The sequence below is a fragment of the Falco biarmicus genome, unplaced genomic scaffold (genome assembly GCF_023638135.1).
Source record: "Falco biarmicus isolate bFalBia1 unplaced genomic scaffold, bFalBia1.pri scaffold_27, whole genome shotgun sequence".
Taxonomy (NCBI): Eukaryota; Metazoa; Chordata; class Aves; order Falconiformes; family Falconidae; genus Falco; species Falco biarmicus.
In genome coordinates, this window is record NW_026611833.1 from 3599400 (window position 1) to 3671060 (window position 71661).

Genomic DNA, 71661 nt, shown 5'->3' on the forward strand with positions numbered 1-71661 from the left:
CATATTGCTGACTGATTCTTCAAATCACCAGAGGGGAGATAGGTTTTCTTCTTCCCATGTTTTTATCAACACCTCATCTCCCGCTTTCAACTGATGCATTGCAAAACCTAGAGGTGGTGTTTGAGCCATCATCCCAATTTCTCTCAGCTCTTTTAATCTCTTTCCGATGGTAATGATATACTTTTGGATACTATGATCCTCAACTACACTGTTCCCTAGAGGCATCCCTTGAGAATAAGGCATGCCATATAACATTTCATATGGCGATAATCCAGTCTCACTGTGTGGTTTAGTTCTTACGTTTAAAAGTGCCAATGGTAAACATTTTGTCCAGGGCATTTGTGTCTCGATCATTAACTTAGCTAATTGTTGTTTTATTGTTTGATTCACTCTTTCTACTTTCCCCGAGCTTTGTGGGTGCCACGGAATGTGGTATTCCCACTGAATACCTAATGATTGACATAATAATTTTATTATCTTGGGAGTAAAGTGCGTGCCCTGATCAGAATCAACGTACTGGATTATCCCATATCTAGGTATCAAATGCTCTAATAAAATATTTACCACTGTTTGTGCCGTAGCTCGTGCTACAGGATAAGCTTCTACGCATTGTGTTAAATGATCTACTGTTACCAACAAATATTTTATCCTCCCTACCTTTGGTAATTCAGTGAAATCAACTTGTACTTTCTCAAAAGGTCTGCAAGCTGGTTTTCTCCCCCCCATGGCTACTTGTCGAAACACTGTCTTATTTATCTTCCGACAAGTTAAGCAACCCTGTGTGATTTGCTTTGCGATTTCAAAAATCCCAATGCAGCCAAACTGTTTAAGGAAATGATCACTTAACGCCTTTGTACCCCAATGTGTTGTGCATGCAAATGTTCCAATATTTGCCTAGCATAGGCTTTTGGCAACATCTCTCGCCCATCGGGCAGGGTCCATTTTCCTTGTTCTAACTTAGCTCCTATTCTCTCCAATTTTGTTTGTTCCTCAGGGCTAAACTTCTTTTCTTCTTCCTCTTGTCTTTCTTCCTCCTGTGCTACGTCCTGAGTCCTCAAGGCTGCTTCCTGGGCTTCTTTATCTGCTAAATTATTTCCTCTGGTTTGGTAATCTAATCCCTTTTGGTGTCCTCTCACACGTACCACTGCTATCTCCCTTGGTTCTCTTAATGCCCTTAAAATTCTTACTCTTAATTCCTGATGTATAAAATTCCTCCCTTGAGTATTAATTGAACCTCTTTCTTCCCAAATTTTTCCAACAGCGTGGACCACCCTATATGCATATTTAGAATCTGTAAATATAGTCCCGCTTTTCCCCTTTTTTAACAATTCCAGGGCCCTTCACAGGGCATACAGCTCACAAGCCTGAGCTGACCATGATGGACTCAAAGGTCCTGATTCCACAGGTTCTAGGTCCTTATTAATTCTTGCATAGCCTGATTTTATTTTCCCTTCCATACCCGGGAGGAGCCACCTGTAAACAGTGCTTCTCCTTTCTCCAATTCAGTATCCCTTAAATCTGGCCTTACCTTCGTCTGGGTTTCAATTACCTCTAAACAGTTGTGTTGTCATTTCTCCGATGGTTCTCCAAACAAAAACTGTGCTGGACTCTGAGCAGAGGTTACCCTCAGTTCTCAGTCAGGGGAGTCAATTAGTATTGCTTCATACTTTAGGATCCGGCTATCTGTTAACCATTTTTCCGCTTTCTGTTGCAAAACACTTCTGACATTGTGTGGAGTATACACCTTTAAAGGAGCACTAAAGGTAATCTTCCTAACTTCCTCTATTAGTAATGCTGTAGCGACCAAAGCTTGGAGACAAGCAGGCCATCCTCTACTTACCGGATCAAGTAACTTAGAACAATACCCCGCGGGTTTCTTAATTCCTGCCCAGTCTTGAGTAAGGACTCCATATGCTGTCTGGTTTGATGTATTCAGAAAAAAAATAAAAAGGTTTTCCCAGATCTAGGAGGCTCAATACAGGCACTTGCATTAATGCCCTTTTTATTTCCTCAAATTTGTGATCATCTTCTGTGAATCCCTGAAGTTGGTTATTAATTTCTCATATAAGAATTTAACCTTTTCGCTGTAGCTTTCAAGCCATGGTCTACAATATCCTAATAATCCCAATATCTGCCAAATTCCCTTTTTAGTTTGTGGGGGTCTTAAGGCTAGGATCCCAGATACCCTGTCAGGATCCAACTTCTTTCTTCCCTTACTCAGCCAATGCCCTAAATATTTCACTTCCTGTTTTACAACCTGTAATTTTGATCGAGACACCTTTAATCCCTTTTCTCCTAGAAAATCTAACAACTTAATAGTAGTTTCTCGGGTTCCTTCTTCAGTTTCTCCTGCTACTAATAGATTGTCCACATATTGCAATAATTTTGCCTCCCTGGGTAATGTAAAATCTTGTAAGATTTTCTCTACAGTTTGTCCAAATAAATTTGGTGATTCTGTAAACCCCTTTGGTAGTACAGTCCATCTTAATTGTTGTTTTCATCCCGTTTCAGGGTCCTCCCACTCAAAGGCAAAATAATCTCTGGATCTCTCACCCAGGGGGCAGGCCCAAAAGGCATCTTTCAAATCTATTACGCTATACCAAGTATGTTTGGGAGATAGATGGCTCAGTAAAGTATAAGGATTTGCCACTACAGGGAGTTTAGTGATTGTTTGCTGATTGACAGCTCTCAGGTGCTGTACCATCCTGTATGACCCATCAGATTTCTTTACAGGGAGGATGGGTGGATTATGAGGTGACATACGTGGTTCTAAAGTTCCTTTTTCCAGACGTCTGTCAAGTACAAGTTTTAATCCCTTTCGACCCTCCACTGGTATAGGGTATTGTTTGACTCTAATGGGACAATGCAGATCTATTATTTGCACTTTTATGGGGCCCATTTCTATCTTTCCAGTTTCCCCCTCCTTACACCATACTGAAGGGTTAATGGCTTCTTCATCCTCTTGTGTTAAAGTGTGAAATTTAACCTGCAGTTTGTCCCCTTGACTCTGAATCCTCAAGTTTAGTTTCAAAATCAGATCCCTTCCTAGTAAGTTGTACTCCGCTTCAGGGAGCAAAAGTAAACCATTAAGACAATTTTTTTTCTCTGTTTCTACTTCTACATCTTTCAAGACAGGTACTTGAAAAGGTTCTCCTTTTGCCCCTACTACTGACATATAACTCTTCCCTTTTTCTATTCCTTTTGGAAGTTTTCTAATAGTGGATTTTTCAGCCCCTGTGTCCACTAAGAATAAAACTTCCTCCTTATGGGGACTGATTAATAATTTTATCAAGGGCTCTGTTGATGTTGAAGTCCCCAGAAGATATAGCCCCTGACACCTCTGTTCTTCTTTGAATACTTTCTCATCCTGTTCCCGCTTGCGACAGTTCTTCCGAACATGTCCCTTCTTATTGCAATAGTAACAGACAGGAATTGTGGATCTTTCTCGATAAGATTGTCCCCTGGGTGTTTTCTCTATTCCTTTTTCCCTTCTCTCTCCAGACGGGGTCTTATTTCTCTGGCTTTCTCTTACTGCTGCTACAAAGATTTTGGCTCTTGCTTTTTGTTTTTCCTCATCTCTCCTAACATATACTTTCTGTGCTTCCCTAAGTAACTTTTCTAATCCTCTCTCTTGCCAGTCTTCCAACTTTTCTAATTTCCTTCTTATGTCCCCCCAGGATCTAGCCACAAATTGTGATCTAAGGAGTGTGGTTCCGGCCACTGTACTCGGATCAATTCCAGAATACATTTGTAGGCTTTTCCTTAATCTCTCCAACCATTCTGTTGGAGATTCATCTTTCCCTTGTTGTTCATTAAATGCTTTATTAATGTTTTGCCCTCGGGGAACCACTTCCCTTATTCCCTGTATGATTAATGTTCTCAAGTCCCTCATATTCTGTTTTCCTTGGGGTTGTTGATGATCCCGGTGGGGATCCACATTTGGCCATTTGTGGTCTCCCGGGGGTCCTGCCTGATTCTGTCTTTCCCAGATTCTCATTCCAGCTTGCCTAATCGTTCCCTTCTCCTCAGCAGTAAATAAGATCCCTAAAACGGACTGTATTTCTTCCCAAGTATAAGTATTGGGGCCTAGGAACTGGTCCAGTTTTTCAGCTGCTCCGAAGGGATCACCTAACAGGGTCCCCATTTCTTTCATCTGTAGTATTTAATGGGACTGCCACAAACCCGATGCCTCCCTGATTGCCTCCGAGGGGTACCTCTCGTAAGGGATACAGAGAAGCTCCCTCAGATACGGCAGTCCTACTTCTCATACGTGCAGCCGGGGGTCGATCTAATTCCGGTGCTGTTGGTGGTGGAGGCAGGGGCAACGGTGGTACTGGTGGAGATACCACGGCCACCGGAGGGGGAGCTGCCGCCGGGGGTGGATTGTTAAGATATGGAGGTGGTAGGTTATCTAATGGCTCCCATTTATCATCTTTTTCTCTTTCCTGTTTTTCTTCTTCTGCTTTTAGTGTAAGTATTGAGGCTGGAAAAGGACGTGAAGTCCTGATCCATAATCCTGCATAATCACTTTCCTCCTGACTAAAAGGTTCCTTTGAATTAACATGCATATTTAAGGCCTGGCAAATCCAGTCTTCAAAAGAACCGAAAACAGGCCAAAAGAGATGTGGTCTTATAGGCTCCTTTGGCCATTCTACCATACAATACTGGATCATTTTTAATTTACTTTTTCCTTTTATGGGGCCAACAATATGGAATTGTTGTTCCAATTTCTAATCATTATTGCTAATGGACTTTCTGGTGGTATGTCTGGCAATTTGCTCCCTTTCTCGTGGTCCCTGGTCTTCGATTTTGTCTGGCCCATCTAGGAATTTTACTGTGGCCATTCCTACAGCCCTTGGTTACCTTAGTAGGAGTGTCTTGCAGGGGGTTTAGGACCCACCACCCACCCACGAATCCTATAGGAATCGCTTTGGTCCTTCACCGGCCAAGTCCCTCGCGGGAGATTGGAACCGCGGTTAGAAGACCTCCACAATGGCTCTGGAACAAAGTTCCGTCTCAGTCACACTCTTACACACACAGGCAACCGAATCCCACCCAAGGGAACGGTATGCGCCTTAAATACTTACGACTCTGTCTTCGTTCGGATCTTTGCACGCAGAATTACGGGCAACATATAGTGCTGCAGCCAGCAAGGGAGCTCATTGAAAAAATCAAATTCTTTGCTTGCCTTTATTCAGGTTCAGGATGGCGTTAGTCCCGACCTGACTCGAAAAGGAGCCACCAAATGGTGGGGCGCCCCTCCTTGATCAAGTCAGAATTCAGGAACCAAAGCCATCCCGGATGAGCCCCCAGGTGTGAAAAGAACTTAGTCCCAAAATAGGATTACGATCAAAGTTTGCAATTTATTAAGCAAATAGAGGCAAGCAAACAGCGCTGGGTGCGCCGGGAGCCTCCGCTCCACCAAGACGCGCGCTGTACAAAGTTTATTTTTGGTTTATATTTCCTAAACTAAGACATATTCCTAGCTATTTCTAAGAAAGGGTCGGTTTATGTCAATGGGTCCTTGGAACAGGCGTGTACTTTGTGGCGCATGCTCTTTCTATCTCCGAGGGTCTTCTTAACCCCTGTCTGGCGGTCGGTGGATGAAGTCAGCAGTCTTCCTCGGCTCACCCTTAGGATGACCCTAGATTTTACGCATGCGCCCTGTAAACTTCTCTTACTTAACACTGTGCTGTTAGCAGCTCAGCCTGCATATCAGGGTGTGTAACCAGATGTCCTTTTTAAGATACAGAAATGAGGTATGTAGCCAGATGTTCTTTGCAAGATACAGGAACTATAGACATTGATCACTCTGTTTTTCTTAAGCGTGTGGTTATACAAGGGTCTGTCAGACAGAAGGTTACATTTCATCCTGCGGTCCTAGCATTGTTCTATATCGACACGAATCAAATGCACACATTTCACACAGGGAAGTGGCTGTGATGAGGGAGAGCGATTTAGTGGGGCAGAAGGTTTTAGCCCAGCCGCAGGGTGGGAGCGGGCCAAACCAGGGGAAGTGATACAGGCTCCCCTGCGCCAGGCTGTGGGAAATGAAGGACCCATTACGGTGACGGTCCCGTTTTCAAGAACAGAGTTGAAGCATTGCAAAGCAACTGCAGGAAATTACCGAGACGACCCTAAGAAGGCGGCTGGTGTTTTTGAAATAATGATGGTTAAAACACAGGATGGTCCATGGCCGGAGCAGTGCGCTCCCCAGCCAGCTCTGGGAGCCTAGCGGCAACTCCCTGTGGGGCCGAGTGCTGCCCTGGGGGCTGGCAGGGGAGCCGGCACAGGGGCTTTTCCAGCTGGGACACGGGGGCACGGGCGAAGGGCCACAGTCACGCAGCCTCTCTCCTCGCCTTCTCTTGCAGACGGACAGCCCGGCGTGCAGGGTGGCAATGCCCTCCATCAGGGTGAGGCGGGAGGAGACAGCCCGTCTGCCAGCAAGGCAGGCAGCAGCACCACAGAAGGTGCACGCAGCTCGGGCACAAGAGCTGCCAGCACTTGCTGCAAGCTCCCGCCTCTGCCAGCAGCAGCCTCTGCAGCTTCTGCCCAGGGCAGGGGAAAGGCCAGCAGCACTGCAACCAGCAGACACCGACAGCTTGTCCCATCTACTCGCGGCATCCCTGGTGAGCAGGGGAAAGCCACCAGTGCGCAGAGCAGGAGGCATGCCCCACGCAGCCCTGCAGCCAATGCCACAGCTGGGAAGGAGACAAAGAGGTGCCTTTTGAGGAAGGACCCGGACAAGGTTTTCACTGGGAGCCACCGACCCAGCCAGCAGACAGCGGCACAGTGGCATCGGGAACACAGGCTGGGTGCGGCGAAGATGGCAAGATCAGAGGAGGTCCAGGCGGCCCACAGTGGCAAGGCCCCTGCAGGTCAGCACGTGCCTGATCCTCATGCACGTAAAAGCACTGGTGCTGCTGGCGGGGTTTCTGTGCCAGCTTCCCTGGGCAGGCGGGATGTGGCTTCAGGGCAGCAGGGACAAGTGGAAGAGCGCCACCCCAAAACACAGCTGTCTCTCATAAAGACCAAGTGCAAAGGCAAGTCGCTGCGGGAGCACTGAGAGGCTCTTAAGGAGCATGTGGCCATGCCGTCAGTGAAGACGGAGGATCAGATGGCCACCATCACCACAGCCAGCAGACACCAACAGCTTGACTCATCTACTCGGGGCATCCCTGGTGAGCAGGGGAAAGCCACCAGTGGGCAGAGCAGGAGCCATGCCCCATGCAGCCCTGCAGCCAATGCCGCAGCTGTCTCCCAGCCCACCCGCACCCGCTGCCTCCAGAACCAGCTGCAGCAGGAGATGGCACTGTCCACCCAACCCATCCTGCAGCGGTTCAAGCGCGAGCTGCCTGCCTCCCCCTGCACGGCCCAGCCCGAGGGCTCTCCTGGCCACCAGGGCCATCAGGGGACGCAGAGCTCCTGCTCCTCTGGCAGAAACAGGCCCCACACCTTGGCGGTTCTGCAGGAAAGAGCAACAGAAAGCCACAGTGCTGGGCCACAAGCAACGTGCCAGGCTGTGAGAGGTGCTCAGCTCCGGGTGATGGAGCGGGAGGACTTGATGCTGCCTGGCAGCGCATACAGCCATCTCCTGGAGCAGAGCAGATGCCTGCAGCGTCTTCTGAAAGACCTGGAGAGGCAACAGAGTGCCCTTGAGATGGAGAGCCGCCTCCTGGGAAAGGACGGTTCTCCAAGAGCGTGCAAGGAGGCAGGGAGACTGCAGCAGAAGAATGCTCAACTAGCTGCCCTCACCTTGCGGCTGGGAGAGCGAGCCAGGCAGCTGCAGGTGACCATCCATCGCCTGGTCAATGCTCGCGGGCCACTGCCCATCCAGCGCTCCGCTGAGCAACTGTGCCCGCCATTGCTTCCTCAGCCGAGGCGTGGAGAAATGGGAGAGCCCAGCAGAGCTCTGCTGGCACGGGACAAGCGGCACGACTTGGCACAGAAGGCAGCTGAGGGGCTGGAGGCCCGAGCAGCTGCAGATGAAGAGGGATCCTCTGATGTGAGCACCCCCGGGCAAGCTTGTGAGGAGTTGCAGGTGCAGCTCGCCAAGGTGACAAATGAAAACACCCACCTGGCTGAAGAAAACGCTCGCCTGCGTGGGCAGATGGCTTTGACAGAACAGGTTCAGGCTGAAAATGCCAACCTGAAAGGGCAGCTAGCGCATCTGGCAGAGGAGCGAGACTCTGCCATCCAAGCAACCATCTGTCTTTTTACCCAACTGAAGCGGCCAAGCGCGAGCTGACAGCCATGAAGGACAGGGCAGAAAGGAGTCGACAGCTGGAGAGGGAACATGAGGAGACAAAGCTGGCCCACAGGGAGCACAGAGAATCCCTGTGAGCGTTTCCAGCCCCGCTGAAGGAACTGAGTGATCGGTTTGAGAAGCTAAAGAAATGCTGCCAGCAGCTGTTTCAGAAATTGGGACGGCTGGAAGGAGAAAGATCCAACAGCACCGTTTCCAAGCCGCAGCAGGCTAACCTGGGAGCAGACAAGGAGTCCGTCCTGCCGGAGGCTATGAGAAAACAACCGGCAGAGCTTCGAGCATTCATCGCTCGTTACAGCTATGATCCTTTCGATGGTCCCAACGAGCGGCCTGAGCTGGAGCTTCCGCTAGTTGCTGGGCAATACGTTTACATCTTTGGAGACATGGATGGAGACGGTTGGTACGTGGGAGAGCTGACCGACGGCACAAGGGGATTCATCCCCTCTAATCTCGTTGAGGAAGTTCCAGGTGACGGGCGACCTGATGACACCACAGTCTCCCCAGAGACAAGTGATTGGTGGCAGGGCATAGATGACGTCTGTCCTGTCTTCTCATAGAGCTTCTCATTAAACCTCTTTTAATGACCTCTCTGTGTAATCTCACTCCCTGTCCTGTTTGTCTGTGAGCTGAAGGGACTCTGTGCCTGCTATGGGGGACGTGGCGCGGGTGGACTGAGTGCCAGCTACTGGAGTCAACGCGAGGCCGTAGGCAGCTCTGGCTTGTGGTGCCAGCTACTGGTGTGCGTCCCAGTGCAGCCAGTGGAGTGAGAGGGGGTCCGAGTGCAGCTATCGGAGCCAGTGGGGATCTCAGCCATCAGGCACTAGGGGTGGGATTGGCGTGCGTCCTGAGAAACCACAGGGTATTTGCACTACAGTAGCATGTGCAGTAAAGAAAACTGGTCTTGCAGTTTGATCCAACGCTGCATCTGCAAACAAAACGAGGCGGAGGCATGAGGAACATGGATGGAAACCTCACCTGCCACACCAAAGTTACGCCACGGAAACTCTTCCCTTTTTGTCACCTGCCTCGGGTTTGGTAAATCTTTTGCCGAGTCTGAAGCAAAGGCCCATTGCCTCTTCCTGTTTCTAACAGCTAACGTCTGGGTTTCACAGGCTGCTTTGTTGTGCGGCACCGCTTACACCCCAGAGTTGCCTTCATAAATGCATCCTTGTACTCGGAAAGGAAAATTGCCTGTCATGCCAGTCATACCGCTGTACTACCCTACCCGCAGGGCAACAGACCGCCCTGCTTGTAAGAGGATTTAATACAGGAAATAATCCTCCAGTACCTGGGTGTTTTAACAGTTCAATCACGTGCTCGCAGTCTGACTGCTGACACAATCTAACAAGAAAAAATATTAAGGGGGCTAAATCTGTGTTTCAAAAAAAGTGGGGTTTCTCTTTCCTTTCCTGAGAAAACTTGCTCCCTCTACGTTTCTGCCCTGTCATTTCATCTAGCAGCTTCGAAGAAGGGTTTCCCGGCCAGCTATTTTGATGTCATGGTGAGCTCTGAGATGTTTGAGTTTGTTCCTTTCACGCCCCCAGAACTTGGAGTCCTGTGGCTACAACAGCATCTCTGCTGCTGTACAAAAGCAGGGCCCTTGCCAGGTCCTCACGATAACGCACTTGATGGGCAAGGTGAACACGTTATTTTACACAGCTTCAGAAATCTCACTGCATTGTTGCCTGCGAAAAGCCACTTTCCTTTTGGCATTTGAGACACCTTTGAACACTGACCATAGAGCCCTGTGGCAACCTCTAGGCCTGGGGGAAACCTGCATTAGGGAGGAAATAGGCATCTCCTCCTCCCCTTCAGCTTTGCGTGTTGTTCTGTAGAAGGAAGAGAGTTGCCTTATTGCCCCAGGGTGGGGTAGGGGAGCCCAGAGGCAGCGGTGCCTGAGCCTGGGACAGGGTTCTCCAGCCTGGAGGCCAAAGCTGTTGGTGGGACTCTTCCCTCCAGCCTCCTGCCTGGTCCCTGCAGGGGGCAGGGGACCCGTGCTGGGGCAGCAAACACTGCTGTAAAGCCTAAAGATGTCCCCAGGGGCTGCTCTCAGCTCTGCCTGGGAGCTGCTGCCGTCAGATTCACCCACTAGCAAGCAATTCCTGGTGCAGGAGTGACAACTGCATGGAGGAGAACAAGTCTGGGTGTCTAATACCAAGGTCTCCAACATCAGCTGAGCAGCGTTTATTTTAATGGTTTGGGTTTTTTTTTCTCCCCAGGAGTTTCCATTGTGCCCCAAAGCCATTTTCTGTCAGAAAAGGTGCAGGCACGTGCACGAGACACGGGTGTTTCTCTGTGTTGTAACTGGGAGCAAAGGCGGCTTTTCTTTTCGTTCCAGCTGGAAGGGGAGCACAGAGCGTCAGCCCCAGGGAGGCAGCCCTGCTCCCTCGTCCTGGCTGTGGGTGTGAGCCCGTGCACGCTCCACCTCTGGAGGAAAGGCACTGAAGAAGAGCAGCCTGGGAGGGACCTCCCAGAGCCGGCTGGGGAGAGGGCTGGTCACCCCGCGGCCCATGGCGACTGCCGGGAGCAGCTCGGCGTGGCCAGTGGCCTCTGGGCACGGGCCTGCGGGCCTCCCCTGCGTTGCTGTAGGCAGGCACCGGAGCGTCCCCAGGCCTGGGCGCCCTGTGTGGGAGCCATGGCTGGGGACAAGGCCCCGGGCGGTGGCAGCCAGAGCTGCTGCACGCACACAGGACTGAGCTCTGCAGAGGCTGCTGGCACCGGGGGGATGTGGGAGGTGCGGGCTCGGGCCTGCTGGGGCCTCTGTGAGGGGCAAGCAGGGGCTGCCCCACGCCGGGCACAGCCGCGCACAGCCAGTCCCCGCCAGGCTCCACAGCATCCACAGCCAGGGCTTTGTGATGCAGGAGGCGCAGCGTGCCCAGAGGTCATTGTGATGCGGGTCCCCACGGTGACCCCGCGGGTATTTAAGGAGCCAGAGCCCTGGGGTGCCCACTCCCAGGAGAGCCACTCCCTCAGGAGGCAGCATCTCCCCTGGGTGACCATGGCCGGTCGTCGGCAGGCGCCGCCGAAGATGCCCACGCATGAGGAGGCAAACGCCCCCCCCCAGCCCAACAGCAGGCTGCTGGGCCTGCAGAACTGGCGCCAGGTGAGGGACGGGGCAGGAGGGGGAGGCCGGTGGTGGGACGGGGCCACGCGGAGCTGCCTTAGTGCCAGGGCCGGGCTTGCCGCCACTGTGGGGGCCGCTGTGCCAAGGCAGCCGCCTCCAGTCCTTGACTTCTCCTCCTCCTGCCCGCAGATGGGCCACAGGCAGCCGCTGGCAGCACCGCAGGACAGCCAGGAACAGGCTTCGTCGCCCCATGGGAACAGGCTGCCATCGCTCCCCTGCCCACAGAGCTCGCAGGCCGCTGGGAGCCGACGCGCACAGGTAGGGAGCCTGAGGGAGCCCGGGACAAACGTCTTCCCGAGTCCAGGCACTGCCGACAGGCAGGCGGGAGCTGCAGGAGGGGACGGGAGGGCCCGGTCACGTAGCGAGCTGAGCCCCCCAAACCGTGCCTGCAGGCTGCCGGGGCATGCTGGGGATGCTCCCAGGAGTCACTGTGGGCCATGGCCGGAGCAGTGCGCTCCCCAGCCAGCTCTGGGAGCCTAGCGGCAACTCCCTGTGGGGCCGAGTGCTGCCCTGGGGGCTGGCAGGGGAGCCGGCACAGGGGCTTTTCCAGCTGGGACACGGGGGCACGGGCGAAGGGCCACAGTCACGCAGCCTCTCTCCTCGCCTTCTCTTGCAGACGGACAGCCCGGCGTGCAGGGTGGCAATGCCCTCCAGCAGGGTGAGGCGGGAGGAGACAGCCCGTCTGCCAGCAAGGCAGGCAGCAGCACCACAGAAGGTGCACGCAGCTCGGGCACCAGGAGCTGCCAGCACTTGCTGCAAGCTCCCGCCTCTGCCAGCAGCAGCCTCTGCAGCTTCTGCCCAGGGCAGGGGAAAGGCCAGCAGCACTGCAACCAGCAGACACCGACAGCTTGTCCCATCTACTTGGGGCATCCCTGGTGAGCAGGGGAAAGCCACCAGTGCGCAGAGCAGGAGGCATGCCCCACACAGCCCTGCAGCCAATGCCGCAGCTGGGAAGGAGACAAAGAGGTACCTTTTGAGTACGGACCCGGACAAGGTTTGCACTGGGAGCCACCGACCCAGCCAGCAGACAGCGGCACAGTGGCATCGGGAACACAGGCTGGGTGCGGCGAAGATGGCAAGATCAGAGGAGGTCCGGGTGGCCCACAGTGGCAAGGCCCCTGCAGGTCAGCACGTGCCTGATCCTCATGCACGTAAAAGCACCGGTGCTGCTGGCAGGGTTTCTGTGCCAGCTTCCCTGGGCAGGCGGGATGTGGCTTCAGGGCAGCAGGGACAAGCGGAAGAGCGCGATCTCAAAACACAGGTGACGCTCACCAAAAACAAGTGCAAAGGCAAATCGCTGCGGGAGCACCACAAGGCTCTTAAGGAGCATGTGGCCATGCCGTCAGTGAAGACGGAGGATCAGAAAGCCCAGCCCAGCAGGACAGGCAGTCATGCAAGCGCAGCAGCTCGTGTCCCCAAGAAGAACTGGGCAAGGGCAGCAAGGCCACGGAACAGCCCGGGGTCCCTGCCAAAGGAAAAAGACTGGGGAGAAGACAGAGACAATGAGCTGCCCCAAGAAGAGGGCATCACCATTCACAGCATCTGGGTCAACCCCTCATTCCTGGAGTTCTTCCAGGACCCCCACGCTGGTCCCCAGGATGGGCCCTGCTGGCTGAGCAGTGTAGGCAGAGGGGCAGCAGCAGACGCAGCTGGCAACCTACAGAGCATTTCAGCTATGCAAGGGGAACCCGTGGAAGTTGAGCCAGCAGCTGCTGCCCTGGCCACACCTTCTGAGGAAGAGGGGCACTGCGCACATCTAGCTCCCATAGCACAAGAGTCAATGAATGCAGCTGATTCTGCTCTCCTCAGTGAGCAGCCCACAGCAGCACAGGCAGAGAGCCAGGCGGCTGCCCCACACAGCCCCGCAGCCTACAACATGGCTCTGCAGGACACAGACCAGTGTAAAATGAGTGGGGTCCTGAACGAGGCTGTGGCTGTGATCCAGGGACTCGGTCAGCAACTGGCAGAACAGCGGGACCCAGCACAAAACGTGCATGTGGTGATGGCACCAAGACCACCTTCAGCAACTCAGGACAGCGAGTCTTCCTTGCCTGGAAAGCCTCCAGGAGAGGCCAGCACAGCCTCTCTCGTGCAAGAGGAATGTGAGGATGGGGAACACATGGCTTCTGCCATGTCTGGAAACCATCAAGGAGAGGCCAGCACAGCCTCTCTCGTGCAAGAGGAATGTGAGGATGGGGAACACATGGCTTCTGCCATGTCTGGAGACCATCAAGGAGAGGCCAGCACAGCCATTTTCTCCCCAGCAGCGCACGAGGAAGATCTGGCTTCATTGCTGCCTCAGATCTCTCTGGATGATGCTGCCATACCCCACCTTGACCGAGCAGGGGAAGATAAAAGAGGTTACATGGATTCTCCCTCGTCTGCAGAGTCTTGGCACCAGGTGAGCCTGGAGTGCATGTCGGGCACGGGCCATCACAAGGTCCTGTAGGCACGTATAGTGTCCAGGGTGTGTGCGGCAGGGAGATGGCTGGTGCTGTCCGTGTCAGCCCGCTGACATCCCCTCCATCTCCTGCCTGTGCTCTTCTTCTCCCCATGCAAGTGGCCTCCCAGCACAGAGGTGACGCACAGCCCTCCTCTGGCTGCAGGGACCATAAACCTAACCAACCCGACACATGGCACTGCGTAGTCTACCACTAAAGCATGTCCCTAAGCGCCTGTCTTTCCCCGGTAGCCAATAACGGATGCCTAGATCTCCTTTGGCTGTTAATGTTTTTATAGGATGCGCCAGGGTTCATGTCTGAGGAGGACAATTGGGAAGATGACGATGATAAAGAGCTGTCCCAAGATAAGAACATCATCTACCACAGCATCTGGGTCAACCCCTCATTCCTGGAGTTCTTCCAGGACCCCCACGCTGTTCCCCAGGATGGACCCTGCTGGCTGAGCAGGGACAGAGGCAGAGGGGCAGCAGGAGACACAGCTAGAGACCTGCAGAGCATGTTCCCTGTCCCGGAGGAACCCATGGATGCTGAGCCAGCAGCTCTTTCCCTGGCAACCGCTCCTGAGGAAGAGGGGCACTGTGCACCTCTAACTCTCATAGGAAAAGAGGTGGCAAAGGCACAGGAATCTCCTCTCCTCAATGAGCAGCCCACAGCAGCACAGGCAGAGAGCCAGGCGGCTGCTCCACACAGCCCCGCAGCCTGCGCCACACCTCTGCAGGACACAGACCAGTGGGACGTGAGTGAGATCCTGCACAAGGCTGTGACAGCGATTCAGAGACCCAGCAGGCAGCTGGTAGAACAGCGGGACCCAGCACAAACCATGCATGTGGTGACTGCAGCAACACCTGCAGCATCTCAGGACAGTGAGTCTTCCTTGCCTGGAGAGCGTCAGAGAGAGCCCAACTCAGCCACTCTAGTGCCAGCAGAATGTGAGGATGGAGAACACACGGCTTCTGCCGTGTCTGGAGACCATCAAGGAGAGGCCAGCACAGCCATTTTCTCCCCAGCAGCGCACGAGGAAGATCTGGCTTCATTGCTGCCTCAGATCTCTCTGCATGATGCTGCTGCACCCCACCTTGAGCCAGCAGTAGAAGATGAAACAGATGCCCTGGGGTCTCCCTTGTCCTGGGACTCTTGGCACCAGGTGAGCCAGGGGCGCGTGACCAGCACTGAGCACCACGAGCTACGGCCGGCAGGTGCAGTGTCCAGGCCATGTGCAGCAGGGAGATGGCTGGTGCTGTCCGTGTCAGCCCGCTGACATCCCCTCCATCCCCTGCCTGTGCTCTTGCTCTCCACGTGCATGTGGCTTCCCAGCACAGAGGTGACGCACAGCCCTCCTCTGGCTGCAGGGACCATAAACCTAACCAGCCCGACACATGGCACTGCGTAGTCTACCACTAAAGCATGTCCCTAAGCCCCTGTGTTTCCCCCGGTAGCCAATAACGGATGCTTGGATCTCCTTTGGCTGTTAATGTTTTCATAGGAGCAGCCAGGGCACTCAGCCATAGAGGAGGACAAGCGGGAAGACGACGACGGTGGCAAAGAGCTGTGCCAAGGGGAAGACGTCGCCATCCACAGCATTATGGCCCACCCCTCATTCCTGGAGCTGTTCCAGGACCCCCGTGGTGGTTTCCAGGAGGGGCAGCCAGCCCCTGAGCAGAGCGATAACACGTGGCCCTGCTCCACGCCCAGGGATGAGCCCGAGGATGAGCCAGGTACATCCCCGAGTGTAGCGCTGGCCCGGCAAGGGAAGGCTTAGCCCAGCCGTCCCGGCAATGTGCACCCAAGCCAAAGCAGAAGGACTGCGTGCATGGGGGCTGGCCGTTCCCTGGCCACCACTCCCTGGGGAAAGCTCTCGGTGGCGGGGAGCAGGCAGGATCTTGCCCGGTACCTGCCCAGCCCCCTGCCTACACTTGTCTTCCTTCCACAGGCATGGCTGCCCTCCCGCATGCCCCAGCTCGACGGCGACGGCCCTCCCTCCTCCGCAGGGCGCTCAGGGCTCTGCGCAAGGCTTTCTGCCCTTCTTGCATCAGGCCACAGCAAGAGCAGCAGCGCCGTGCTGGCAGAGGGGTCCCCAGAGATGGCAGCTGGCCCTGATCCTGTGCGGTACCCAGAGGGTGTGGCACAGGGAGGCACGCGAGGCATGGGTGCATGGACGGCGCCCAACACGTTCAGCTGCCATGAGGACGTTGTGGTGCCAGACTCTGCTCCACCCTGGGCACGTTCTGAGAGCAATAAAAGCTGAGCACGTTCCGCCAGTGGTTGCCTGTGCCTGGTCCATCCTGGGAGAAAGACGTGTGCAGGCAAGGCCCATGCCGGCAGGCAGAGCTGGAGAGCCCCTGTGCTCCTTCTTCTCCATGCCAAGCAGAGCCCACGCCTTGGGCCTCTGCCCGTGCCTCTGGCGCTCCAGCTGCTGACCAGCTGGGGCCTCTGCTGCCCTTGCTCCCAGGGCCTGTTATTTGAGTCAGCCTCTGTCCTCAGGGTGTCCTGGCACTTGCTCGGGAGAGCCCTGGGCTGGTGCTGGCAGCAAGCCGGCACTCTGGCCGGAACTTGCCTCTAGCTGACTTCCAGGTGCCTCTCTGCCATTCAAACCGAGGACTTTGACCATTTCCTTTGCATCGTAAACTTGGTCTGGTTTAACTAATGCTTGCACCGCACCACCCCGCAGCACCTTGGTCTCACGAGGAACCTGCCCATGGCAGGGGGGCGTAGGAGCACCTACATGAGCCACTTGTTTTTAAAGCCCTCCGTTTTTAAGACCTTGTCCTGAGAGTAGCTGTTTTGGTGAGAAAAGCCAGACCTTCGGTAGTTTAGCTGTTGGCCAGACGTCTGGGGGCTCCGTCTAGAGTTGGTTCTTGACATTTTGCCATATTAGCAGGGCAGCAGGACCATGCTACGAACGAAATGAGGTGCACAACAAACCTCTCAGAATAAACTGAAAGAGGTTTTTACAGACGTTTGAAACAGAAATAGGGAAGACTGGATAAAGGTGGGGAGGAAGACTGATGAGGATACTTGAACATTGCTGCCTGAGGAAGCAAACCTCATAGTAAACTGTTACGTGTATGTGCATTTATGTCTCTGTCTCAGGCATCTTTCCACTTGTGCATTTCCCTGACCTTTGGCTGTTCTTAGACGAGAATCGGTTCTGGAGGAGAGTGCTTCAGACTTCTTTCTGTAACACTGGGACCCAGGAAGTGCCTCGGTGGCACCCCTAGCTGTGACGAGAGAAGGATTTTCCTTCCGTGGAGCCTTTCCTTCACTGTGGCTGTTTAGAACAGGAGGAGGCATGGGAGACCTTCCAGGGTGCCTGCTAGCTGAAATGATTCTGGCGTTCTGTGGGCAATATAGCCACACCTTTCTCTGTCCTCCTTTATGGAGAACATCTGGCATGAACCTTGGGTGGTAGTGGGTGTCATTGTGATTCTCTTTTGAAACGTAATTTTTCACAGTTTAAACTCCAAAACGCTCTAGTGATTACACGCATGCATGCAGTTGGGCATCCTTTTCCTTCCCGGAGAGAAGCCTAGAAAAACCTCAAGCATGTGGTGTAGCTGAGAGTTGCAACGGGTAAGAAACTAGGCAAGGAAGCGCTTTCTGACATCAAGGACCAAGCGGGTTGACAGTTTCCCCCCTTCTGGCTTGGCACTGGAGTTTCAAACCATGGCACCGCATGCCTTGCGGCACCATTTTCTGTGTTGGCTGCCTGAGGCAATGGAACAGCTGAATTCAGAGGGATCCTGTGCCCAGGGCTATGAGGCCTCCTGCCGGGCCTCGCCCCCCTCTCACAGTGCAGCCAGGAGCTGCTCTCAGGTGAGCGTCCCCTGTGCCTGACGGGAAATGGAGGCTTTGAGATGTTTGCACCACCCCTCAATCATCAAAACCGATGAGATTTTTGAGACATCAGCTGGAAAAGTGTACATTGTGATGGAGCTGGGGGAAAAGGGAGACTCCTGGTCGGCATGAGGAACAGAGTTGGCTGCTTTGGGAAGAGCCCTGTCAGAGCGGCCATGGCCCAGAGGAGGTGACTTTTCGACGGTCTGAGAGGGTTTTTCACCGTGACCGCCTTTACGGGATCATTTTCTGGTGACCCAGGTGAGACTCTGCTATTGAGCGTCGGTGGAGCTGTGAATCGCAGCAATTCCAGCTTCTTGGTCAACCAGGAGCGAAAGCGTGCCCAGATCTAGTCTGAGAAAGCATTTGGCACGTCATAGAGTTTCGCTCTTCCCTGTGGTCAGCCTTTGTGCCGTTTTCCTGGTCACAGGACTCGGGACTTTTGCTACGGTCCAAGAGCGATTCCCAGGTGAGGAAGAGGTGTACGCGGTTTGAAGACCTGTCTCCCAGCTGGACATTGGTGAGTTATCTCTGCGGGAGCTCGCGTTCCTCACAGAGGTGAGGAAGGCAACTTCACATGGCTACCAGGGCACAGCGAGAACCACAAACAGAAATCCATCCTGCATCTTCTCTGGTGGAGCTGTGCATGGGTGGTGCCGTGGAGCATTTTGGCTGCGGCCGAGTGCAAATGTCAGCTTCTCCCCATTTCACCCCAGAAAGTAGGTAGCACAACTGTTGTGGTGTGCTTCACATGGCTACCAGAGCAAAGTGAGAACCACAAACAGAAGTGTCCTGGGGCCTGGTTGTGGGCCACAAGTTCCTCTGGGGGGGCCCGTGGTGCTCGTTGGTGCCGGAGGGGGGGGCACAGGGGCCTCTGGGGAGGCTTGGAGGGGCCATAGAGTCTTCCCTGCCCCTAGGAAGGCATAGGGGCCTCGGGGGGGCGGCACAGGTGCCTCTGGGGGGGCTTGGGAGGGATAGGGGGCTCTGGGGGGGGGGGGCACAGGAGCCTCTGGGGGTTTTGGGGAGCCCATAGGGGTCTGGGGAGGCATAGGGGCCTTAGTGAGGGGGCCTGGGGGCTTCTGGGGCCTCTGGGGGGGCCATAAGGCTATTTGAGGGCCTGGGGGGGCATAAGGGCCTCTGGAGGGACTTGGCGGGCAGGTGGGGGGGGTACAGGGGCCTCTGGGGGGGCAGTAGTGTTGCTGCGAAGGGCCTTAGGTCCTTTAGGTGAGCTGGGGGGTGCAGTGACTATGCAGGGGCCTTGGCAGCGGCTGGGGGGCTGGTTGGAGGGCACAAGGTCCTCTGGGGGGCTTGGGGGGCATCTGGGGTGGATGGGAGGCACAGGGGCCTCGTGGGGGAGCCCATGGGGGGCCATGGGGCTGGGGGGGCCATAGGGCAGCTGTGCCCCCAGCCCGTTCCTCTATACTCCCAGTTCCTGCTGGTGGGTCCACAGAGGGCCCAGGTCGAGCCCCCTCCCCAGGCAAGGGGGGGCCCAGGACGGCGGACACGGTAAGGGGGCCGGGGGCGGCACTGACACACACACCCCAAGCGGGGGGGGGGGCGTGCGAGCTGTCCCCCCCGGTGCCTCCCCAGCAGCAAACAGCCCGGGGGGGCTGCCCCACCCCCCTGGAGCAGGCAAGTGGTGAGGGGGCGGGGGGGACAGGATGGGGGCTATAGGGGTTAGGAGGGGCTGCAGGGGCTATGAGGGAGCAAACCGGGGCTGTAAAGGCTGAGGGGGCAGGGGGGCGGGGGTGCAGGGGGGCGCGGGGGGGGGCAGGTGGTCGGAGGAGGCAGGGGGGCGGGGGACACGGGGGGGGGCGCACGGAGTGAGCGGGGGGGGGCTCTCCGGGCAGGCACAGTTTTGGGGAGGGATGGGGGGTGCGGGTGTGGGCAGAGGGGGGCCGGGAGGGGCAGGGGGCTGGAGGGGCAAGACAGGGGCTATAGCAGGGGGGGAGGGCGGCAGGGCCCACAGGGGCAACCCCCCCCGGGGCCGTGGGCATGCCCGTGGCCGGCGGCGGGCCCGGCCCGGCCCCGGAAGGCGGGTTTAATTTCCGGCCACGCGGCGCCCCGGCGCGGCTGCGGCGGTGCGGGGCTTCCCCGGGAGCCTGGAAGGCTTTCGGGCCGGGCCGTGCGGCGGCGCGCTGGGTGAGCGGGCGGGCCCGGGCCTCCCCGTCGGGCAGCGGCCGGCCGGGGGGGACGTGGCGGGCCGGCGCTCGGCCGCGGCAGGGAGCGCCTGGTGCCGGCGGCGGGCGGGCTGGGGCGGGAGGACGGCCCGGGCGCGGCGGGGCTGCCGGCGGTTCTCGTCTCCCCGGCAGTGGCGGTGCTCAGCGGGCTGCTCGCGGTGCTGCCTTTTTTTCACTCGGAGCTGCGCCGCTGCCTCAGCGAGGAGGCGAGGAGCGGCGGCGGGGCCCGGGAGGGGGGTCGGCCCGCGGCGCCCTGCCGCCCCCCCGCCGCCTCCGGGTGCCCGGGCAGCCGCCGCAGCCCTGCGCGGGGCTTTGTCTTTCCCCCAGCCGCCGGCCGGGGCCGTGGCAGCGGGCTGGGGCCGCAGGGGCTGCCCTGGGGCCTGCGGTAACGCTGGCGCAGGGGGGCGGCTCAGGAGCCTCTTCAGCCCCTGCGAGCGGGCACGACGAAAAAGAAAGCCGGCGGCGGAAATTCCCCCCCCGCCCCCGCGGCTGCTGTCTTTCTGTACAAAGTATTACAAAGGGCAAGCGCGAGGAATTGCTGGTGCCTCGTGGTTACGCAGCCGGGCCTGCTGGGCGCTTGAACCAGCGCGTCCAGTCAGGTAGCGTCATTTTTCTAGTCTGTAAATGAGCCTGAGGTTTCAGCCCCCTTACATTTCTGGACGGCAGTGTACTTGGTCAGAGAGCTCAGTCGCACTGCCAGAGCTGGCGCAGAGTTCCCTTGGGACTCCAGACTTGACTGTCTTGTTGACAGGCTCGAGAGCCTGCTTTGGAAGTCACTTGGCAAGGCACAGCTTTGCCGTGGTTTTGGTACTTGAATTCTGACTGTAGTGCCACTGCCACATGTTAGCCTTTCTCCAGAAGTTACAAAAGCATTCACGTTTTCACTTTTTAAAAAAAACTGAACAGGCAGTATAAATAAAGGAAGCAAGCTGAACTGTAAAAAAAAAAGAATATAAAATAAAAATCAGTGAAGCTATCAAGGAGCTATGTGTACCCTCTAGAAGAGGGGTCCTGAAACTTTTTTAAACAGGGGGCTGGCGTGCAGATGAAGTGGCAGGCAGATTCTGCGGCTGCTTGGTTCCCCCCCCAACCCTGGGCGGGGGGGCATGTTTCTGTAAATACCGGGGGCCGGACTGAGGACCCTGGGGGGCTGTATCTGGCCTGCGGGCCGTAGTTTGAGGACTCCTGCTCTAGAAATTCCGCTAGCTAACATACCAATGGGTGAGACTTGTGCATTTTTCTTGGTGGAAAAATATTTCTGCCCTGTGAGCCCTGAGGATGGCTCTGATAGCAGGGAGAGGCAGTTTCTGTCACTGTGCAGAAGGGTGAAGCTTCTGCTTTCCTGGCTGGGTTTGGTAGTGCTGTCAATGGTGATTGTGTGGTTCTACCAAGATCAGTCATTTGAAATGTTGCCACTTGTTATGTATAATTGGTGGCTCTGGTCTGGTGGGAAGCTAGATCTGCCCTTCATGCTGTGTGACAGGCCATCAAGACCATGTGTCAGACTGGTTATGCCTTTACTGGTGGCTATAGACAAAGAGAAGATCAGAGGGCAAGTGCTGCTCCTCACATTCACTCTTTCCACCTTTTTGCAGGCTCCATGAGAGAGCACCTAGATGTGTTTGAAGCGTCTGGGAATGAAGCAGACATGGCTTTGCCACCTCCGTCAGGACCTCGGAAGGGGAAAATAGCAAGAGAAGCTACCAAAGCCCCAGCAGAATTGGGGCAGGGGAGGTGGGAGCCCTCAGTAGGGTTGGACATTCAGGAATTGTGTGCCAGACAAGTACAGAATAAATGCTACATGTGAAGCAAAGACACCGTAAGGTGAGGAGTGTGTGAAGGGCGTGTTTGTATGAGAAAGAGCAGTCTGAAGGCACAAAAGGAAAATTGGTTGAACACAGGGATAAAATAAATGAAAACATAAAGCAAAAGCAAGAAAACAAAAGTAGTAGGTAATGTTTATTTGGAGGGGAGCGTGTGTGTGTGTAAATCGCAAGCCTTAGGAAGAGCCTGACATTTCTAAAAAAACCACCCCCAAAAAGGGCAGGCCGGGGGGAGAAAAAAAAGAGACTGGTCTAGGAGAAACATGTAAGAACAGGGAAAGAACCTGGAAAGGGCATGAGGTTTAACGAAACTTTGAGTTGCCACTAGCAGCAGGGATGTCCACTGTTAGCCTGTACAAATGTGTGATCTAGTAGCGACACGGCCTCTCCTCTTTCTCCTCTCGGTCCCTGTGCTCCCCTAATACATCTGCCTAGTCTGGGCTCTGGTCCTGCCCCATTGCCAGGGTGTTTGTGCTGTGGCCAGGCTGAAGGGTCCTTGGGTTCTATTGTGCTTGTGGCGGTTCGCTGCAGTACAAATAATGGATATAAGCTAATTATTAATGTAAGCTATGTTGTCGTAGGGAGGCTGAGTGGAAGAGGAAATTCACTTATAAAGGTTTTCAAAGGAAGGATTTACCAAAGAGCTTTCTCTGTTGATGTGTTCTGTACCTTGGAAATGGAGACTGACTGTTAAAGAAAACCTGGAGTAAAACAAGAATAAAAGAAAAACAACTGAGAGGTTACTGTGCCATGTGCACACTACTGCCAAACAAAGAACTTCAGACTTGATGACAGAGCTGTATATAAGCTTGCATGATGAAATCTGAAGCTGGATAAACACAGCTTGGTCTTCATTTATAGTTTAGTGCCCGTAATCTGTCCAGCATCATAAAGATCTTAAAGCTGAGCCAAGTTTTACGAGACCTTGGGTGAGTTAGAGTTTCTGATGGAAACCATGCAAAAAAAGATGCCAAAGCAGACAAAAGTTAGGGTTCTGACTGTGTTATGCTTCAAGTTTCAGAATTAAAGTCTAAGCTCAAAGTAAAATAAAACTGGGGCACTTCTGGCCAACAGAAGAAAAAGTTAACTGGAGCTGCTGCCTGCTTGCTGCTTTGTTTTGGGGTTTTTTTTCTTTTTTGGTTGTTGTTGTTGTTGTGACAATCTGTAGTCTGCCTTTGTGGGTTTTTTTGTACTTCCCACGTTGTCAGAAATGAAAATGGAATACAGATTCTGTTCTGCCTTTTATTTTCTTGTTGACAAACATCTGGAGACTCAGCTTCTATAATAACTAAGCCTTAGCAAGTAGGTCTTGCTCTGCACTGTCTCTTGGGAGTGGTTATGTTACTGCTGGCTCTGCTCTAGAGGAGGAAGACAGCTCAACTTGTGTTTTCCCATTGCAGGTGTTGTCCTGGAGAAGGCCATGCATAAGTGCATTCTGAAGCCGTTGAAGAGCCATATTGAAGCGATGTTGAAAGAGTTTCATACTGCAGATGGTTCTTGGAAACAACCGAAGGAAAACCTTCAGGTGGTGCGGCAGAGGAATCCTCAGGAACTGGGCGTGTTTGTTCCAACACCAGACTACGTGGATGTTGAAAGTTTGTGACCCCGCAGAAAATGTATTCGCCTGAAAAGAAAGTCGTACTGCTGCTGAGAGTTTGCAAATTGATTTATACTGTTATGGAGAATAACTCGGGTATGGTGCTTCTTGTGGTTCAAGGTCATTGTTTTTCTAAACCTGGGGTTGTGTTTTGGTGGAGGAAATGAGACCACCTGATTCTGCAGCTTTGTCTCCTTCGCCTGGAGCTCTTGTAGCATCTCCTTGCCCTTTTGAGAGGGATTCTTCCTCTCTGCTTCCTTCCTGATCTCTCTGCATCTGGCAGCACATCTTACACATTCAGTGTGAAGCAGAGTTGTGAAGCAGCTTAAACACACCCCCCCCCCAGCCACCAGCTTTGCTTGAGTGTAGGCATTTGAATTTGGCTGTCAGAAAGGCTGTCCTGTAAGCCTAGAATTTGACACTGGTTCTAAATTAGTGTTTTCCTGGAAATCGTAATAAAGGATACACCCAGTATCTAGCTGCAGTAATTCAGCAGTGTGTGTGCAATATGACAATTACAAGGGCTCTGTGTCAATGGCTGGGGGAAAGCAGCCCCTGATGCAGTGTTTTGGGTTTGCTGTGCCTCTGAATGTTCTCGTTGGACAATTTCTTTGTGTTTTTGCAAGAGAAATAACATCTATTTCTACACTGTAGCAGGAGTCCCAAAGTGACCTTGAAACCTAGATGGTGAAATGGAACCACAGACCAGTTAAGACCTGCTTGATTAGTCAGTGGCACAGTTAAAACGCTGTGCTGGACAGTATGAATTCATAGGTGCAGCTCTGTTGCCTGATGTCTTATCATACACTGCTGTGGTAGGTCACGAGCTAAGGTGAAGCAATGCTGGTGGTAGTGGAAGATTTTTTTTTTCTCTAAGAAAGTATAAGCTGCTGCAGGTGGTTGGCAGTTTTCTTTCAAGCGCTGAATCTGCAGCTGGGCTCTGTGCCGATCAGGATGCTTGCTTTCTTTTGAGATCTGAGGTGAATGGTGAAAGCTTGAGGCTGTAAAAGACCCCCAAGCACTTTGGCAAGATTTGGGCAGGAGCTTAGACCTGGTTTATTTCTGTGCAAAATCCTGCATTTTAAAATGGATATAGGAATCTTTGCCCAAAGTGATGTAAACTTTGTTTTTTTCTCCATACTGTATTATCACATTGAGTAAGGTATTCCCAACACGCAAAAGAAAAGTACTGAGAGGCTTCTGGTGAACCACTGTACTGAGGGGCTTGGGCTAAGATGCAGCAAATTGGGTTGTCTTGCTTTGTCGTGTAGAGTTTTAAAACGTGGCGTCGCGTCGAGCCAGCACCTGTTTCCAGTACCTGCTTTGTCCTGTAATCTCAGCCAGATAACAGTGCGATACCTGGAGGGTACGTCTTAGCTGGTCTGACTTTCAGTATCAGCCCTTCAGTCCTCTGGAGTTTCGCCACAGTTTAAATTGGCTCCCGATCTTGATGTTTCAAGTGACCATCGCACCGCTTCTGCAATGAGGACAGTTTGGCCAGCCCCAGAGATCTAGCCACATAGCGTTTTCTAAAGAGAAAGTTTAAATGCGGTAAAAGTAAGAGGAACACATACAGACCTAGGTACAGCAGAGCCTCTGTGTGTTGCGTGCTGTCGTTACCGATGATGCTTCACCAGCTAGTTGGGAGTTACGTGAGGCTTTGCTCACTGGTGTTTTTAACCATGCTCCGTGAAGGAAATGTGCAGAGTTTTCATGTAAAATCTAATAGGCTTTTATATGCAGGCTTCTCTGCTGGGTTTCGGACTCAGGAACTGGTACTTGTGGCTGGATCCTTCCAGAAGGGGGACGTCATCCGTGCATGTATAAAGAAAATGCCCATTGATTTTCTCTTAGCCACTGACAGAAGTGCCGGTGGAGGTCAGGCCAGACTGGCATGGCTGCCTCTTGTGAGTTCACCAGTTGAGCTGACGCCAAGGTGAGCCCAGTCTTTAAATTCCCTTGCGTGCCTCAAGGTCTGCATCATCCAATTTGTGCTCGTTAGAAGTACAGGATGAAGCTGGACGCTGCCCACCAAGTGGCAGATGCTGTTCTCTTTGCTGCACATCTGTAACGAGAGGCTCTAGAGTAATACAAACGTACTGGTCAGTAAAGGCAGCAAAATAACGCTTTCCTTTCAAACACCGGAACTGGTCAAAGGGTGTGATTTGTCTATCGCTGCCTGTGTTCTCTTTGACCCAGGGAGGCTGTATGGAGCTGATGACTTCTTGCCTGTGTTGACATATGTGCTGGCCCAGGGTGATATGCTGGAGCTGGATACTGAAACTGAACACATGGTGGAATTGCTGGATCCATCTTTGCTGCATGGAGAAGGTAATCGACTTATTTCTATTAGAACTGTGTGAAGGGCTGGGGAAGGGGGATTCTTCCTCACCTCGTTTGAGTAGAAACCCTTTTGACGGAGTCATGTAGTCGGTGATGTCGGTAGTGTAACAAGAGAACCTCTTAATTGTTTCCACCTTAGAATAAGGGAGGGCTGGTTAGCTTGCAGAGTTACAGCCCCAAGTGACCTGGGAATCTACCGACGTATATGCTGCCTTAGGAGGGAGTATGTTGTTTTCCGCCAAGAAGGAGGAGGCGTCCTGACTTAGCAAGCAAACACAGGCTGTGCAGGTGCCAGCTGTGGTTATCCTCCTGTGCCTGAAAATGTCCCGAGAGTATGTATGGGTCTGCAGCGTTCAACTGAGTGGTGAGACCTGGAGTGGGACCCGGGTTAGGTGCTTTGTAAAAACTTCTGGGGGAGTTCTCTGCCCCTCTGGGGAAAGTGCTTTTGAGAATGTTGCCCCCCTTAATGATCCTGGTTTATGCCCGATACTTGCTTCTCACAGAGTATTTTTATGAGGCCTAGGAATATGTTTCTTAAGGCACTCTTGAACGATGGCTGAAGTCCGCTCGAGGCAAGGAAATCTCCCTCCTTTGTTTTCACGGTGGTGGTTTTAACAAAGAGGTATTCTGCCAGCCCTTGGTAGGCCCCAGAATCTATCAGTTTATGAGGAAGTTTCAAAGGTTCTTGTGACCAAGCTGAGCTGTGAGTTTTAAGTATAGGTGTATATGTCCCATTTCTGCCATCTCTTGGGTTGCTGAAATTGCTGTATCCTTTTACATGCCGATACGCATGACAGAATTGTGTCGGGATTCCTCCGGTTCCGTACTGGTCTGTTCCCTGCTTTGTGTGCGGAGTGCATCGTTCGGGAATCCTAGGACAGAAAATACTTGAGATGTGAAGCTGGAGATCATCGACACGCTTGAAAGGCAGAAATATTTACTGGGCTGTTAAGTCGTGTCGTTTTTAATGTAGCAGAAGTCGTTCATCTATTGGCTGGCCCTGTCTGTGGCACTGGTTAAACTGTACGGTGCAGGAAAAATTGTTTAGTGCTTTGGGGTTGTGTGGTTCAAAGGTAAATGTATTGTCCAGGTTGTCTGGTGGGTCTTGCGTGTCTTCCACGTATTGACCTCGTCACAGAGCTGAAAGCGAGAGGATGCTGTCGGTAATACAGAAAGAACTACTGTGAGCATAGACTGCATCTCTGAATGACTCCACAAATAGACCGTGCTGCCTCTTGATTGAACGCTCCCACTCAAATAGTTTACTTAAAGAGCAAGAGAAATAAATGATAGCCTGTCTTTTGTTTCTCCTGGTTGCTGAGGACTGTTGCCCCTGTTGAGAGTCCTTTTCCTTTGTGACCTGCAGCTCCTTTTGTACATCGGCAACTCTGTTGTGGCTGTACTTTGTTCTCCACTCATGTAATAAAGGTGAAGTCTGGAGAGCTGTACACGCTGCCTCCCGAACTAGTTGGACGTAGTGTTGGACCTAGGTGAACAAACACAGCCTGCCTTTTAAGAACAAAAGCAAAACCTTTGGGATGCTTCCAGGTACAAATCACACGCTCGGTCATTGCTTTGTTGCCGCTAAGGGAGTCACTTTTAAGTTCCTGAGCAGTGGTAGATGGTCTTTTATGTCGTTTAAACAGCTGTGTTTGTTTGATACCCGCTTGAAGCTCAGGAAGAAAACAAATGGCTGCTTGGAAACTGTTTAGAAGAAAACTCATGTTCCACCTTTGTAAAAACACTCAGGAGTAAAGGAGTGACACTGGTCCTTTAAATAACCGGCCACCCCCAGCGCTAGCGGACCCAGAGGTAGATACTATTGCACCCCTTGGTAATATGGAGCCCAGGCAACCACTGCATGCCTCTTAGCAGCTGAGAACACACCGTCCAGTATTTTGCAGGCCAGTAAGCTGTTTTTCTTTACGTATAAATATTTTGGCCATAGAATGCAGTGACTTTCGTGTATGTGTGCGTCTATTTATTAAAAAACCCCCAGAAATCGTTTGTACTTTTGACTGTGACCAGTTGGAACTGGCGTGGTGTTTGTGACCACTCTGAATTGTTCTTCCCCTGCTGTCCTTCCCAGGAGGCTATAGGTGCTTATGGAGCACTTTTGCTGATCAAGAACTTCCAGGAAGACCAGGCTGCCCAGCTGCTGAGTTCAGAAGCTAGAGATACTCTCCGGCAATGGCACAAGAGGAGGACAACTAACAGAACAATGCCTTCAGTTGATGATTTTCAGGTAGAGCTTCAGGCTGAAGAGAACCCCCCCCAGGGGATGGTTGTTTTGTTGGAAATCTCCATTTGAGAAGTATGATTCATAATGATTTCCTTGAGGCCACGAGTGGTGTGAAGCAGTGCTGGGAAGATGGCTGGTAAATTTGCCTCTGTTTCAAAGTCTTTCCACTTCATAACAGAGTGTGGTTATGATGGTATAAAGGAAACACTAAATAATGGAGCTTTCCCACTGTCCTTTGTATTTAAGTCGTGCGGAGCGAGGACAGACCAAATTGTATTTTAGATTCAGCTGCTTTGTACGCTTTGCTGTTAAAAAGAACAAACCCAGATTTCCAGTGGTATAAATCAGCACAACTCCCCAGTAGCGATTGGTGGCTTACCGTGGGTAATAGAGGGGAGACCTGGCAGAAAAGCTTGCCTACAATTCGAAAGTTTAAGCAAGGAGTAGAGTTCTATACTGTGGATGTCTTCATGTTTGTGGTTTGTTTTGTGGGTTTTTTTCTCCCCCCTCCCATTTCTTACTGCTCTTTCAGAGTAGGGCAGTAACTCCAACTGAAGAATAACAAAACAGTCGGGATTACTTTATCTTTTAAAACCAAGTCCGCATGCCTTTCATATAGGAAAAGATTGTTACATAGGTAGGCATGCTGTTGTCTGTCCAGATGCATCAGTTTGCGAACTGAAGCAAGGAGGATGTTGGAATCGAGAAGAAAGGATTTACTCCTTTGTGTCCTGTTGTTTACAGTTCATACCACAGTGCAAAGTTGCTGGAGAGGCTAACGACAACCGTCAATAAGTTATGATGTAGCTAAGAGCTTGATAAATGAAGGTACGGGGTCATCAGGAGGTAATTAAACCTTTCACTTGCGGCTCCTTCTGCTTTATCAGTGTCCGTGCAAACAGCCACGGCACATCACTGAACAGGAAGGAGCTGGGAAAAGCAGCAGTCTCCCACAATTTGCCTCTCTTAGGAAGAGGAGAGCTGACGAACAGAAATTTGAAACTGTGGCCAGTGCACAAAGCTAGTCCATCTTACTGGGATCCATTTTATATTCTGCTTACCTGTAGTTAGGTGTCACATTCAAGTAGCTTGAGTCTTTGTTCTTTCTAGCAAAATATTACACTTAATAGGAAAATTAATCACCTTTGTATTTCTGCTGGATGACTAAATGACAGGAGATTTTTTCAGCAGGATCTTGTATTCAGTTTCACCTTCTCTTCCTCAGCAACTGAACTTCAGCCAAGCTGCCTGTACAGCTGGACGCTGTGCTGCATGCTGGAAGATGCAGGGGAGCACGGGAAGAGCTGGCACCAGGTGTGTCCAGGGCTGCTCCTTTGTTGACTCTTTGAAAGAGAGCCTCAAATCAGTAAGGTCGCTCCACTTCCAGGCTAGGCTTGGCACAAATTCAAGCACTTTGCTGCCTGCCCAGAATGCCAGTTTTCCATCTCCTTTCTCCACATCTGCAGTCCTGAAACGAAGCACCTTCCCTACAAGGAATGTGTAACACAGCTTCAGCTCAACTCATCTTCCCCACATTGAACCAGGGTGTGGTTGCTACATGTCTGTGGTGCTGTCTCACAGCCTTACCACCAGCTTTTGGGTCCTGGAAAGGCCTTCATCCTCCCTCCCTCAAAAGGATGGAAAAGCAAAAAATCCGGTATTTTGATGATGATGAAATACAACTTGCTGATACTGCATAAAGAATCTTGATACTTACTATATGAGTTACAGGCATTTGCACAAACTTCAGCCTCTCCTTGAAGCAATCCTGTCCATCTAGAAGCATCGAAAAACAGGTCTTCTGTGTGTTAACTACGTTCGAAATTGAAACTGTAGTGTGCGTTGCCTTATTTAGAGCTGATTTGATTTTATGTATTTATTTTATTTGTCTTCACACCAGCTAACAAAAACGGATTAGTTCTGCTCAGTCCTAATGGTTTAAAAGCTGTTGCAAAGTTCCAGTGTTTCAGTCTGCAAGCTATCAAAAGTTTATTAAAAACCCAGAGTGCTCTTTGGAACTGAAGTCATAGGAGCATTCTTCTCAGTCTTAGCTTTTAACAGCTTGTTCTTAGGAAATGTACATTTTTGCCATTGTGATTTAGCATGCTTAATTTATTCAGCGTACAAACAGAAGTACCAGCTCAGTAAATAAACAGGTCTTTCTTACTGTCATTTTTTCCATCTCCTTTCATTTTACTGCTTTTAGTTTCTAATTGCAGTTAGTTTCTTTGCAAAAAAGCACGTGATGGCAGGCTGCTTTGCTCATGTGTCCAAAAGTGTTTTGTGGTTGGGTGGTTTTTTTTCCAGTTGCTTGTTATTTTACTTTTTAAATACTTTTTGAAAGGTAGAACTGCGTTTCCTTGTAGGGCTTGTTTAGAATTCATCTATGTTATCAGTTGTGCACATGTGTGAATTTCAGCAGAGAAAAAAGATCCAGCTTTTGCCTCATGATCATACGGATTTGCTTTAATGTTGCAGAGTAAATTTTCTTTCTGCCTCCCTGTTAGATGAAATTTGGTTACACCAGGCTCAGACACCAAGTTGCCATCGGTTAACGTGATGAAAATGTCCTGCATGAAAATGGATTGCCTTTTGCGTGCTGCAGCATAAAGAGTGTGAATGGTTTATCGTGCAGCAACCTGTGGATCAACACCCTTGTGTGTTGCTGGCAGAGGGTTGGGTTTTTTTCTTTTTCCTTCTGATGAACATATTGTCTGAAGCTTCTCTTCAATAGTATTGACCCAGCAGTTGCAGCATCATCTCTTGGGTGTGCTGCCTCTGATGTTTATTTTGCTTCACAGCATTTAGTTTCCTAGTAAGGCCAAACACCAAGTCCCGTTAAAACCACTGGCGTTTTCAATGGGGCTTTAAGACGGCTATCTGTTTGTTCGTAGTTGCAGGGTTAGAATGTGAGCCAAGGAAAGGAGGGTGTCAGCTTATGAATTTCTGTTATGCCTGCCACAGTCTTACCACCAACATCAAGTCACAAGGTGGCTGTAATGTACAGTAATCACTGGTGCGTGTTTCACAACTAGAACATAGCGAGGCTTGCTGTTTGTTGCTGAGCTTCCTGTTTTCAGAGGATGAGGTTTGGAGGTTTTGTTTCTGATGTCTGTTTTCTCATTCTACAGAACTGCCTTCGTGTTGCATTCCAGGAAGTTAACGGTGCATGTACAGGGAAGACCTTACTAGTAAGACCCTGTATCACTACCGCAGATGTATGTCAGCTTTGTGCTGAAAAGTTTATGGAGTGGACGATCCAGAAGAATACAGCCTGTTTCTTTTTGTTGATGACACCCGGCAGCAACTGACAGAAGGTACCTACCCTCAGAAGATTAAGACAGTTGCACAGCCGCCCGCAACCCAAGGTCTTTCGCTTTGTCTACAAGCGCATTAACAGTGATCCACATGGTGCCATTTTTCAAAACAATGATGAGTCAGCTTCTGAAAACCAGCAACTCCTTTAATTTCTGTTCCTTGTTAACTCTTGAAAACATCTTTGCTGGCTGCCTGCCTTAGGAGCTAAAACAAGTCTTAAACCATAAATACCTAGTTAAACATGCGCATTGCGTACAAAACCCCGTGTAAACCGTGCGTATGGCCAGTTACACAGAGCGTTCCACCAGCGTGTTTGAGCCAACAGCCCATGGGGCTGAATTTCTTGTACCACAGACTCTTTTGAAGCGTATTATACCGTGGCCCTTTGCAGGTCTCTTGCTGTAGCATGCAAAAGTGTATTTTCTTGCACTCACCCTATAGCCGAATGTCATTTTGATTCAAGTATATGTATGCTAAGACAAGTGTTTCAGTAAACCGGCTGGTATGAGCTCGGTTTCACCAGCATGAGTTTGACAAGACTGTCCGATGCAGCGGATCAGTTAACTCCTCATTACTTGGATGATTGCATCCTTTCCTAACTTTTTTAATTACAGAGATTCGCCATGTTTTTACGTGTGTGTGTGTGTGTATATGTATTTGTTCCTTCCAGTTCTTTTTATTCCCCTTCTTTTGGGGGGTTTGGGAAGGTGGGCACAGAATGGAAGTCTTTGTGGGGACCCAGGAAATGAAGTGTTTAACGGTAAAGCTTAAAGCATTTGCTGTAGGGAAGGTTTCTCTGTACCCACCGCATCAGCTGCTCATTTAGCAGTGCCTGATGTTTATAAGAGTGCCCTGTGGAAGTCTGCATGTTCATGAATGAGCTAACAGTAGCTTGGCTCTGTGTAGAAAGGAGAGGAACTATGAAGCACATATACCCATCCCTGCTTTTATTTTTTATTTTTCCTTCAACGTCCAGTGTTTCCAGGGCCTTTGCTTTCTCTTGCCACATTGGCAAAGCTTCCCAAGCTCTATTGCCCCATAGTCACGAAAGGTCTTCAGTAATTGCTGGGATGGTGAGTGGGTTTTGGGCTTCTAGCCCTCCATTCCTTCGGTCGTGAATTCCACTCAGTTAAAGACTCAAGAGAATTGCTTAAAACTTACATTTGGCAGTCACGCCTCAAACAATGAATTTGTGGAGATCCATTTATTTATTTACACTAACGAAGAAAAAACTGTAATACTGCATCAAAATGAAACTTAGTGGCTGCTGAATCACTGAGTAATAGCGTAGAGTCGCTGCTTAAGCCTTTACCACAATCCTTGCAATGTTTGTTTGTAGACTGCTTGGTTTTTTGTAAAGTCATGTGGCTGCGTGTGGTGCATTATTCCCAAGGTGCTCCTTACTGCTCTGATGCTCTGTATGTTCGCAGTACCGGGTAAGGCGGAAGGCTCTGTGGCTGGGGAAGAGTGGCTTGGACGTGTTGCTGCGCTCTCTGTTGCACCAGAATTTCAACGGCTGGGTTTGGCTGCTAAATTGATGGAACTGCTGGGAGAAATTTCAGGAAAGTGAGTACCATGCTTATCTTTAATCTTCTAGAAGTAACCTCTCAACTGACATGGCTTAGGTATTTGACTTGCATGGAAGAGACCCAGAATCTTGCTTTAAGTAGTGTTCTGACTCGCTGAGGATTCCCTGTAATTAGAGAACAAGACTAAAAATACCGTGTGGCGGCGTAAGATCTCAGGGTTTCTATGAAAGCTAACTTTCCAGAATGAGTAGGGTGTAGCCTGAATTCCACTAGAGATACTGTATAAAAAAAGGTCCTTGTCTTGACAGCGAGAGAGTTTCGTGGAGGGTCAACACTTTCCCGTAGGGTCTCCAGCGTGCTTGTTCAGTGATCGTGAGCTTTTTGCAGTTCCTGCAGGCAGCCTTGGAACCAATTCTGTATGGCAGACAGTACCTTAGCTTGCTTTTTGTCATGCTTGGCTGCTTGTACTTGCTGAAAATTTAATTGAGCATCAAATGAACCCACAGGGAAATGTCCTGAACTCATGTTGGTAGGGCAACCCCATTGTAATCGGTAAAATGGGAAAATTGCACATTTTGAGGAATCTGCCTTGTGAGGAGAAGGGCTGCCTTGTGTTAGGTGACTGAACCTTGTGACCTGTTCTGCCACTGCCCCCTGCCACACACATTGAAGGAGGCAGTCCCTAAGCCAATGCAATTGAAAACGTGGAGTTTTAGGTTTGTTTGTTTTGGTTTTTTTTATGAAAGATTTCTTACGTGTATATGAGACCTGTGTGAGTGCTTAGCTTGCCCTGTTCTTTCTGTTCATAATTTTGAACCCACGGGCTGGTATAAAAGAATGGTGATGTGACAAAAATAGAATAAAATCTGAATTTAGACCGGATTTGTCCCTTGGGAAAGGAGTGCACCTGTTACTGCCGTGTGAAAGGTGTTTGATTAGCATATGACATCGTCAGACCTGCTCTTGGTCGGATTACAAGTTATGGGCTATTTAGCAATACATGCACCTGCTATTCCTTACTGTGGTTTTTCTTTGGTTTTATGTTTCCAAAGAAAGGGTGGATTTTTCGTCGATCTCTTTGTGAGCGTATCAAATCGGGTTGCAGTAAATATGTCTAAGCAGCTCGGCTCCCGTGTGTACCGGACAGTATCGGAGCGCTACTCTGCTAGCAGTGGAGAGCCAGATGAAGATGCTTACGGTAAGTGGTTGTTGTGCCTTAAGTTGAACGGAAAGGTTCTTGTGTTGGGGGTTCCTGGGCCTGTACAAGTTCAGATAGTCGTTGATGAATGGGATCCTGTATACTGCTTTAGATAGCTTTTCCTGCTGAAGAGGACATCAGTTATGAGACTTGATTGCAGGAAGCGGAATGAAGCTGCGTCAGGGGAAGTTCAGGGTGGACGTTAGGAAAATCTTATCCACTGAAAGGGCGTTCAGTCAGGGCACCAAACCTGTCAGGAGCTTAGGGAGCATCTGGATGGTGCTTTCAGTCATACGGTTTAGTTTCAGGTAGTCCCGGCAAGGAGCATGGAGTTGGACTTGATGATCCTTATGGGTCACTTGCAACTCAAGATATTCTAGGATTCTAGGAAATCTTCTTGAAAAATGATCTTAATGTAATAGAGAAGTCACTTAATGTGGCTTTGTGCAATGACTGTCTTTTATAATAGCATTGTTTTCTTTTGCCATAGATACGAGGAAAGCTCTTTGCAGAGATACAGAGAAGAAATGAATTATACCTCTGCCTCATCCTGTGAGACCAGAAGACAATGAGTAACTGTCAACTGTGATTCTCAGACAACCTAGTGTCAGTTTCCTTCTCCCCAAAGCCCCCAAGAACTCTACAGATGAGAAATATTAGGCTCAATGTTTTTCCCCGTGAAATACCAAAAAGCAACATTGAGAAGCTTCCCAACGCTGCTTCTGTTGGTATTGGCTGCATATTCGTGCTCTTACCCTATTGTTCTTCCTTTCGAACCGTGGCACTCTGGAGACTATTAAAATGGAATTGCTTCCTGTATGGTGGTGTCATGGTTTTCCTTCTCGGCCACAAAACAGTCCCCTCACTTTGTCACTCTCACGGAGCCCTGCTCCGAAACTGAAAACGCCTGGCCGCTGCTCCCACACAGAAGGTGCCAGGAAGGAGTTCTGTTGCTGGCTCTCGCCTTCCCTTTGCAGCCATATAACTGCTGCGACAAAACCTGGGCTCCGTTCTTTCTGAGCCACAAAACCAGAAATTGGGTACATCACAATACACTCTCCAGAACTCAGAGGTCTCTGTTTCTCTGTGCCTTTTACTTCCCTCATTCCCTAATTTAATTCTTGGATCCATCTGTCCCTTCACAGTCTGTCTGGATGTCACGGATGCTGTTACTTGGAGGCATTGACCAGGCACTTAGTTCCAACACAGGTTTCTGTCACTGTCTTCCCTGGAATTTCTTGGAGAAGAGTGCAGAGGAGTGAAGGCAGAAGGTTGATGAGCATTGATAACATGCAGCTGTGACCTTGCCTCCAAGGCAGTGGGTTGAGGGACGTGGATGATGAGCAGCTGTAGCTCGTTCCCGTGAAGTAGTTAAATAGCCCTGAGGAGTGTGGGAGAGGGGGTTGGATGGAGGGGGAGTGGTCTGACCTGACCTGACCTGACCTGACCTCTGGAGGAAGGAGAAGCAGCACAGACAGCAGAATCTGACTGAGGGTAAAAGCCTTGTTGCAGCCTGATAGCTTGCTTGTGCTGCAGCAGCGGCTGCCCTGTGTGAGGCTGCCTGAGTTGGGCTCCAGCTACCGCAACTGGCGCCCAGCGTAGCTGGGACAAGCGGGAGAACCTGCGACCCTTAACAGACATGGTGAGAGGCGAGCCGTTGCAGCTAATCGATACGGGTGTGTTGCGATATTTGTTGTCTGTCTTAACTCGGATCGCAACTGAAGAGGACGTGTATTACTTGTGCTCGTAACAATCTCCAGGCAGGGTGTCTTCTTTTATTACAGTCCCGGGCATGCAGGCTTTTGCTGCTATTCTGGTTTTGCTGTTCTCCTTAAGTGCCCAGTGAGGTTTGCTCTAGTATCAGCCATGGCAGTTAATGTTCTCTCGCTCACCTGTTGTGTTTTTAGCACCGGTTCCTGTGGGCGCAAGGGGTCCACTTCAGATCTTTGAGTCACCGCGTCGTGCCCTTGGGGCTTTTCCATTGGCGAACTGCTGCTGTAATTCCCTAAGGGGCTTCCTAGGTCAGGAGGTAGCGGATGGGAGCAGGTTGCCGCCCTGGGTCAGTGGTGAGTGCTGGCATGTATCATCTGACCTAGAGCTGATGTCTGTCACCACTTTAGCTCTGGAATGACTCTGAGACCCAGGGAACTCTGGTTCCCTTAAGCTGCAACCTTGGAGCTTTTCCAAGCAGTGGATGAAATTCCTGTCACAGGCTCTAAGGCACCTTAAGGAGAAGGGGGCACAGTCTGAGTTTTCCCCCATGTAGGCGCCAGGGAGGTACAGTTCTGAGCTTAGTGCTGGCCGCTACTGGGAGACGCTTTCAAGTGATCTGAGTGCAGCTCTGGCTACCCAAAGCTGGACAGGGTTGGCAAATGGTGATGTAGAGTTTTGGTGGTAAACTTGACCAGCCTGTCTTAACGAGCAGGCATGTTCTGTGTTCGCAAGCACCGTTTGGTCCCGCCTAGGCATCCCGAAAGTTTGAAGGGCCGCGGTCACATCTTCCCTGGGTCACACACAATGAACGGTTGCCTGTGCAGAGTTGCTTTTTAAGGAGCAGGCTGTGGTTCTATTTTCTCTGTTTGGCTTTGCATTTGGGAAATAATGTAACAGCTACAGCTCAACTGAAGGAGCACGATACCTGACGTGGCAGAGAAGGAGGTGCGTTTTACTAATTTTTTGGTGTGCGTCAGTTTGACCCCAAAATGACATTGTGTCAAAGCTTGTGGCCAGGTTCCGCTGTAGATGTTGACTTGGGGTATGAATGGCTCCAGGTGTGCTTTAGGAGAGCTCTGTTGGTGTAGGTGTGCTGAGCAACTGCTCTGCTGTGTGTGCAGCTGTTCTGGTTTGGCTTCCTGGTGCGAGCACGCAAAAGAAAACTCGCAAGTGTGGTCAGCCTTGCCGTAAAATCAGAACGCTTTCTGCTGCTGCCTGGATATCCGAGAGCCTCCTGAACGTTTCAGGCAGGCAAGAGATGTGCTCCAGTACATCTGAGAGTCCACAGCTCTGCAGTTCCCTAGAGGGGCACTCACTACAGGTAAGGCTGTAAGATGGCAGAGCTCTCTGCAAGTGACGCTGACGGAGTTTCTTTGGGTATATATTTGGATACATGTGCGAGCTGAAAAGCTATTGTTTGCTTTCCTGCTCAGTAAGCACAGATCACTTGGGTGGTCATGGACACTTGTCATTTACTGAGGAAGTTTCCACCCGTTGCATGGAAAGGGAAACGGTTCAGAGGCACTGTTTAGGGTTTGGGGGTTTTTTGTTTGTTGTAAAACCTGGAGGTTTAGCATTTTGTTCTGTGGTGTCGGTTAAAGAAAAAGTATTTTCACAGCCAGCGTGAGTCTAGGTACCGACTATCTCAAAGAACTCCAGTTACACGATAAACCTGCTTTTTTGTAAATTAAGTCTAGCATTTTAATTTCAAAGGGAACTATGGGAACTCCTGTCCGCATGGTGACCTAGCATAAGCAATGATGGAAAGGTGCATCAGATGTGACCTCCGTGTCAGCTCAGTTGTGCCTCAGACAGACCGCGTTTGGCACTCCGTGGCATGCTGCGCAGCTCCAGAAATTCATGCTAGGGAAAAAATGGGCAAAAATAATAGTCATGTAGACACATGAGTTAGGAAGAAATGCTATAAATTAGGTATTTCTGTTGACTGAGGCAGTTGATCTTGCTTGTGGATCTTTGGGGTGTGAACTTGATGCTGAACGACTCGTTTTTCATTTGACATGCCGGAATTATTTTAAAAGAGATAGAAGAGAAGCTTATGAAATAGAATAGGTTATTGAGTCTTCCTAAAATGCTCACAAGGATTATGTATAAAGCCAAAGTGAAGGATGATGTAATAAAATTCTGTGCTTTACAAGTAAATGCAGTACACTTAACTAGGACCCTGCACGGAGATCAGGTTTATTTCTGTTTTTAAAATCCAAAAGAAGTTTAGGAAGTCTTAGAGGTTGGTATTGTGGGAAATAAATGGCTCTTCCACAAAAAATTCCACGTCAGCAAGGCTCTTTGAACAATTCTTTTTGAAATCAGTTCTAACTACAGCCAGTTAGCAGTTTAATGTTGAAATGTATACTTGCTCTCCTATAAAGCAGTATTTCGTTTGCATTTCAGTGCTGTGAGTCTTGACAAATTTGGGAAGAGCCCGAGGGAAATTTTTCATCCTGAGATACAGAAGGTAGGAGGCGACTTCTTTTTTTTTTGTTTGGTTGTGGCTTTTTATTCTTTTCTGGAAAAATAAGTCGTTAGGTGTAAATGCTAGTGGTTTGTTCCTTTCGGTAGCAGGATAGTAATGAGGAGTAGGGTTACAGTTACAAAATAAGCTGTCTTTATCGGTTGAACTGGCTACTTTGAAATTAAACAAATATACGAGTATGTTCCAGGGGGTTTTGTGCTGTCTTCAGTACCAGTGTGCTAAAGATACTGATTTGTTTACAGGATTTATTTGCTCTTGAAGAGCAAGAGGTAAATGAGGTAAATGTAAACTTTTCACTCCTAGCACTTACTTAGTGACTTATAACAACTTCGGTATCGATTGCTTATTGCAGTAAAAAAATGTGGTATTTCTGTGCAAATATGAGATCGAAAATCATTTAAAGCACCGGCATAATATATCCTATTAATAGATGAGCAACTTAGTGCTATCATAAAATTCATAATCTGTGATCAAAAGTAAATTATTAGGTATCTGCTACTTGAGCATGCAATAGAGCTGGTATGAAGTGTATATTCCCGTGTGTAGGGCGTATACAAAAGATGTATAAAAAAGTCCTTAGAGGAAACATTGTTTTAGGTCTTTTGTTTGATTGTCTGTTTATCCTGTACTATTTGGTTTTATTTCTCAGGGACCTGTGAATTTTAAATTTGGAGTCCTTTATGCTAAGGGTGGGCAGCTTACAGATGATGAAATGTTCAGCGATGGTGAGTTTTTCACCTTTTTCTTGGCTGACGGTTGCATCAAATATTGAGCTTCACTGTGAGTACAAACAGTCACAGTCGTGACCCTCTTAGAATTCATCTTAGGAGCCTTGAAGATTTGTATATAAATCAAATTGTTATACTGGATAAACTGTTTCTTTTTCTCTAGTGTGCGTTCCCACAATTAAGTGGTGTCGAGCTGAAGGGGACTACAATGGAATGGGGATGGAGCCGTTTGGACCGAGTCTTGAAGATCTCTTCAGTTTTTGTTCAAGGAAATTTAGTCTCGAGACAGTCCTATTACTCGCTGACCAAATGGTAGGAACCTGCTTTGTTGATCTTGACGGTGCAGTATGTTGGGATATTCAGTTTCCTTGAGAGGTCAGAACCAAATACGTTGTTTCTGTAATTTAGAGGTGAATAGGCCTGTTATCATGAAAGAAAAGACTCAACATTGGTTTTGTTTCTCTTAAATACAAAGTGCCCCATCTAAAGTGATTACAAAGTTTTAATTGATTTCTAAAAAGCAGACTTGCGCTGTTTGCAAACCGTCTGTTGCACTGCTCAAAGACAAAAGAAATTCGCCCGAGAAAGTTTTTGGAAACAAATGTAAAATAGACACGGGGAAAGAGCTGGAGAGGTTTATGTGTTGTCTGTCGAATTATGTTCTCTTTAATGCCCTTACATTTTACAATAAAAAGTTTCATTACCTCTTTTATCGTTAAGACAATGTTGCTAGTGTTTTTATACGGAAAAAAGTGTATGCCTAGTCTCTCTCGAGTGATTTATGGTTTGTTGGGGTTTTTTTTTCCTCTTTATCTAGATTAGTTGAATTGAATACGTTCACTCTGAGAACTTCATCCACTGAGATGTGAAGCCAGACAACTTCTTAATGGGCCTTGGGAAGAAAGGCAATCTTGTCTACATAATAGACTCTGGGTTAGCAAAGAAGTAGCGAGACTCTCAAACTCACCAACATATCCCATATCGTGAAAATAAAAACTTAGCAGGAACCGCCTGTTATGCATCCATCAACACGCATCTTGGAATCAGCGAGCTGGAGAAAGCAATAAATAAACTTTGAAAGTGTCGATGCACTTAATTTTAGCACAAGTAGATGTTGCTTTAATGAGGCATAGAGTATGATCCTTATTTATGGCACTTAACAGCGCAGTGTGCTTGGCCTCTTATCTCTTGATTGGGTGGGAATTGGTCCGACTGTAATTCTCAGGAATTAGCACCTTTTTTTTTAATAATTGCAAGGGTGATAGGCTTTTTCTTGTACTGTTTATCGTGGGCATAGTAACTCAGCTATCCCTTGTTTTTCAAAGGTTTTTTATGACGGTCTTGTTGCACAGTCTTTTGTTTTTCCAGTACTCCTAATGAGTCCACTTTTTTATACTGTTGTAGAGCAATCTCACGGAGATGACTTGGAGTCCTTGGGCTATGTACTGATGTATTTTAACCTGGGCTCCCTCCCCTGGCAGGGACTGAAAGCAGCAACTGCGACGAGCGAGGGGAAGCACGCGGCCGACTCAATATGAGTGATAAAGCAAGCTTGGATTTATTACGGTGCGATTATGTCTTATATACAGTTCCAGTTAATTATGCCTACTAGTCATCTGCTGATTGGCTAAGCTCTAAAGGGTTACATTTTCATACGTCCTCCTACTTGGGGTTTCTGCGGATAGCTAGCTACATATTTTTTTTTCCTCTCTTGTCTACGCGAATTCCTCAAAGTTATTTACAACATTAGGCACAAGGTCAGTGTTTTTCTCAGCTTCCTTATCAGCATGCCTCAGCATAGCTGCAAGGCCTGCTTCAGCTAACTTACGCTAACTTTGTTTCACAAAGATCTTTAAGGGAGTCATGGCCATGATCACACAGCCATTCTGGAACAACAGACTACCACAGCACAGCCCTTTCCATTACCTCCTCCCACCCTTGGGGTCTGCAGCTCAGAAACGATCCCTTCCCCTCACGTGCCCTGCAGCTCAGGAGTCCTCATCTGAAATTTCAGGGGCAGAACTTATGAACGGGACTTCATCAGTCCAGCTGCCTGGGCATGCTGGACTGGCAGAAAGGCATCAGTCCAGTTTCCAGGGCCTTGGTGCAGTTTGGTCCCTCACAGCACAAGGGTTGTATCGACATGATGAACATCCGACATTAGGGGCAAACTCCATCTGCTCCTCTTCAGGGTGAGTTTAAAATGGTTCCCAAAGTCAATAGGAGTCATGCATGCACATCTGAGGGTCTTCACTAATCCATCTGCTAATTAAATAATAATTAAAAGCCATGCTGTCCACATGCACTGCAATCATTACTTTTCATAATTAGCTAAACGTGTAAGTCAGAACCACTGCTTCAATTATTTTTTGTCCGCTGCCTCAGCCATCGCTTGCTTTGATTGCCTAGGCTCTTCACCAAGATAGAAAATTGGTTTAGCTGGCATTTAATGGGTCTGTGCTAAGTACCACTACATGCTGTGAACTCCTTGATGCCTATTTAATGACTCTTGCCTATTAAAAGCATTTTCAATTGAGAAAAAGAGATGATTCCAGGATGACGTTCAGCAGTGGTCTGGAGCAGCAATTGAACAAATCCAACGAAACCCAAAGAAAATGGTCATGCCGCCTGAAGGTTGCTACAGCAGGTGCTTACAATTAGAAAGCACTCAAAGAAACCCTGGGTGTGGGCCAACACTGTTTACTACATATTGACACGCTCTTTCTTCAGCTAAACACGTCTGTTGGACCACTTGCATTGGTGCTTTCCCCAGCTTTGGAGAGAGAACAGAAACAGTGTGAGCAAGGCAAGAGAGCCACGGGCACAGGGAGGCTCCCACCTGTGTGCAAAACACTGGCCCTTGGGCTGCTTTTAAGACTCAGCCCAGTCCTCACTGCCTGGAGCACATTTTCCAACAGAATTCAACTCCAGTTCAGATAAAAGCCTATGTTTTGGGCATTATTTTGATGTGGTGTAAGGAGAGAGAGGCACACACACTAAAATTAGGCTATGGCTGGTTATCAGCCCAAAGAGGCTCCCTAGCACCAAAGTAGGGTTGGGTCCTCTGCTAAGCTGAGCAGAACTGCCAGTTGGACAACTCAAGCTCAAACTTCTCTGGAATAAGGCCCCACCTTTTTCCTGAATGAGTATTATTCCCTTGCCAAACTGCAGTTCTGCTCAGACCTCAACATTCTGCCTGCAGGCTTCTCGGGAACAAACGTAAGTATTACTTTTATAATGGGGAAAGTTTCTTTTTTCATGCTGCCCTAACTCAAAGCCAGCCAATGCAATTTTGCTCAAGCTTTCAAACAATAATGCCGTCTCAGAAAATGTCTACAGATTGTATTTTTGAATGACTCCAAAACCTGGAAGCCTGTGTCTACGTTGCAGGAGAACAGACTGCCCAGTTACACGATTGCTTGAATACTCCCAGATCATCCCATCACATGTAGGCTCTCAGCTTCAGCATTGAATTTAAAAGTGCAGCAGCTTTAGGCATCCCTGGAGGCCACAGTACAGGCAGGTACCTCAAGCAGAAATTCAGATCTTTGGTGCTGAAAACGGTCTCCTGGAAGTGCTCACCTGCCTCCATTCCCTAAAAATGGAGCCTAAAGCAACCATACTCCTAATGTAGGTACCACACCTAAGTGGCTAATGGGTAACTGCTGGGCTCACGCTGACTGTGCAGCTCACCACCCGGGGAAGCCGGGGGTCTCTTTGCCTGGGAGGGGTCCGTGTTACATGGCTCCCAGCAGCGAGCGGCAAGATACAGGTGTCTGGCACTGCACTGAATGATGATGTGCACATATATATCTCCAGGGCGACCAGGCAAGGCCAGAAGAAACTGACGCTCAGGCTGAACACAGGTAAACGAGCCCAACGGTGGATCTGGAAAAAATCTACACCTAATCCTGCCCAAGCCGGAAGGTGCTTAAATTCCATAAGTATATCCTTTTTCACCTGCAAGAGCCCCGGGCATTCAGAGGAGTCTCACTGCAAACCCCCAGCCGGCCTGGTGGTGCAGGGGAGCTGGAAACACGAGGCACAGCTACGCCCGGCAGGACTTGGAGAGGACTCTGTTAAATAAAGTCCCCTGAGGTGTTCAGTTCAGTAGGCATTCTCAGGACAGATCTAACATGCACCAGCTGGATGAGAGTCATCTGAAAGCTCAGCTGCAGCAGCCGTTCTCACTGAAAACGTATCCAGAGGAGACACAGGAGGTATGCCCAAGCTTCCAGAATTCCTTCAGCAAGTTGTGAATGAGGCATGAGATGAAAAATCTCTCCCCAGCGGACAACACACAGACAAAGCTCAGCATACACTGCCCTTCCCTTTTTTGTTTGCCTCTGCTTTAATCAAGGACACTCCACAGTCAGCTTGAATGAAAAAAAAAAAAAAAAAACAAAAGGAAAAAAAAAAAACCTTTACAAATGCCCATCAAGCCCAAAAGTGTCAAGACTATAGAAAAATGGATGGGGAAAACCCCTTGAGAAGGTATTTAAAATATTCAGTACATATTAAAAATTTCCCTTTTTTTAAGTTCACTGAAGCTCCCTCTAGCAAGATCAGCTCCTGCTTAGGGAAAAGTGTGAACTGTGGTTATTTGTTCAAAGGTAACCTTTCCCACTAATATATAAAAAAAAATAACTGAACCAAGTATTTCAGAAGTTGTAAAGACTGTTTGAATCTGTGCTTTGGGTTTTGTTGGTTTTTTCATCCTAGTTAACACTGAAAGTTTACTCTTGCCTCTTCCAGAAGTAGCCAAACAGGCAATCAGGGATATTCTCCAGACCTTGGGTCCCACTGCTGGTGGCTGTCTGCCTGTTTTACAAAGTACTTGGAACACCAGGTTAACCCGGGACGGTACAAAATACATCGGCATCAGGTGAACCAGGTCTGGACCTCAGAGCCCAGCTAGATTTCCCAGATCAGTAAATGGCTTTTGAAACAAGCACTACCTACAAGTCCTTCAGGGTTGTCTTAAAATTTACTCATTTTGTCTCAGGTTTAGTGAATAAATAAGCTTCTCTAATTAGTGGCAACATTTCCTTTAATGTTCTCTATACCTGCTGAATGTAATCTCCTAAATGCCGAGATAATGTTATTCTAACGTCTTCAGGAACTGCCACCTCTGTAACAGGGACACTGACTGATCTGTGGTGAACAGCAGGAGTAGGTAAGCACTGTGAGAAAGCAAATCTCTTCCTTCATCCAACACCTTTGGTTGACTAAATGCATGGATTGTTTTTGCATTTGGTCACAAGTATCAAGATCTCAGTTATACTTTCCATTCCAGCTGTAGCAGTCAGGGACTTGTACTTCTAAGTTTGTGCATTCGCTTTACTCCTAAAAACATCCTGAAACCCCTCCATGAGAAATACTTCAGCCACAATTCTTCCTCTTCCAAGTTCCTGAACCTTGATTTTCAAATACATGGCATCAAATTACGATTCCCTCATCATCATAACTGTTGCAAAGAAATTACATGCTTTTCTCCCAAGAACAAAGTTTCAACAACTGTGGAATAAATCTGGACAAGTGGCTGGTGTAAAGGCAAAGTATCTTTCCAATGGTAGAAAATACTCATCGCGCTTACCTGCCTGAAAAAGTGCTGTGTTGTTATAGCAAAGACATCAAAGCCACAGCTGGCCCTTTTAAGGTCACCTTGAATATTGCTTAATTTCTGGGACTGCTCATCACACTCTTCCTTCAGTCTCTGAATGAACTGCTTTTCAGCATCTCGACTCTCTCCCGGTTTGGGGCAGAATCCCCTCTTTGGGGTGGTTGGCCTTTGCTTGGGATATCCTGCAAAGGAGAGAAGAAAAGACCATCAGGGTCCCTTTATATGTATGGATATGACCTTCCTGTGTTTCTAAGGCCCTTGGGACTCAGCCCTATAAAAGAAAAAAAGGTCTGTAGCATTCACACAGATCTGTAATGACTTTCAAAAAAAGCAAGAGCACAGCGCAATATGTTTCTGTAGGGGCCAAAGCTCAAACCTTTGTAACAGTCATCTCACCGCAGGCTCTGAGCCTGAAGGTCTGCTATGAGCCGGGGAGAGCTCTCCTAAGAACGTCTTACTGAGAACTGAGGTTGTTAGAGGAAGGTTCCCTCTCGCCTATGTTAGACATCGACAACAACAGAGGTCTGCATCTTGATGCGTGATGCTGGACTCCCTTGGATAACAGTGAGAGAAATGGGCAGTCCAGACTGAGATTCAGCTTATCCTGTTGTGGATGTGGGAAACAATAGGATGATGTCTACACGCTACACATGATTTCTTTGGCCACCTCAACCCCAAGTCTGGTGACTTGACAGAGGTCCCAGATGGCCTTTGTAGATTTCCTTTTGCCTCCAAATAGGACAATGTGGGACTGGAGTTGTCCTTCCCTGAATGCAAACACAGCATGGGTTGCTTGCTATTGGGATTCGCGACTTCTTTTTCTCAGCAATACTGCAGTTTACCTTGCCAGTCCCCCTTGCTCTGCCCTTTGTAACACTTCTAAAGTTGCAGCACAAAACAGATCTGTACAGAAATGCCCCCAGGTGCCACATGGTGATGACCGTTACACCACTGGCCCTGCATGGCTGCTCTCTCTGCACCGTCGGTCACAGCAGCAGCGCTGTACGGTTTGCCCGCAGAAATGGGCCCCGACCGACTCTGGCTCCTCTGACGTGCTCCAGGTTGGCTTGAAGCAAGTCTGATCCTGTATAAAGATGTGGAACCACTGGTGTAGCTTGTGTTCAGGATATCAGCTCAAACACGGTGTCATATTCACGTGAATGGCTCAGGAACTAAAGCTCGCTCATGATAAGTCACTTTGGGGAAGTGAGGCTTTTATCCTAGTTTAAGTTCATATCCTGCCTGGGTCAGCTACTCATTTCTCTGGAGATACTCGGGAGGATGAAGCAAGAAAGGGCAGTGTTCTGGTAGTGTCAGGTTGCTCAAGCCACTGCTTGGACCATCTGTTTTGTCTTTATCTTCTTACCTTCCTGAGAACTGTCTGCAAACATCAGGCTGGGGCAACACCTTTGATTTAATGGTTCTTGTTGCTACCCTTGTGTCTCCTCAGTTGTTGCTTTCTAGCTCATTCCTGAATACTGGCCAGGAATTTCTGGTTCACTTCTTGAGCTCCTCCCACTAGTATCAAGCGTTTAGCCGAGGAGCTCGAGTCAGTAAGAAAGAGGCAGAAAACAGCCAGACACCTTGTTCCCATGCGTTACTAGAAATGGAGGACATTGGTCTGGATAGATGAAAAACGAACACTGCTGTGCTGGCAGCAAGGGTTGGGTATGGAAGAAACTGGGAAAAAAGAAAAGGAAAAAAAAAAAAAAAAGAGTATCTTGTGGTCTTACAGTCTTGTAGCACGCAGTTCCTGCAAAACAACACAGGAACAATGTCTCCAACTAGTTGTCAGCAATGAAGGTAACAGGGGACAGTCTTCCACTGTGGATGCTACCTACCCCTTTCCCAAAAACCAGAAGAATCTTTCCACAGAGATGCATCTAATGGTATGAGTTAGAACCAATTTACAAAGCCGAGCATTGTTCCAGAGGTAATTTTGTTGCGGCGAATGAAGAGACGGGACGCAGCTTGATGCAAGCAAGTTGTCCATTTATCAGTGATTTTCTTACAATTATATATGTTTCTACCTTCTACATATTACACACTGATTGGTTAAATCTTAAGCGTAAAAAACACTGATTGGTTGATATTTAAGGCCCACCGTTAGAACAATAGGAACTTACTAGTTTATCTTGACCTAGCAATAATTTCTATTCCAAGGTTAGGGAGTTTCTTTCTACGCGGCTTTCTTGATTACATATCGGCGCCATCCGTTCCCTTATCTGGCTACTTGTTTCTCTGTCCGTCTGGTTGCCTCCTCAACTGTGACGGCTCAGGGGCCTGCAGTTAGCTTGTTCCTTTGCTCCCAGGGCTTGTGCCCTGCAAGTTCTAACAAGTCTCTATTCATCAGGCTATCAGTACTTGGACTCTTGTCCTTGAGGCCTTGTCCTACACTTCACCGAGGGCGCAGACGAGGGGATGGAGCGCGCCCTCCGTCAGTTGGCAGAGGACACCAAGCTGGGCAGGAGCGTCGATCTGCCGGGGGGGCAGGGGGCTCTGCAGGGGGCTGGGCAGGCCAGGCCGAGGGGCTGAGGCCACTTGGATGGGGTTCAACAGGGCTCTGTGCCGGGCCCTGCCCTGGGTCACACCAGCCCCAGGCAGCTGCAGGCGGGGGGCAGGGGCTGGGTTGCTGCTGGTGGGAAAGGGCCTGGAGGGGTGGTCAGTGGCCGGCTGGGCACGAGCCCCCAGTGTGCCCAGGTGGCCAAGACGGCCAGCAGCAGCCTGGCCTGTATCAGAAACAGTGTGGCCAGCAGGACCAGGGCAGTGACCGTCCTCCTATACCCGGCACTGGTGGGGCCGCACCTGGAATGCCACGTTCAGCTTGCGGCCCCTCACTGCAAGAGAGACACCGAGGGGCTGGAGCGTGTCCGGAGACAAGTAGGGGGCTGGGGAAGGGGCTGGGGCACAAGGCTGACGGGGAGCATCTGAGGGCACTGGGGGGGTTGAGGCTGGGGGGGTGCTCAGGGGGGACCTTCTCACTCCCTACAGCTGCCTGACAGAGGCTGTAGGCAGGGGGGGTTGCTCTTTTCTCCCAGGTAACAAGCAACAGGACAAGAGCAAATGGCCTCAAGCTGCACTAGGGGAAGTTTAGATTGGATATTCGGAGACATTTCTTCACTGAAAGGCTGCCCAAGCATTGGAACGGGCTGCCCAGGGAGGTGGTAGAATCACCATCCCTGGAGGCGTTTAGAAAACACATAGATGCTGCACTTAAGCGACATGGTTAGTGGTGCGCTTGGCAGTGCTGGCTTAATGGCTGGGCTTGATGATCTCAAAGGTCTTTTCCAACCTACATGATTCCATGATTCTAAACAGACAATATAGACAATAAGAAGCATCAGCCCCATATTGACCTAACTGAAAAAGAGAATGATAATAAAATCAAATACATTGTTAAAATCATAGACAAAATCTGTACCAGTCAGGAACAGGACACAGATCTCCTTAGACTGTAGTTAACTGGCATAAAGACTGTGAGACAACCGCACGAACTGCAGGGTCCCTGCTTGAAAACGGCTTCCCCAGAAATTTACAGTGTACCTATAGCTTTATTGTTTATTGTGATAACATAGTGTATTTTCACAGAGGTGTCTGGTTTTGCACTTTCTTAAGAAAGTCTCCAAACTATTTTGACTAATTTTGTTTTTCTAATCACCCTTTGTTACGGCCTGTAAACAATCCCTAGCTCCAAACATAATTTAAATATATTGGGCTGCAAGTTCAAAGTAATAATAATAATAATAATAATAATAATAAAACCCCACCAAAAAAAACCCAAAAAACCCCAAAACTGTAAGGAAGGAAAATTGAATTTCAGATAGTCTTTACTTACTACTAGACAAGGACTGTTCATCCAGCTTTGAGCAGAATAGTGGAGTAGATGGCCTACTGCAGTTCCTTCAAACCTGGGTTACCCTATAGTCTTACAAGATTCTTGGGTTTGGGTATGTTTTCAGAAGTCCCTTATGATTTAATTTACATGGAATATCTTATTACTGGCTTCCTTCAGACTGAGTGGAAAGTCAATGGCTTTGTGACCTGCAAAATCACTCCCAATGTATTGTTGGAAAGGATTTTAATCAGTTCTCTGGGATGTACATCTTCTTTTTCTCGGATGAAAGCCCATGATTAGGAAAAAAAAAAAAAAAAAAAGACATGGACCTGGAGGAATAAAGGCTCAAAGTCTAAAACTCATAATAGAAGAATGAGAATTCTTAGCCTGTACAAACTGCTCTTCATGTGTGGCTCTCAAAGGACACGGCAATGAGAATTCTTTAACCACTGTGCATGAAGCCAAAAAACACCCACAACAAAACAGGTTTATTAATGTGCAGACTTCCCTCAAGCACTGCCTTTTGATGCAGCATACACTGTATACGAAAAAGTTATTTAAGCTATTATGAGCAGCAGAACATATATTAGTGCAATTGTATATGACTTTACCTTATCAGGAAATGCATAACTAAAAGCAGCAAAAGCTATAGTTCAGATGGCTACTTAATTACTTGCTATGAATAGATCGATAAACAGCTTTGATTCTGATTTGTTTGAATATGTTAATTGAGCAATTTATCCCTGAGCAGGAGTGATTTTGCAAAATGCCATGATCCCCAAGAGACAAAAAGGTGCAAAAAGTTGAGTTGCTGCACTATTTTCTGAATTTTCTGTTCTCTCTGATGCAATTTTATACAAAAGGGCTAGTCTGTTCTAAGTGGTTGATTGAACATCTGAAAGTTGTAACAGAAATGGTTCAACCTAGAAAAGCACCGGTGGTCAAGGCCACAAATGTTATCCTGACCCCAGGAAATCTATAGAGGTTTTACCACTGGCTTCAATACAACCAGGATTCTGCTTCCTGAGGAATACAAAAATGTAGATTTATTTTTTTTTCATTTGCTTGTGTGGGCACCATAATGGAAAAATTTATATAGAAAGCTCTGTGGTGGAAGAAGCCATATGAGCACTTGGAGCGGTGCTGTGAGATGAATAAGGTGTCATATTTAGCAAATAAGGCAATCCTCCGGGGTGGGGAAAAAAAAAAAAAAAAAAAGAAACAGGTATGAAAAATTAGTTCCTTAGCTTAGAAGCTATAGACTGAAACCCAGAATACATAGCTTAGAAAGAAAATGTATTGGCCTCTTCCCTATGAACACACAAGTCATTGCTGTACTATATGTACAAACTGTTACAGGTGTTATGCGAATACTGCGGTGCAATTTTTTGTTACTGTCTAGCTTAAAATGCTTTGTTGTTTCTTTCTCTCACTTAAAGAAAAAAAAAAAGAAAAAAGAAAAAAAACCCCCACAAACAACCCATCTCAGAATGTCTCCAGAAACCTACTTTCCAGCCCAAAAAGCTGGCTTAGAAGGAGTTTCTAAGACAATTTATCTTTCCATATAAAAGGTGAAAATGTGGCAAGGTATCTGCAAAATACACCCAACCATTTCTAAGAAGCTTAAAAATGCAAATATCTGGAACTGACTATTCCTTAAAGAAATCTTCAGTAAGCTATTATTTTGTGTGCTGCTTAATTGGTCTCTTAAATCTAGAAGCTAGGGCAAACACCTGCAATTACAGTATTTATTTCTTTTATTATAATAGAAATACATACTAACAAGTACAATTTGGTCCTGAAATAATAGTCTTATACATTTAGAGGAGAATCTAGAATCTAACCCTGTACTCCGTGCAAACGACCAGCTTTCTGTGAAAATCATCTCCAGCTCTGTCCCCAGGTGAATTCAACTTCTAAACACCTGCCAAAGATACATCCATATACTACTCTTTTGAAACATATGCAAGAGGGGAGCTTGTATCCATCAGCAGAATCTATTCACAGTACTTCTGGTTTATTAACATGATTCAGGATCCTATATGTTAAGGCCCAAGGAAGAAGAAATCATTTTCCACTTGCAGAGTCTCTGTGCTACGCTAAATTAAGCAAAATAATAGCAACAGAGACAAACCATGCATTAGAAATAGTCCACAAACAGCAGGGAGGAGGGAGAGGAGTAACAAGCATTACAGTATCTCTTAACTAACGGAATGCTTATGGAAATAGGGATAAGATGCACATGCATGCCAAATGAATCCTTATCTATAGCACCGTAAGAAAATATACCAAAATAAATCCATGAGGGACAGCAGTTTAAAATGTAAGACTGTAAGCATACAGCCATTAGTTTCATCTGAAATGCATTTTAATCGCTCCCATCACAATGAACTCATTTCACATCCATGAAAATGTGTTCTATGTTTCCACTTATAACCCAGTCTTTGATCAGTACCATTAAGGATTTATATAACATCAAATGCTATCATACACAATTAGAGCATAGAAGAAGTACTGGGTGCGTATTAAAAGAGCTTCTAAAACTGAATTCCATCTTTATGTGCTGTTTTACTGATTCTGGAACAACTAATACTTTTGTCTTTATCAGTTAGAGGTAAGAGTTGTTGAGGAGGCACATCCAGCAAGCGAGGATTTGTTCTAGGACTGTTCTCTTCCAGCAGAGTTGCACAACAAAAGGAGAAAATAAAAACCAATCTGCTTGTAGGCAGCAGCACATCATATGTCTCACACAACCACATTACTGACCATGCCAGTCTCCGCAATGTGTAAGGCAACCCACAAATACTCAGAGAAACCGTTTCAGAGATATTAGTTGGAAAATTCCAACCCTCACTCAGCCAGTGCCCTTGCTGACTGTAGCATACAAAACCTGACAACCAGAAGACCAGGACAAAATTCAAAGCAATTTTTCAATGCCTTTATTGATTAAACTTTCAAAGTTACCCTTATTTACCAAAAGCGCCCTGCTTGAAGGAGCAACAGATCTGAGAGAAGAACACAGATTTACGCTGCAACAAAATTCATTTCAGTACTAAGCAAACAGCAAAATTTCCCAAGAAAACAATTTCTTCTGCATATTCAATTTTTTCCCTCTTTGTGAACTCTGTGAAGGAGAACAAAGACGTATGTTTCCTGCATGGACTGGTCTAACAGCAATACCTGCGGAGTTGTTCAGATGAACGCCTTCAACACCGCGTGTAATTGATATGCCATTCTCAGCCTACCTGGTGTGTTCGGCAGCCGGGACGTCTTGCAAGAACAGGAGACAAACTGCTGGCAGCATTCAGCGCTGCTGGTAATGGCAGAAATCTGGTCCATCGTTGCACTGTAGTTGAGCTGCAGCACAGATAACTTCTCCAGGCTGTTGCCTCCCACAGAAGTCTGCGTTTGCAGATCATGGTACACAGTTGTCCATACTTTATCCTCTGAAAGAGAGGGCAAAAAGGCAAAAATTGGTAAAAGACAGACAGTGGAACTGAGTTAAAATAAATCTAGGCCTTTGACAAAAGATAAAAATATTCTGCAAGATGACTTTTTAGGGGGTAGTGTGGAAGAAGGGCACTGCACAGGAAAAGTTACCATGTGAGAGCACAGTTCCAACCACCGTGAGCTGATGAAAACAAGAAACCCTGATTGCCCTTGTAGTTTTGATAACCAATATACCATGTGAGGAGACTTCCTTGAACAACTGGTGCTAATAGTGACAGATGGAACTAATAAGGATTAACTTTGATCAGACACTGAGTAGAAGAACACAAGGCTGATGCACTAGAGATTCAAGGTTTCTATGTGAGCAAAATTCACTGTCCGTGGTAAATTGCTGTGTGGGCTGGAAAGCAATGCTGCTTTGCGGTACGGTAACAAAAGAGATGCACCAGATTCTCATGTGATTACATCATTTAGTGATTAAGACTGAAAACATTGTAGTTCATCAAGGTTTCCACATTTTTTTACCCAAGCTGTGCTCCTTGGGTAAGCCAAAATTACTGCTTATTGAGACTGGACTATTTTACAATAGCAGTACCATACGGCCTCATCAATTGTGGTTATGGTACGGATATCAGCGTAAGAAATAACAAAAGTAGGAGACAATGGAAAAGCAAAAGCTTCTGTTTAGCTGTGAAAAGAGAAAAAGAAGGGGGAAGGACAACCTCATTTTGGGGATGAGGAATATAGCAGCACTGGCTGAATCTCATGCCTAGTGCACATGCAGGAGGTGTGTAGCATGCCACCTACAGCAGACTGTATGCATTATATTGCTTTAAACTACTAAACAGCAAGTCAATGGAAGTGTCACTGTGTTCCATTTGTCAGCAGTTACCAGAGGAGATTTAAGATGAGATATCATAATAATGAACAACACACTCCACACTCCTCTTGCTAGAAGATTTGTGGAAGTTGGGAGTTAGTTTAGAAAGGAAATAAAGAAAAGGCACAGAACTACTCCTGTTACAGACCAACTATTACTTTTTCTTAGGGGGGCATTCCACAGGGAAAAAAATACAAATAAAAAGAGTGAGAAAGACCCAGGGTTTCAGAATTAAAACAATGATGATCCGGCTAGTATTAGCGACACTGTCTTCCTGTAAGAATACTATTCTACCACTCAGGTGTGAAGAACTTTTAAATTCAAGTTGACTAGCTCAGTGTGAAAAACAACATCTCAGCTGATACTACTCACATTGTCCATCTCAAATAGCCAAGGACTGAAACAGGTCAATCCTCTCCTGCAAATAAAACCTAGAAAATTCTCTTTTTTTCTACAGACTACCCTTTAGCATAATGCCACAAAGCTTCCTAGAAGCTCATCAGGTTTTGTCGCTACTATTTATCATGTATAGTTCTTTAACATTCTAAGTTTTCCTGTTTGTTTTTTAAATTTTCTTTCTGCTGTTTTATACTAAGTATAAAACTCTGTAGAGACTCAGATTCTGCTACTGACAGCCAAGTCAAAGAAACAAGTCTGGGACTTGGAACAGAAAACGTGGAACTTTAAATAGATCTGTAAGAATCTATCCTGGTGCCTTGAGCTGGCTTGCACAGAAGCCCTGTTCCCTGGGTGAGCTGGCCAGGCCTTTGCCCCAGGTGGTTCAGCTGTTTCTGTAGAGCAACACCACTGACCACAGCTGTCCTTCCAGTGGTGGAGAGGTGAAAATATGCCATGCTGCTAACTTTGCTGTATTTATCACAAAAGCAGATTCTCCAGGGAGATCATCCGTCAGTTTCAGAGAATACTAATTCCCGTGACAGATGTGCCTTGCAGCAATAAACCCCGTAAAATGTAGTACATAGCAGTATGTTTTCAATTCATCTATGTAAATCTCATACCTGTTAACACAAATCTCTGAGTCATTCCAAAACTTATGTCCTGATATTGCTCTTCAGTCTTTTAACTACATGACAAGACTTTGATAGACTGAGGCGTACTCAAATGTGCTTCAGTACTTCCTCATCAAGTTCACAGAAATGTGCTTACATACACTGATGAGGTTTGGGTGTGACCAGAGTAGTCATCTTTCCATGTTATCCATGTTTCCATCATTCTTATCTCCAGGACTCTGTACTCCGCCTTCTTTTCCACTCTTAATTTTCACTGCATAGTGCCAGGCTATTTTGGATTACATGGACTCATGTGGCCCCATGTGTTTCTAACCGACATGGTGCAAGTCTTCCTAACCAAATGTTCGGAGATAAGATAAGCAAAGCAGATGGATCCTCCATAGGGAGCATGCATCACTACCCAAATTGTAGTAGCATAGGGATGTGGCGATGCGGAACATCACGTGTTGTGATGGAAACGTAGGAACTCAGCAGAAAACCACCCGCGAAGGGCTGGCTCTGCTACTAGTATGGAAGTGCCTGTGTCTTTCAATAAACTGCCATTTGGCCTTCCTCTCCATGAGAGTCTGAGTGCTGATGGTCCCTCAGGTGCTGCGCTGAGGTTTGGACACGTCATAAGCTGCTACAGGTGGTGACCCCGACGTGATCCTGGGAAGCAGCGTGCTGGACGACGCTGGACCTCTGTAGGGGCAATGAAGCCGAAAAAAGATGTTGGTGTTGATTCTGTGGTGCAGGTACTGAAAAAATGGGTGAAGGAGGCGGGGGGAAAATGCCCGCGAAAAGATGTAACAGAAATCATCCTGTGGATGAAGGGCAGAGGGTTGATTGTTAACCTGCAAGATATTATGTGTTGTGAACTGTGGGAAAAATTTGAACAAGAAATTTGGGAATCTGAGAAAACGGGCACGATGGCGTGGGGTACAACCTGGGGTAACATATGTCGTGCTATGAACAAAAAATGTGAAGGAGCTCAAATATGGGCTGCGGCGGGAGCATCTATATTTGGTACGGAGCGTCCTCGGCTCCCGGGAATAAATAGGGAAACGCAGGTGGGCACTTCAATAGCACGGGACACTAAACCTCCTGGTCCTCCCCCTAGTCCACCGGGTACTCTACCGGACAGCCCACCGTCAGAAAGAAAGGCGGGATGCTATCCCGTAGATAAGAAGAATGCACAGCGGGAACAAAAGAACTTATACCCGACAGATGACTTGGCAAATGTAATGTGGAGATTCAAAGCTGAGGAACAAGAACAGCAGGAAAGGGCTAAGGCAAAAGAAAGTAGTGTGCTGGATAGAGAACATGAAGGACGGTTGGCAGAGTTAGAAAAGGAGCAAGGACAGAAGGAAAAGGATTGGGAATCAGCAAAACGGTTCCAGGAGGCTATTAGGCAGGGCGAAGACAGATTGCGCAGACTAGACAAAGCAGGGGACAACACCCACACATGGCACCAGCGAGAACAACCGCCGAGATATTCGGACGTGGCAACCCCCCCTTCATCTAGTTCAGATGAAGAGGACTCAAAAAACTGTGGTAACGCAGCCAGCAATGAGCTACCTGACACAGACTGGTTGCCTAGACACATCAACCCAAGGGGGGGAGCGAGACCAAGGACACACTCAGCACTGCTAGGTAAGGAAGACAAGGGCACAGTTTGTCCAACTAACAAAGGGAGGACTTTAACCGACATAGAAGAGGAGGAGGGAGAAGGAACAGTTGAGCCGCCAAAGGAAACTGCAGTAGATTCAGCTACCATACCAGCCCTTATGAACAGCTGCAAGCAACAGTTCAGCAAATACAGGACGTAGTGCAGCAGCAGAGAAGGGGAAAAGGAGGGATCCGAAGTTTTTTAGCGCTGCTACTGGTTTTGGTGTCCTTGGTCAAAGGTGATCTCCCGTACAACTGGACACTGATACAACTTCAAGAATCGCGAGTCCTACAATCTATAGTGACTCCGGGTGCTCCCTCCTTCAATGTCACCGTCTGTCAGCTGATGGGCCCAGATCTACTGGATGGCTGGCGAGCCCCGAATTGTGCTAGTACCAGGAGCAGATGGGACACTGATGGTAGGAATACATATCGGTGCCCAAGTTCAAATCCCAGTAGAAGTTATTGTAATTCCCCTCATTATTTTTATTGTGCCTACTGGGGTTGCGAAACTATTGCCACAGCCTGGACCCCGAGTCAACCTGATAGATTTCTTACAGTAACATGGGGTCCCTTTGACTGTAAGACCCCTTCCAAAACTGATGGTGGGACGGTATGGCACCGTGGGACTTGTAGGTACCTCTGGATAAACGTCACTAACCCGTCCAGTCCGGCTTGGTTTATTGGCAAAACTTGGGGAGTAATGCTTTGGACATCAGGTACTGATAGGGGCACCCTTATTAAAAGAACCCCCACGGTACACCCCTCAACCTCAACCCCTAGGCCCAAACGTAGTAATCTCAGGGCTTCTACCCCCACAGACCCACGCCCCTGACACAACTCCCGAAGCGACTAAAGGTACAATTCATGTCCCTCAAAGGACTCATACCGAAAGCCCTGACCCTTATCCCCTTTGGTCCATGATGCAGACGATGTATTTGACCTTGAATGAATCCAATCCAAACCTCACTAACCCCTGTCGGCTTTGCTATGACATCAAACCCCCGTTTTATGAAGGTGTTGCTTGGAATGGCACCTATAGTTTATCTACGGAGGATAACCCTGGTTCATGTAACTGGGAGAAGTCTAAGACAGGCCTCACGATGTTAGCAGTCAGGGGGGAGGGAAACTGTCTGGGCTGGGTGAACAGGAGCTGGGTCTCGTTTTGTGCTTATAACATCTCTCAACAGTCCTTTAGTGGAAACGTCACATGGGTTCTTCCCGGAGAAGGAGGGTGGTGGATTTGTTCCAGGAAGGGCCTCGTACCGTGTGTATCACTTGAACTTTTTAATAACATCACTGATTTTTGTATCCAAGTCTTAGTTATGCCAAGGATTCTGTATCATCCCTCGGAGGACATATATGCACACTGGGAAAAACAACCATCACCTGTCCGGGTCAAGAGGCAGCCGATAACGGCCATAGCGGTTGCAACCCTCATGGCACTTGGAATCACCGGAATGGCGACGGCCGTCACCTCCCTAGTTCAACAACGGAATGGCTGGACCTTGTTGCGCGCAGCAGTTGATGAGGATTTAGAAAGACTTGAACGATCTATCTCGGCCCTAGAGAAATCCCTGTCCTCGTTATCAGAGGTGGTCCTACAGAATAGGTGGGGCCTAGACCTTCTTTTCTTACAACAAGGAGGCCTCTGTGCAGCCCTGCAGGAAGAGTGCGGGTTTTATGCGGACCACAAGGGCACAGTTAGAGATTCACTAGCAAAATTGCGTGAAGGGTTTGCTACAGCGTAAACGAGAATGTGAGGCACGGCAAGCACGGTATGAATCCTGGTTTAACCAATCACCCTGGCTAACCACTTTATTATCTAGTCTTGCTGGTCCTCTTCTTATCATGATGTTGCTTTTAACTTTTGGACCTTGCATTTTTAATAGACTAGTAGCATTTATTAAATCTCGCTTAGACACAGTAGAGGCACAGTATGTTTTGTTGGCTCACATTGTGGCTAACTGGCTAGCTGAAAAGGGTCACATAGACATAGTCCAGCTGGCTGGACAAAAATGCGCATCGCTCTCAGCCTATCTGAAGTAAAGCAAAATACACTGTCTTTGGCTGTCCTTGTTACACAATAACAGGAAGATTTTAGTGGGAAAAGAATGTTGCAGGTGGGAACAGAAAACTACAGAAGAGAAACTAGGGGAGGGCTTGGTATTTAGGCAACTAACCAATAATGAGCTTAACTTTTGTAATATGTATGAGCTAATTATAAGAAGGCATAAAAGGTGACTGTAAGGGACAATAAACGAAGTCTGCTGATCACTCATATTGAGTGACTGTGTCTTCCCTCCGTCGCGACTAATGGCGCCCGAACAGGGACCCTAGAGAGGGCTGAACCTGCGAGCCACGGTTCGACGGAGATTCGGGTACCGGTCCTGAAAGCAGCGCAGGAGGCGGAAGGGCACAGTCCCCGCGCCCGGGAGCACCTACAGAGGGTCCCGCCAGCCACGCGTCGCCGAAGTCTCGCAAAGGCTGCAACAGCGCTGACGAAGATGTGGAGGGACCAGCGACGTATGATTCGCTCATATGCTTTTTAGAAAAGCGGAGCGTTCGGGACATAGACTGTAACAAGGCATTACTCGGGTTATTAGCGTATGGGATAGCATCCGGGACCCCCGCGGCAGCGGCGAGCGGCGGCGTGCAGCCCGGCAGGCCCCTTCCCGGCCGCGGTTTCTCTCCAAGGCAGCACCCCAACCCCCACCCCCCCCCTCCGATCGGCGCCATGGCGATGCAAGCGGCCAAGTGAGCTAACATCTGGCTGCCCCCAGAGGTCAATCGGATCCTTTATATTCGGAACCTGCCGTATAAAATCACAGCGGAGGAAATGTATGCTATCTTTGGGAAATACGGACCTATTCGACAAATCAGAGTTGGAAACACTCCTGAAACAAGAGGAACAGCTTAAGCTTCTCAAGGAAAAATACGGACTTGATTACAAACCCACCAAAAAAAAAAAAAAAAAAAAAAAGTGCTTCAGACGTCACCTACAAGAAATGGGTTTCTGCCTTGAACTAGCAAACATCTCTGTGCTTAAAGAGAAGCCTTTTTGCCTTGATGGAGATAATTTATTCTGTATTCTGTATTTATGCTGTATTCTGAATGTGGAAATTGGTTGGGACTAGGAGGCTGGCTTAAAGGCATTTTGCAAACGGGATTATTATTTTTGATCCTTATTGTAATAATAGTTTTTTGATCAAAACCAGCCAAAATTATTTGTAAGCATTAGGCATATGTGGAAGAGAATGCCTTTATTTGAATCAGCAGTTAAGGTGTAGTTTAGTCTGATGCTGTGGTTTTATCTGCTTCTGGTGAATTTTTGAAGTGATGAAATCAGAGATACAAGGTATACTAAGAGTTATGAGGTAATAAGGTAATAATCTAAGTAAGGGTGGGGTCTTCTATGTCTACAAGTGCAACATGCTTTTATGTAGCAGAGAGAAACTTTAACAATAATGTTGCTTGAGCGAGATGTGCATGTGACAACTTGGGAAAAGGGATATCACAACTGGAGTGCAACGGTGTTTCTACGTCTGGCAGAGTGAAATCTTTCAAGACCTGAGTTTAGACAGTCTAAAATAAGTTGTTAGTATTCAGAAAACCCATCTTAAGCCTCTTTTGCTTACATAGTGTTATGGAAGTCAACTGCTATTGTAGAGAATGAATGATTTTTTAATACATATTAACAAATACTACTATTTTAACTTGAGGCAGTTGAGTGAGAAATACTCACGTGTAGCATTTGAGGGAATGTCAGCATAAATCGCACTTACAGTAAGACTGCATTTTTAATTACTGTACTCGTTAAGATTTGATGATGCCATAAGGCTAAGGCCTTTTATCACAGATCGGTTCTGAACTAAAAGGTGTGTGCACATGTAGATATGCACATTTGTGTTATTTTCCTTAATTGGCTACAAAATAATATAATTAGGTTGGGGACTAGATCTTGGGAATTTACCTATTATACTTCTGTTTGTTAAGGAACGTGCATAACATACAGCACCCATGTAGGCTTGGCTTGTGGCACAGTTGTCAAATTTAGCATAGACATTCAGACAGATAAGCAACGTACTCTTGTGTGTATCACCTACAAGCCATTATGGCTTAGTGTGTAAATCTGTATGTAACTATTGAAAAATCCACTTATGAATGTATATAGCTTAGAACTAATTTTTCCCCTTTGTTAATTCTTTGATATCAATGAGGTATTCTTCAGAAAATGTATGGACTGGTTGGTTGCATAGGGGCAGTTGTTATTTGGACAGAAAATTGTTAATGGTCAGGGATTTTCCACTCAAATATTTGCAAATATTCCTAGTCAAACATCAGTTTGGTTTCTTTTTGGGTTTTGAGCTTGCATTAGTCCATGTTCAGAACTTTAAAATTACCTTTGAATTTTTTAAACTTTTTATATTACTGGAACAGAAAGAGCATCTAAATTAAAGCTTCAAGCTAACTTTATTTTTCAAGTATTTCAGGAATTATACTTCTGAACTGAGATTTTATAAGTTGGCTGTGTATTTTCCTGTGTTAAAACGCTGTTATTGAAAATGGTCAACCAAGCCTATGTCGCCCAAAATAAAAACGGGGGAATTGTGGCTAACTGGCTAGCTGAAAAGGGTCACATAGACATAGTCCAGCTGGCTGGACAAAAATGCACATCGCTCTCAGCTTATCTGAAGTAAAGCAAAATACACTGTCTTTGGCTGTCCTTGTTACACAATAACAGGAAGATTTGGGTGGGAAAAGAATGTTGCAGGTGGGAACAGAAAACTACAGAAGAGAAACTAGGGGCGGGCTTGGTATTTAGGCAACTAACCAATAATGAGCTTAACTTTTGTAATATGTATGAGCTAATTATAAGAAGGCATAAAAGGTGACTGTAAGAGACAATAAACGAAGTCTGCTGATCACTCATATTGAGTGACTGTGTCTTCCCTCCGTCGCGACATCACATGACTGACCAATGCACTTAATGTTGTATTCTTGTTAGCATGGAAGGGGGGAATTGTAGTAGCATAGGGATGTGGCGATGCGGAACATCACGTGTTGTGATGGAAACGTAGGAACTCAGCAGAAAACCACCCACGAAGGGCTGGCTCTGCTACTAGTATGGAAGTGCCTGTGTCTTTCAATAAACTGCCATTTGGCCTTCCTCTCCATGAGAGTCTGAGTGCTGATGGTCCCTCAGGTGCTGCGCTGAGGTTTGGACACGTCATAAGCTGCTACACCAAATGAGATAAAATTCAGCAAGTGATGCAAGATGGTTATGACTTTAATATTCATATCCTTAGTCCAAAGCTCTACATCAAACAAAATACAATTCTTGCACCAAGATAAAAAGAAAAAAAAGAAAAAAGAAAAAAGAAAAAAAAAAGGCAGGGGAAAGGAAGAAGAGTAGTTCTTATTTCTGTATTGCTTTAATCCCCCTGCCAGGTACGAAGGAAAAAATTGTAATTGTCACCTGTCAAGTTGTATAGACAATATAACACAGTTTTGTTGAGAGCCTGGGCTGGTAGCTTGCTGCAGGTTCCTTTTAAAGACAGGATTGCTATAGCTTATATGTTCACTCACAGTAGTATCTCATCTTTGGCAGAAAACGCTGTACATGTAAGAGCTGTGACATGTCAGTAAAGCATGTATTCGGCCGGTTAGAGCCTCATCTCGGATTTCCGAGCCAGCAAAGACTCCTAGACTAGCCATTCGGATGCCGTAGGCATGTTGTTAGCAAGAAGAGCTGCATTAGGTATTACGTCTGTGAAGGGCGCTCCTTTTTGATACTGGATTCTGACCAACGCAGCCCTGACGCTTCCTCTCCCGGTGAGGCTGCTTCAGGCTTTACAGTGGGACACTGTACGAAACAAGACAGAACCATACGTGCGGGTGGATCTAGGTTGCCTTTATGTCAATCAAATGTATCCTCTGAACCACTTCAGGATCCTTCTGTTGAACTACAAGTACCACTAACAGATCAAAGTTTGTTGCACCTTGTACTCTGTCTATTGATAAATACACCGATGTGCATAAAGACAATAACCATCTCTAGAAAAGCATCTCAGACTCTCCCTGCAGTCTAGAAGATGATGGGAGATTGATTAGGGTATGCCTGGAAGGAAATCTAGCTCCCGTTTCACCTGTAACATGTTGATAGACTGGCTCAAATGGCTGATGAGCACTTGATTGTAGTAAGGAAAAAATTACTGGCTTACCAACGCACAGGGCACGTAGGGTAGAAGCAAGGGACGCGCGGAGGCTGACAGTCCCTCGACATTCAGCAAGCTGGCCTGTCCAAAATCTGGAAGCTGAAAGATCTGTGCCCACAGGATTGTGGGGGGTAAGTTGTGGCTGGTGTGCAGGAAGGAAGCTCCTTCTCTGGGTGAGGGATTTGACACTTCACGCATTTTTTGGATTTAACTAAAAAGCCCTGTCATGAGGCATGGACTGAGACAGTCTAGAATGACAGGGTCTCTCCTCAGCTGGAAAAACACATTGACAGCATACCATGGACATCCCTGCCCCTCAAGAGCAGGTGCCTGCATCTCAGTCATACAGTCATCCTGCTGGGATGGCCTTCAGATGTCTGGGAAGGCTTAAAGGAGAAAGTTGCCAGGCAGGAATCTCAACATTATGTATTGCGTGCTGGTTACAAACTGCTTTTTCACTTTTACTCTTAACTGTTTGTTAATGTGGTAGTATGTCCCATGGAAATCAACCAGACATTTATAGCTTGGAAATAACTCCAGCTTCTTCACGGATGGTTCCAGTTTCTCAGACACTGCTTGTTAGTGGAGACCATTCTTCAGAAAGATCGAATCCGTGACCTGCTTGCAGCCAGCCTCCCTTGCAGAAACGGTAATGCAGATAATTTGTACCATCTCAAATAGCTGTATCATCACCATTTATGGAATCATTCCTACGTAGCTGAGAACAGAACGTGATAGTCATCCCAAAATCTGCAAGAGAAGCTACCCCTCATTTTCTGTCAATAGCACACAGAAATCTCGTGTAAGGTACGTGGAAGTGAAAAATCTGTCCTAGTTAACTGTAATTTGATATATATTCCTGGCAATTAGAGCCACCACAATATTGGTAGGAGTATTCCCCTAATACGCTGGCAATTATTTTAAGAAATCATAATGTGGCTACTTCTAACCACAAGTGTTTAGAGACAATTTGTCAGAGCTGCGTATAAGACTTCTGCACAAACACACTTGCAAAGAGCAGACATCAGTTAAGAACGATAATGCTGTTAAGTAGCATCATCTATAAACTATTCTATGTGCTCATAACCTTTGCTGTTGAATTAAAAAGTATATAAAAATGAATTGATGTTGAGAGTAGTTACTCATAATTTAAGGATAACTATAACAGTCTCATATTTCTTTATTGCAGACATATTAACAGGAAGTTAAAATCTAATTCCTGGAGATAGCTCGTTACTGAACATCATGATTTTTACCATCATCGGTCCATTTGTCGCTTCAGATTACTGCAATATGTTCTACAATATGCTACACTACAAATCACTTAGAAAACTACACAAGAAAGCCCATTTAAAAGTGGACTGCCTTCTAGAGAGGATAAAAATTACAGTCAGAGTAATCTCATTTTATGAGATTTCCAATTGTGTTTTCTGGTAAGAACATAGTTGGTACTTCAGTTTCTCTTGAATTGTGTGGGATGGTACCACAACAGACATTAGTAATGTGATTAAACTAAGCATTTTTTGCAGCAATGTTCTAGGTACAAGATCCGATGTATAAAATTGATGTGGAGGAAAATTACAGTAGAGAGCACCCTCTTCTCCTTCCATCCCCTTTTTTTTTAATCTTTAATGTGTATAGATAGATAGATAGATAAAAGTTTAAAACTATACATAGTAATCTGAAACTAATTCTGCTATGGACTTCAAAGGAGCTGCAGTTGGTTTATAAAAATGAAAAATGTAGGTTCAATTGAAGTTAATGAGTATTTTGACGATCTCGTCTGATATTGACAAATGTCAATTTTGCAGTAAAGTTACTCTGGTGATATGAGCTCTATTGCTCTCATCTCGCTAATGTAGAAAATTGGGTTTAGATCGGAAAAATCCAATATCCTGAAGAAAAAGAAAAGTAAATTAAGAGTGTTCTTATGGACTGAATTCTATAGAAACAAGAGTCAGTGAGTTTCTTAATCTATTTAGGTAGGGAATAGCATCAATCCCAAAATGTAATTCAACCATTCCTGCAGTAATTTTCTCCTTCTACTGTTCCTTTCGTTGTTTCTTCATCAAGATAATAATGAATCTTCAAATTTAATTACCAACTACTGATTGCATATTTTCCTTTTTACTTACATTGTCTTCTGAGACAATGAAGCTGTACACTTCCCCTTGTATTCATGTAGTATTTATGTTCGTAACAATTTAGCAAGAAGAAAACTTACTTTCTGAACATACCGTGGTATTGAATGACATAAGTTTACAATATTTTAAAACATATGCAATAGATGAATCAGATGCTTTACAAGATACAGTGGAAAGAAGTGACCAAAATAACGTTTTCAGGGAACCAACTCCTATCAAAGTGACAATCAAACGGCTGTTCCAACACAACTTGTCAGAAATCTGAAGGGGTATTAATGAGGCAGAGCATGACTCCTCTGGATTACTAGAGATGATTTCCAACCATTCAACCAGTTGTAGGTATGTAAAAGCTAATGCCAAGAGTATCTCAAGAAACAGAACACAGATCACTCCTGCCTTCAGAGAAAAAAAAAAAAAAAAAGACTGCAGCAGCACAAACCATTGTTATGCTAAAAACAGTGCCTGGGGGGAAAAGCTTAAATCAGGTTTGGGCCCTAACGAACAAAATTACCTCATATGGGTGTTAATAGAAAGAAGAATTAAAAAATGATTATATCTTGAAAGGAACAATAAATAATGAGACACAGCACAGCCGTATGAAGGAGGACTCGGATCATTTAAGGGCCTAGTCTAACAGATGGCAATTGCAGTTCAGTTTAGATTAAGGAACATTAAAGTCAAGAACAAAGGACATAAAGGAATTAACAGTACGGTTGTTTTCAGCACAGTGAACAGAATATGGGCAAGGGTTGGATTTTTTTTTTTTTTTTTTTTTTTTGCAGTTCAATAACTGAAGAATCAACGACTAATTCTACCTTCCGAGGACTAGACTAATCTATAACCTGGTATTATACAACGGGAAAAATCAAATGCGTGCGTCTGCCTTAAAGTGTCTTTCAGTTCATTTTATCATATCGTGGCAGCATATGAACTTAAAACAAAACAGTTAGCGCCTGACTTTTTTTCTTTTACAAAACAACATAGCACAATTCTTTAGATATGATTCTAAACAGCGCTTCCTAGAATCACTGAAAAAAGGTACCACAGTTTAAAAAAATATATTTGAAAGGCTATCTTGAAGTAGAGGGGTCTTCAAAGCTTTCACTGCATTAGCTTGAACCTTAAGAAACCATTTCCTGAAATCAGTTTTAATTTCTATTCTCCTGAAGAGGCAGAAGGAAGACTAATGCAGGTCTCAGCTGCTACCACTAAACAAACTTCACCTTTTTTTTCTTTCATCAGCTTTTGAATGCTTGAATCCTCGACATAGTCTTCACTGATCCAACTTAATTATCTCAAGATCAATGTTCTCCACTCTCGCATCTTGCTAACTCCTCTCCTTGGACAGGAAAAGGAATATAGTGCACTGAGGTAGCCTTTCGAATTATTTCATAATGAAAAAAAATAATATTGGTGTGAGGCATTAAAAAAAAGACATGTTTTCATTAAGTACCCTGCTTCTTTTTCAAGAACATAGCTTCCCTTTGATACTGGCTTTTTGGCCATTTGCAACTGAACACTTAGAAAGAGAAATCTGGACAATTGCATTCCTAACCAATATTCTTTTTCATTTTGCTTTCAAAAGGTGTCTCTGGATTGGAGAAGTTACAGTTCAAAGTTATAACGACCATTCCTGATAGTTTGTAAAAATTTCATCGTTATCCCAAATCACTTCGGCCACACTTACATTTAGGAATCCATTTGAAGACTGCCACGTAAACTTAAGCATGTTTTCCTGAGGCATTGCCTAACTACATAGCAAACACCGCTATCATATGCAGTTCAGTGTAATATCGTGTTTCTTGTGGTTTTGACATTTCAGCACTTGTTCATTAGGAAGTTCAAACCCCACTGCTGTTAGATGCTACAAGATAGAAGAATGCAGTTTAGTTACACTGTGAGTGACAGACAATTTTTGATGTCTTGATTCTCTGTTACTAATCTCTCAAATGAAGCATAATGTAGAACTCCACAGTACATCACAGTACTTCAGTGATTTCATTTATCATAAAAAAAACCATTCGTTGTTTTAAAACACATTCTATACATAGCTTTTTAGCAAACCTGTGGTTTGAAACATGACATTATGAGAAAAGAAAAAGCTAATTAGACTTCATGTTAAAGTAAGCATCTTTAATGAAGCCAGTTTAAAAGTTTTCCCTTGTGTGGATGTTGTCATCTGGTTCTATCTCAGTCAGCTCGTAAGGTAGAAGAGAGAAATCATAATTTATTATGCCAAATTACAGAAAAAGGCATAGCTTGGTCCTAAGACAAAAGTCCCACATATGAACACTAAAGATCACAAGTTTAATTCTTTTAATGAAAAAAGTAAAACTACGATAAGAGGAATAAAGATTATGCTAGACTGACAAGAAACTTTCAACCTCCAGAGATTCACATTCTCCAGAATGTGAAATTTTTCACTTCCACATAGCCAAACGATGGGACCTCTTTCCCTCTCCTCTCAGGAGCTACACAACCATCATTAAACACACCCGAACTCATTGCAGGGGACACTACTTCCACCTGAAGGGACAGAGTGCTTTTATACAAGTGGTTCTGTTAAGGAAACACAAATCAGCACTCTCAGAAACTCCAACTACCCTTGCAGTCTGCATCCTGTGAAAGTGCTACCTGGAGTGTCATGTACCTCCAACAGTGCTGTGCAGAAGCAACACTCCAAGAAACCCCAGTGTTGTACCAGCTGCCTCGTGGCTTCCTGCTAGCAGATATCCAACAGATTCTTTCTAGCATCAGCAGGCATAGGATTCACGAGAAGAAAAGCAGAGAAAGGTGTATTTCCATAACCCTGTTTTTCCTGCATACTCTTTTTATGCATTCATAAAGAAGTCAGATCATGCACAGAAATGACCACAGAATTCGGAGAAGAGGGTGGAATACATGAAAATAAAGATGCTTTACTATGTCTAATATTGCTTTCCTTTTCATTGAAGGCTTATAAATGCTGTCCCATCTACTCCAATAATACTCAGAACGAAAACACTACCTATTAATATATTCAACATATATTTCATTATGCAGAGATGATATTTTTTAGATTGCTATTTCTGAGAAGCCAAAACAATTGTGACTGTGCATAGTTGGGCTTTGTAGCTTGGCTCCATGAGGACTGAGTGGCTAAGTGGTTTTGTTCCATGCTTATCAGGGAAAAGATTCATTACACCATCTCTGGTCCTGCTGAGGTTTCAAGTACATACAGAAGCCATCCATGACAACAGCTAACTGCTTTCCAGAGCAACGAGAAATTTTATTTGCAATGAAACACCTCAATTCACAAGAGACAGCCTGATATTTAGGGATTATAGAGAATACTACGCTGGATCAGGCAAGGTCCCACATGTGATCAAGTGGATTACTGCAAAAGCTTCCCCAAATGCTCCAGCATATTCGGTCTGGGCCTGCACTTTGGCCTCCCTCCATGACTACTCTTTACACATACATCATCTTTTCTCTAGGCACGTACACTCGCATTTCATGCAGCTTTGCTGGACGTTTAGCTGTTTGACTACGTTTGACATAGCACTTTAAAGGATTTCTCCATCATAATATAAAAAGATGACATCCGGAGTAAAACATATAAGTCTCAAGTGGAAGTACTGACTGTAATGGAAACTATCTAAATATTAACAAGTTTCCTATTTATTTTATTAGCTTTCCCCATATTTAACAAATGGAAAGCTGACTTCCTTGAGCAAGAGAAACAAACGATACCGTCTTTTATAATCAGGCAACCTTCTGATTTCTAGAGTTCTCTGTAAACACAAGAACATTAAATTATCTATGGACCAAATTAACTAATGACATCCAAGAGGCCTCTGAAGTTTTTCTTGCCCAACAGACATGTATTTATTTACACTTCAACATTCAGTTTTAGAATTTCCTACACTATGACAAATTATCCTCATTGTTTAACTTCAAATATTATCCGCTACAGAAGATGAAATCCATTAACCAAACACCGAAACCTTATGAAGACTACTGACTTCATGGAATACTGTGTAGCCACAGAAATCCATCTGCTTGCAGACTTCCAAATGCAGCTCTGAAACTTGCACGACAACTTATATTTATTTCTTCTATACTATCTGAACAATTCCAAACATGCGCACATAAAGATTACATGCCGAAAGAAACCAGTGAACACACAAATATTCCCCAATTAATTCAATGGGCCAAAGGTTTTGTTGTACTTCTTCAATAGACTTGTCCACTAGTTAAGAAGCACAATAAAAAGACAGGAGAAGACAAGGAAAGGGAAAGGGAGTGGAGGGGAGGAGAGGAGGAGGAGGAGGAGAAGGAAAAGAAAAAAGGAAAAAGAAAGAGAAAAAAAGGCACAAACCCCCTCAACAACAAGGTACAGAGCGCATGGGGTGAAAGGCTGGATGAATGGCTCAAGGAGTTAGTAGTGCACGGGGCAATACCTGACTGGTGACCAGTCCCCAGCGGTGTTTCTCGGGGCTCAGTTCTGGGGCCAGTTCTCTTCAATAGTTGTGTCAGTGACGTGGATGCAGGATTTGCAGAGCGCTCTGGATAGACGGGGGCAATGGGCAACCATCAGTGGCATGACATATAACAAGACCAAATGCCGGATCCTGCACCTGGGAGGGAGTAAAGCCGGCCACAAGTACAGCTTGGGAGAGGAGTGGCGGGAGAGCAGCCCTGCGGGAAGGGCTCTGGGGGTGCTGGCTGACAGGAGGCTCAGCAGCAGTCAGCAGTGTGCCCGGGCAGCCACGGGGGCAAACCCCACCTGGGGTGCACCAAGCACAGCGTCACCGGCCCGTCCAAAGGGTGATCATCCCGCTGCGTTTAGTGCTGGGGCGGCCTCACCTTGAGCATTGTGTGCAGGGCCCCCCCATTTAGGAAGGCTGTTAAGGTCCTTGGTTGTGCCCAAAGTAGGGCTCGAAGGCATGTCCCACATCCTTTGTGGCGTGGCTGAGGGCTCTGCATTTGCCTAGTTTGGAGAGAAGGCAGCTGTGGGGTGACCTCGGTGATCTCTACGGCTGCCCGAGGAAGGGACATGGAGAAGGAGGTGCTGAGCTGTTCCCCCCGGTGCCCAGTGCCAGGATGCCTGGGAATGGCTCAAAGCTACGTTGACAACACAAAGAGGGTGGTTAAACCCTTGAACAGGCTTCCTGGCCAAGTGGGCATTACCCCATTCCTTTCAGTGATTAAGAAGCATTTGGATAATGCCCATTAATATATAATACCATTATATAACACCGTGCTTTGCTTTTACTCATCCCTGAAGTCATCAGGCAGTTCAAGGAGATGGCTGTTGTAGGTACCCTGCAACACAACTAGTCTACTCCCATTCCATTCCATTCCTTGTTCTCACCGTGAGTTCAATAACAATGAGACTGTCTCATAGTTTCATTGTTTCATAGTATCATCCCTAAAATGCCAGGGGTTTCTTGGCTCCGTAAACACTTTCAAGGACACAAATCAGAAAGGTTACTTTATTCTTCCGAAGCTGCTTTGAAGCACGTGTTCACAAGCCTTAAGACAAGGCACATGTGTAGCCAGGAGCAGGCTGGTGCATCGCTCGGTTCAGCTGGAAAAGCCATCCCTTGCAGCCTGGCACAGGAAAGGCACAGAGCCACGGAGAGGAGCAGCAGGGACACAGGCCAAGAGGGATGCCAAAGATGGAATCCAGTTTTAGAAGCTCTTTTAATACGCACCCAGTACTTCTTCTATGCTCTAATTGTGTATGATAGCATTTGATGTTATATAAATCCTTAATGGTACTGATCGAAGACTGGGTTATAAGTGGAAACACAGAACACATTTTCATGGATGTGAAATGAGTTCATTGTGATGGGAGCGATTAAAATGCATTTCAGATGAAACTAATGGCTGTATGCTTACAGTCTTACATTTTAAACTGCTGTCCCTCATGGATTTATTTTGGTATATTTTCTTACGGTGCTATAGATAAAGATTCATTTGGCATGCATGTGCATCTTATCCCTATTTCCATAAGCATTCCGTTAGTTAAGAGATACTGTAATGCTTGTTACTCCTCTCCCTCCTCCCTGCTGTTTGTGGACTATTTCTAATGCATGGTTTGTCTCTGTTGCTATTATTTTGCTTAATTTAGCGTAGCACAGAGACTCTGCAAGTGGAAAATGATTTCTTCTTCCTTGGGCCTTAACATATAGGATCCTGAATCATGTTAATAAACTAGAAGTACTGTGAATAGATTCTGCGGATGGATACAAGCTCCCCTCTTGCATATGTTTCAAAAGAGTAGTATATGGATGTATCTTTGGCAGGTGTTTAGAAGTTGAATTCACCTGGGGACAGAGCTGGAGATGATTTTCACAGAAAGCTGGTCGTTTGCACGGAGTACAGGGTTAGATTCTAGATTCTCCTCTAAATGTATAAGACTATTATTTCAGGACCAAATTGTACTTGTTAGTATGTATTTCTATTATAATAAAAGAAATAAATACTGTAATTGCAGGTGTTTGCCCTAGCTTCTAGATTTAAGAGACCAATTAAGCAGCACACAAAATAATAGCTTACTGAAGATTTCTTTAAGGAATAGTCAGTTCCAGATATTTGCATTTTTAAGCTTCTTAGAAATGGTTGGGTGTATTTTGCAGATACCTTGCCACATTTTCACCTTTTATATGGAAAGATAAATTGTCTTAGAAACTCCTTCTAAGCCAGCTTTTTGGGCTGGAAAGTAGGTTTCTGGAGACATTCTGAGATGGGTTGTTTGTGGGGGTTTTTTTTCTTTTTTCTTTTTTTTTTCTTTAAGTGAGAGAAAGAAACAACAAAGCATTTTAAGCTAGACAGTAACAAAAAATTGCACCGCAGTGTTCGCATAACACCTGTAATAGTTTGTACATATAGTACAGCAATGACTTGTGTGTTCATAGGGAAGAGGCCAATACATTTTCTTTCTAAGCTACGTATTCTGGGTTTCAGTCTATAGCTTCTAAGCTAAGGAACTAATTTTTCATACCTTTCTGTTTCGGGGTTGGTTTTTTCTTTTTGGTTTGGTTTTTTTCCCCCCACCCCGGAGGATTGCCTTATTTGCTAAATATGACACCTTATTCATCTCACAGCACCGCTCCAAGTGCTCATATGGCTTCTTCCACCACAGAGCTTTCTATATAAATTTTTCCATTATGGTGCCCACACAAGCAAATGAAAAAAAAATAAATCTACATTTTTGTATTCCTCAGGAAGCAGAATCCTGGTTGTATTGAAGCCAGTGGTAAAACCTCTATAGATTTCCTGGGGTCAGGATAACATTTGTGGCCTTGACCACCGGTGCTTTTCTAGGTTGAACCATTTCTGTTACAACTTTCAGATGTTCAATCAACCACTTAGAACAGACTAGCCCTTTTGTATAAAATTGCATCAGAGAGAACAGAAAATTCAGAAAATAGTGCAGCAACTCAACTTTTTGCACCTTTTTGTCTCTTGGGGATCATGGCATTTTGCAAAATCACTCCTGCTCAGGGATAAATTGCTCAATTAACATATTCAAACAAATCAGAATCAAAGCTGTTTATCGATCTATTCATAGCAAGTAATTAAGTAGCCATCTGAACTATAGCTTTTGCTGCTTTTAGTTATGCATTTCCTGATAAGGTAAAGTCATATACAACTGCACTAATATATGTTCTGCTGCTAATAATAGCTTAAATAACTTTTTCGTATACAGTGTATGCTGCATCAAAAGGCAGTGCTTGAGGGAAGTCTGCACATTAATAAACCTGTTTTGTTGTGGGTGTTTTTTGGCTTCTTCATGCACAGTGGTTAAAGAATTCTCATTGCCGTGTCCTTTGAGAGCCACACATGAAGAGCAGTTTGTACAGGCTAAGAATTCTCATTCTTCTATTATGAGTTTTAGACTTTGAGCCTTTATTCCTCCAGGTCCATGTCTTTTTTTTTTTTTTTTTTTCCTAATCATGGGCTTTCATCTGAGAAAAAGAAGATGTACATCCCAG

At 47.0% G+C, this 71661-nt stretch overlaps 1 long non-coding RNA gene, 1 other non-coding gene and 1 pseudogene across 2 annotated transcripts; all 3 read left to right on the plus strand.

The window, feature by feature from the left end:
- Positions 1-21614: 21614 nt before the first annotated feature.
- Positions 21615-23616, plus strand: LOC130143331 (uncharacterized). The gene is made up of 2 exons (XR_008819708.1): positions 21615-21690; positions 23090-23616. It is a non-coding gene; the product is annotated as an uncharacterized LOC130143331 (long non-coding RNA).
- A 3526-nt stretch (positions 23617-27142) lies between these two features.
- LOC130143330 (N-alpha-acetyltransferase 20-like) lies at positions 27143-34492 on the plus strand (annotated as a pseudogene).
- Positions 34493-35974: 1482 nt separating this feature from the next.
- Positions 35975-36059, plus strand: LOC130143429 (small nucleolar RNA SNORD45). The gene has a single exon (XR_008819734.1). It is a non-coding gene; the product is annotated as a small nucleolar RNA SNORD45 (small nucleolar RNA).
- The last annotated feature ends 35602 nt before the right edge of the window (positions 36060-71661 follow it).